Raw genomic sequence first — 72,089 nt, forward strand, 5'->3', positions numbered from 1 at the left:
AAATCTGAAACTCATAAAACGAGCTCCTTGCGAGCTTTTAGTGAAGTTCCTAGCGAGCTCTCACGATCGACTAACAAGCTCCTAGTAAAACCCTCAGTTCGTTGGACCATACAGATTGCTGGCCTAAAACCTCCAGCTTGCATAACTGGCAAGATTGCTAAAAAGTCAGAGATAGGGTCCATTTACTTTATCTGCAACGGCCCATGCTTCTCGTAATGACGATCCCACTCTCAGTTTTGTACAAATGATAAGGACTGTTTGTATCCCATTATATCATCTTTACATTTCTATATGTTATCCAAATTGTAAAGGCCCCTCAATATAAATAAGAGTCAGAGATACCATAAGAGGGCAAGGAGAATAATCAGACACCGACATTCTGAAGGAAGAATCAGAGTGCGGTCGTGGAATAGGCATCGTTATGGCTGAACCACGTGAAAATTGCTTGTGTTTATTCATATATGGGATCTTTGTTTTCTTCTTCTTGGCATTTCAGACTGACTCACAGCAGCCCAAAACGAATAATGGTCTGCTGAAATTGAACGTCGCCATTTTAGTGCTAGAAAAAAGGGCCCGCTATGATCAATAGCCATGGCAAGAGGAAGGAATACTCAAAGTTTCGAGGCGGCGGTCGACCCATCAAAAAATCACTGGGATCGACCGCGAGATTGTCCACCAAATTGAGGGCCCGTTGCTCTGATAGTGGATATCCCTTTACCACCGCCAACCGGTGATGCCACAGGTATACCACCGCGATTTCCTATTCAACCCACCGTCCAAATCGCCGGAATAGGGGCGATCCGAGACTGGCAGCAATGTCAGGAAGCGTTAGAGAATACAGTGATACAGCTCACTGACGTGGTAAGAATTCCGGCCCAAACTTAAGCGCGGGCTGCCCACGACCCACCTGCTTCGCCTTGAAGGATCCATCAACCACGAGAAGAGAGACCTCCGCATGTAGAAGAAGATATCGGGGATAATTATCTATTCCCAAATCACTACTCTCTGGGCCGAGAAAGAAGTAAGCGATTGCAAGCCCAGCAATCAGCAGGCCCAGACTCAACTGTGGAGGAATTATATCAAAGAGTTCAGCAGCTGAAACAACAACAAGGAGTCCGCAGTCAGAATAATGGCCGTGGGGACATGACGCCGTTCACCAGAGAGGTTGAACTTGAACCCATCCCCCAGAGATTTAAAGTCCCAAGCATGCCACAATACAATTGGGACGACGACCCCTACGATTACCTGGATGCGTAGAACGTACAAATGGATTTACAGACAACCCAGTTCGTTGGCTAAATGTTGCACCTTCTCGGCGACCTGGGTGATATTCCTCGAGCTTGGTTCAGGAGCTTTCCGTCTCGCAGTATCAGCAGTTGGTAGAAATGCCAATAGAGATTTCTCAATCAATACAGGGCTCTAAAGAGGCAGCTCGCACCACCATGCCACCTCGCCACAGTGTTCCAGAAAGCAAACGAGCCCCTTGAGGGATTGTATTGCCAGATTCAGACGCGAGGTGAGCAACATCGAGGATCCCTCCGATGAAAGTATCTTGATGGCGATCTCTGTCGACCTTTGAAAAGATGTGAAGCTCTATGAGAGCATCTACAGGACCCCAGTTAAAGACCTGGGGGAATTCTATGAACGAGCTTCCAAGGAGATCTGATGGGAAGACGCCTTCGGGTCAAAGAAACCCATTGGGCCGAAAGAAGAAGTTGGGGGCTCCAACCAGAATAAGAAAAAGAATAATGAAAACGCTGGAAGGGAAGCTCGGGGGGAGCGCTCAAACAATAAAGTCTTCAAGCGAGCTTACAAAGCAGAGAAAGATTAGCGACCTCCGCGGTCACGGCGCTTTGACAGCTATTGTGTCTTGTCTGACCCCCAAGAAAGGATCTTCGCCATGGAAAGAAACAAAGAGGAGTTCAGGAAGCCCAACCCGCTAAGAACCCCCAACAAATTCAGAAATAAGAAAAAATTCTGTGCGTATCACAACGAGGCGAGCCACAACACTTTCGAATGCTGGGCCCTAAGGGAAGCCATTGAGGACTTGATTAAAAGGGGTTAGTTGAAGGATTACGTGATATGACCAACCAATCAATCAAGCCAACCATTGGTGATATTTTACTCTTAGAAATAAAATGGTTTTGATAATGACTATATGAAAATCAATCTCTACAATATGGATTACATAAATGAGAAAATAACTTTTATAATATGAAGCAAGGCATGGATTATGTAAATGAGAAAATAGCTTTTAATATGTGAATTGTGAAGTAAGGTATGGATTATATGAATGAGAAAACAAATTTGTAATACATGAATTTTGAAGCAAGATATGAAATCCTATAGAAGAAATATTGAGTTTGGTTGAGTGATATTTATTTTAAAAATATACTTTTGATAATCTCAACTTGCCTTCAAAAAGATCAAATTGAGGATTTGTTAAAGTTTTCTATATTTTCAAAAGGATAGTCAACTATGTGTTTCATTCTGTTGACTATGCCTTAGAATAGTCGACTATGCTGTTAAGGATAGTCGACTATGCTTGTTGGATCTGTCGACTATGTGAAGCATCTGTCGACTACTTCTTAATCTGTCGACTATCAAGTAAGGATAGTCGACTATGGCTTTTCATCTGTCGACTATTTTTGTTCTGTAAATTCAAATTTTTCTTCACATTTTCACATTTGTAGACTATTCACTTGCATCTGTCGACTATGGGATTTTTGTATTAAAACATAGTCGACTATCTCTTTCTGTCTGTCGACTATGCTTAGCTTTATTTGATAAAATAGTCGACTAACCCATTTTCTCTGTCGACTATGTGTTTCACAGAAACTTATAACGGCTAGTTTTTAGCGCATTAAATGCTGGCTCAACCACCCACAACGGTCCAAGAATAATAATCACACTTACAAATGCAATCAAGTGATCTATTTATAGGCCACAAGATGCAATACAAACCACACAATTTCAATTATTTAACTAGACATAATTATATCTAATGGGCACTCACACACTTAAAGTTAAATGGATTTTAGCTATAATACACACCTAATATTAAATGGATTTTAGCTAAAATACATACCTAATAAAGCACTCATAAAGTTAAATGGATTTTAGCTATAATATCCACCTAATAGTTACATTGATTTTAGCAAAAAAAACACACCTAATAAAGCTCTCACATAAAAAATAAAAATAGATTTCTATAAATTGGTTTTTAATCTTTATTAGGATTAAAAATAATCCTTGGGCCTTCTCCAAATAATATTTTCCATGGGTTGCTCAAATTGTGCCTTAATTCTTCATGGGCTTGATTTCTCCATAGGTTTGATTTCTTCATGGATTTGAATTCTTCATGGACTTGATTTCTTCATGGGCTTGAATTCTTCATGCCTAAAAAAAATAATAATAATAATTTAATGTTATTAATAAATTATATATTATATATATGTATTACACATGGCACATATATATATTAAATTATATTATATATATATATTACATGCATGCATATAATGATGTATATGTATTATATATAATTTTATATATTATTATTATTATTATTAAATTTTACTTTAAAATTTCATTTCATTCATTTTTCAATTTAAACTTGCATATAACCATAAAATATATATTAATATCTAATTTAAACCATTTTTAAGATTAAAAGAAGGGTATAATTATAACAAAATTTTTACAAAATTAACCACTAATCATACCCCCCAACTTAAACATTGCTAGTCCCTTAGCAATCAGATTATACACCTGCCAAACTTTATTCACAATAACTGTATGAATGTAAAAATTTTAAATTCGAAACCAAAATGCATAAAATCGAATAAGTAATTTAGCATTCTAAATCAGATTTTTGGTTAAAGGTCATACAATCTCAGGAATGGAAATTAGGATAACCAACACACAGATTTACTCCCTCAAAGTTTTGACTTCAAATCTTACTATGGATTTTCTCTCCAATAAAAAGGATTCCTCAGGTGTACACACAAGGGGGTGCACCGTTATAAGAGTAAATGCAGAACAAGTTCAAAACTCGGTGTCATCCCAAATACAAGGAACGTATTTTCATGAAAGAACAGGGAAATTGACATAACTTCATGATTGGAATAATGCTCTAGATGAGTAACTTCTGAATTTAAACATGATTCCCTACTCCAAACTCGAATTCTAAGATCACATGATTTATAGCATCAACAGGGACCAGACTGGGTTGTAATGGGGCTATAAGGTTAATACGGGTTGTCAAAGAAAATGTAGAGTGTGCAAAGGGTGTGTCGGGATTTTTTTTTTTTTTTTTTTAACATTTATTTTGAAACAGTTATGCTGAATAGCTAAGAGAATTTGCCCCTTTTTTTTTTTCTTCTTTTTTTTTTCTCTTTTTTTTTCTCTTTTTTTTTTTCTTTTTCTCTTTAAATATGAAAATAGAAAGACAGATTAATTCCCAAAATCACACCAGGTTGGATAAAATTCATATGGTTATGGGTTAACCGAGAGTAACGAAAAAAATTGTACTACAAATGGCTCAAATGGGATAGCAAGGGAGGTTAATTTAAAGAAAGAAAAAGGTTTAATAGGCTCAAACTGAAAGAAATTGATCCCCCTATCATGCTTCTTAGTCATCTAAGTCGAAGTTTGAAACCAGTCAAATTCATCCGCTATCATACTATACATTCAAAGCGAATTGATATTTTGAAGCCATTGAAAAGATAAGATAAACAAGAGAGCATATTTAGAGTAAGTGTTATTTCACTCAGAATTAATGGTTATTAGGCTCAAACACTTACTTGGGTAATAGTCTTCACTTCTGTTGAGGGATCATACAATGTACTAATCAGCTAATTACTGTTACTTTTGACTTTATGACCGATAACCAATTTTTAAATTTTGAATCCCCGATGAATGCAAATTACTTATTCTAATGCACATACGTTTTCAAATAAGAAATCAATGCATCCATGTTTCGTATTGCAAACTTAACCGACTATCAGTGCATAACTTCAAAACTTTAGGAATAGCATTATTTAAAACACAATTTTTTTTTTTTAATAAGAGCAGATAAAGATAATCAATTCACACAAGACAACAAACTAGCAATAGCAAACTCACAGTTAAATATGAACCAAATAATTCATAACTAAACCTTACACCCTCCAACTTGAATTGCAGTAATAAATTAGGGTTGTTAAGAATACCTGTAACTCCACAAGTCCATAGATTTGCTGTGAACTGCTAAAACTTAAACAACAAATGAGCACACCATATATATATATATATTTATATTTTCACACCAAAATAAAAATTTCATGCAAGTCATAAGATAAGCAAAATGCGTCTCAAGAGTACAAAAAGTACTCCTTACTCAGCCACCTAATCAAAGACTTTGCTAACAACATTCCACAGTTTTGTTTTTTTGTTTTTTTAAAGAACACAACCAAAAAAAATCCTACAAGGTGTACAATAACTAGATGCGTCTCAAGAGTACAAAAAGTACTCCTTACTCAGCCATCTTAATAAAGAGCATTTCTCACAGTGATAAATCTAAATTAATCGGACCCCTTTGGCGCTTGTTACTAATGCCTTAGACCAGTCTATCCGAGGCTCATGAGGATCGTACTGTGGAACATAAGCATGTAATTTCTCTAGCAGCTTATCAATGGTGGATGCAGAAATGAGAATCTTTCTTGCTGAACAAGAAATGAACTGTTGGTCCACAGCCTGATCAAGAAAAGAGAGTAACCCATCGAAAAAATGGTTAACATTTAAAAGTCCAATGGGTTTGGTATGGAGATTACTCTTGGCCCAGGAGATTATACAAAAGATTTCTTCAAGTGTTCCAAAACCTCCTGGTAAAGCAATGAAGGCATCTGACTGATAAATCTTACAAGCCATGCGCTCAGACATAGAAGTCGTTTCTATAAGTTGACCGCGTGTAATCCCGGAAATATGTGGTTCAGCTAAAGGGATTGGCATTACCCCTACCACAGATGAATTTCCAAGATGTACAGCTTGTGAAACATAACCATTCAATCCACGACTTCCCCTTCCATATACCAAATTAATTTTTTTCTCTCCTAATTTTTTACCAAGTTCGCTCGCTGCAAGTGCGTAACAAATATCGCTCCCAAGTTGAGAGCCACAAAGTACACATATGGTATTGATTCGACGAACTAACTGGCCTTCCATGTTTGTTCCTTTTGTATGTCTTGAAAAGAAGTTTGGCAATCAAAAGTAGCTATACAACAATTCAACAAGAAATAAATACAAACAAAAATCATGCGTATGTGTAAGTAGTTGTGATTGTGGCTCACATCTTCCTCTTGTTTTACATCCAGAAACGGCTTAAACACTTTCTATGAAGCGGGGATAAGCTTCCCATCCAATTTTCTTATAGATTGGCAAACAGGGTCGTTTTTAGTCAGATTCCCAAGACTATAGCGTTGGTGGTCACTTCTGAACTGGGTCCATAAAGCAAGAAGTTCTCTTTGCACTATTCCACATGGATGCATCTCAAGAGTCAATCGGATATCATCCAAAGACTCCTTACTCAGTCCATCCTTTATGAAACTAATTTTATCTTCTCGATTTATGGACGTAAACCCCACAGATTTGCATCGTGTGTTACAGGTCCATCGAGCACATTTGTAACAACCATTCACTCTTTTCGCTCTTCTTTTCTTCGCAAAACTACTCTTCCCTAAGCCTGAAAAATGCTTAAAACTAGGTGAAGTTTCACCAGCTAATCAAACTTTTGCTTCGATTAGCCAACGAATATCTTCAGGGATATTATTACGCATCAACAGCCAAAGTCTTTCACACTAACATAAATTTTTTTCAAATCATTCTGCGGGAGAGATGGATAGTACTTGTGAATTTTTGAGAGATAAAGATCCATTTTTTTTTTAAAAAAAAAAATTATACTAAGAAGAAAGTAAAGAACTATAAACTTTACAAAAGGGATGAGAGTACCTGATCGGAGAATAACACAAAGGAGAGAAGATTGAGCTCAAGAGGGGTGACTTGCCTCATACAGATATGGAGTCTCTTATAGAGCAATGGGCATCACTATTCTACACTCGACTTGAGGCATGTCATAATTGCACCGTCAGACTTGATGTCGTTTAGCGTATCATTTTTCAACATTTGGCAGTGTGCCTTTTTTTTTCAACGCTCGGCGCCTCTGTTTTCAACATTTGGCAGTGTGCCTTCTTCTTTATAGGGCAGTGTGATTGCACTGCCTAAGAAAAGATGGCTACCACCAGCGTCAATTCTGTCTCTCTCAATTCAAGTTTTTTTTTTTTTAATTAATTTTGTTTTAATTTTTGTTTTTTTTTTAGGTAAAATTTTGTAGACACCTTACCCCCCAACTTAAATTGCGCATTGTCCTCAATTGGCAATAAAAGGATAGAAGATAGGCATACCTGGCGGTCTTCAATACATAAACTCGTATGGAGAAGACTGTACATAGAGAAACACTAGTTAAGTAATGCAGAAACGGAACAACTTATATGTATATATAAAATTATTTTATTATATTTTTATTTATTTATTTTTTTTAGAATTTTTTTTTCTTTTCTTCCAATTAAGGATCAAATGAGTGATTGCCCACCTAATCGTATAATATCTCCCATTCACTACACCACTTTTAAAGTTATTTTCAAAATTATATAAATTGATTTTTCTCATGAATGCACATATATATTTTGAAAATATATCGTCCGGAGGTGTTGGTTTTATTATATCCGCGTATGGCACATTAATTTGCACAAACATCTCACACGTGTTTGGTTTAATTTGATCCTCAATAATATCGACTAACCTAAAAGATAGAAATTGAGGGGTAAATGTGGATAAACTTATGATTTTTTCACATTTTGGCTCTCGAATTTTATCCTCTTCTTCCTCCCAGGTTTCTTCTTTTCTTACATTATTTTGGTCTTTTTTTTCGTCCAAGACTTCATTGACATCTACCTCACTGTGATCAACCACTCTCTCTTCTTGCACCAAAGGGTGTACTGTCCTAGGGGCATCAAGTTTCTCAATTATTTCTCCATTCCTTAAGACAGTCATTCCTATGTCCTGCTCCTGACTTTCACTTTTGATGATGGGTTTTATTAATGGGATTTGGAGTGAGTTGGGATGGACAGGCTCTGACATGCTCAAAGTCTGTGTTAGCTGTGTCAATCGGTTCCTAATGTCCTCTGTAACTCTAATGGTATGTTCTTAACATTTGGACATTTGTGTAAAAATTTCCATTTGGCCTTGCATAAATAGATTGAAGGTATCTTCTAATAAACTCCCATGAGGGGGTTGATATGCATCGAATGTAGACCCTTCATTCGTTTGAAATGATTGAGGCTGGGAAAGGAAGTGCTCATGTGGTTGGGCTACAAAATCATTTTCCCATGAGAAATTTGGATGAAAGTGTGAATTAAGGTGATATGCATCAAAGTCCGAATGGTAGTTTTCCTCATGGTTCTGGTAATACATTCCCTCATAGTTGTGTGTGTGTGTAACTGGATTGACCATACAATACCTCCTTAAAAGCAGGTATTATAGGGCAGTCATCCGTTAAATGAGCTGATGTCTCACACACAGCACACCAAACCTCAATTTCATGGTAAGTGGGTAACAAATGGGTAGTGTCTGGCTGCAAATCAAAAGTGGTTTGCCTAAGAGGGTATAGATAATCCTTAAGAGGTCTAGACAAATCAGATTCAAAATGATAATTTTCATCATGATAAGTATCTTGAGCAGACAGATTGTAGTAATTTTGAGACATGAGTGTAAAGTTGACAATCCAATTACAGGTAAAGACTCAGAATGATATGAAAATACTGTTTCAAAATTCTACCTGATCTCAGTCTCATATACAATGCACAAACAAAAATAAAGTAAAAGAGAAATAGAGTTACCGATTTTATCAAGAGATGCTTATTCTTTTATTTTTTTTTATTTTTTTCTTTTTGTTTTTGCCTTAATCCCCCAGGCAACAGCGCCAAAATTTGACTGCACTCTCACCCTGCAATTAAAACATAATAAGAACAAATCATAATAAAACTTTTATATTTTTTTTATTTTAGTGAGAGGTTTATACTCGCTAGTGTACGAGTGCAGTTGTAGTCCAAATTTAAATTTATATTTTCTGGATGAATCCATGTCGTCCACTGAGAGATTTATTTATGGCAAAAGAAAAAGAATGTCACACACACGCACACGCATTTGGACAAATTGGCAACAAGGTTTTTTTATGAGTTTTTTTTTAGACAACAGATACTAGAAAATAAAGTAAGGCAGAAATTGAAATAAACATTAAATGTAAAAATATGAATTTGGATAGTGCTTGAGTTAAGACAATTTCAGTACCAACCCGTTGATTCCCAAATTTTAGCATAAAAAATTAGCAACATTAATTTAATTTCAGATATGAGGGTTTGTTATTAAATGCAATTAGAGATGATGACAGTTCTAGGTTAAGCAATCCCCATACATGATATGCGAGATTCTAATTTAAGCAACCACCATAAATCCAATTGCAATTAATACACAAAACAACTAAATTAATCATCTGGGTTTCGGTATGATAGCGTTTCCAGTTCTAGTAACTCTCATACATGGCATAAAAGCTCTAAGTTAGGCTTACGCTCCAATCCAAACCTAGTGATTTTTAATAATTAATACACACTCATACTGAAATTTAAATTAATGTTACTTATTTAAAGCGCAGCTTTCTTTGGGAATCATTGGCGTTGGACACTGTCCTTGCCTTAACCCAAGATTAGATTTAACTACTCATTTTTATTTGAAAGTTAATTGACAGAAATTTAAATGACGTAATTTAAATAACAGAATTTAAATGACAAGAAATTTAAAGGCATAAACTAACCGGCCATTTAGGCGGTGGATAATTAAATGACAAGAATTAAAATTGCAGAAATTTAAATGCATAAACTAACCGGCCATTTAGGCGGTGAATAATTAAATGACAAGAATTAAAATTGCAGAAATTTAAAGGCACAAATTAACCGACCATCTAGGCGGTGAATAATAAAGTAATAATAAATGACATAAGAATTTAAAAGAAGAAAGAAAAAAAAAAAGTAAGATTATAAGATAAAGTACTAAAGAAAATGAGAAAGAACAAGAACAATTCTCAAAGAGAGAATTATAAGGAAACAACTAAACTTTTATTCAAGAATAATAATCACACTTACAAATGCAATCAAGTGATCTATTTATAGGCCACAAGATGCAATACAAACCACACAATTTCAATTATTCAACTAGACATAATTATATCTAATGGGCACTCACACACTTAAAGTTAAATGGATTTTAGCTATAATACACATCTAATATTAAATGGATTTTAGCCAAATACATACCTAATAAAGCACTCATAAAGTTAAATGGATTTTAGCTATAATATTCACCTAATAGTTAAATGGATTTTATCTAAAAAACACACCTAATAAAGCTCTCACATAAAAAATAAAAATAGATTTCTATAAATTGGTTTTTAATCTTTATTAGGATTAAAAATAATCCTTGGGCCTTCTCCAAATAATATCTTCCATGGGTTGCTCAAATTGGGCCTTAATTCTTCATGGGCTTGAATTCTTCATGGACTTTAATTTTTCATGGGCTTGATTTCTTCATAGGTTTGATTTCTTCATGGATTTGATTTCTTCATGGATTTGAATTCTTCATGGACTTGATTTCTTCATGGACTTGAATTCTTCATGCCTAAAAAAAAAATAATAATAATTTAATGTTATTAATAAATTATATATTATATATATGTATTACACATGGCACATATATATATTAGATTATATTATATATATATATTACATGCATGCATATAATGATGTATATGTATTATATATAATTTTATATATTATTATTATTATTATTAAATTTTATTTTAAAATTTCATTTCATTCATTTTTCAATTTAAACTTGCATATAACCATAAAATATATATTACTATCTAATTTAAACTATTTTTAAGATCAAAAGAAGGGTATAATTATAACAAAATTTTTACAAAATTAACCACTAATCACTCACCTCGTGGGATCTTCCCACAAATCTCGCTAGAAGTACGTGCGTGAAGTTAACCATGTCTTGTTGGCAAGATCGAACGAGTAGTTGGCTCCCGCAAAGCGAGCTAGGGGTGATCCGATTCCAGAAAAGATGGTCTTCTTGGAAGAGGAGGCCAGAAACGTCCATTGGCCGCATAACGATGCGCTTGTTATACGGGTCAGATCGGCAATTTCGAAGTACGGATGATAATGGTGGATATGAGCAGCTTGGTAAATGTAATGTACAGAGCATGCTTCGATCAGATGGGTTTGGGACCAGAGCAGTTGAGCTCATCCCCAAAACCTTTCTATGGATTCACGGGTGATGCAATGATCCATGTCGGTTGAATTAATCTTCTGGAGACTGGCAATAAATGATTAGTGGTTAATTTTATAAAAATTTTGTTATAATTATACCCTTCTTTTGATCTTAAAAATAGTTTAATTTTAGAGCTTTCATGCCATGTATGAGAGTTACTAGAACTGGAAACGCTATCATACCCAAACCCGGATGATTAATTTAGTTGTTTTGTGTATTAATTGCAATTGAATTTATGGTGGTTGCTTAAATTAGAATCCTGCATATCATGTATGGGGATTGCTTAACCTAGAACTATCATCATCTCTAATTGCATTTAATAACAAACCCTCATATCTGAAATTAAATTAATGTTGCTAATCTTTTATGCTAAAATTTGGGAATCAACGGGTTGGCACTGAAATTGTCTTAACTCAAGTACTATCCAATTTTATATTCTCACTTAAAGTATTTATTTCAATTACTGCCTTAATTTATTTCCTAGTATCTGTTGTTTAAAAAACCATAAAAAACCTTGTTACCAATTTATCCAAATGCGTGTGTGCTTGTGTGACATTCTTCTTATTTTGCCATAAATAAATCTCTCAGTGGACGACCTGGACTCATTCAGAAAATATAAATTTAAATTTGGACTACAACTGCACTCGTACACTGACGAGTATAAACCTCTCACCTAAACAAAGAAAAAAATATAAAATTTTTATTGTGTTTTATTTTGTGTTTTAATTGCAGGGTGGGAGTGCAGTCAATAAACGACCTGGATCTAGTCACTACAACCAGATATCTCACAGTCAAATTTCCGACCCCCAATGGAGTAGGGTGTGTACGAGGTGAGCGACACCTCGCAAGTCGTTGCTATGAAGATGCGCTAAAAATGAGGGCCAAAAGAAAGAAAGTAAACATCATTGCGAGAAATACCCCGCGATCGATCATCCAAAAGGGGGTTAGCCACGATCTTGACCCTTGCGAGGTAGACTATGACAGACCCACTGGTCCAGTTGAGGAGCTTGAAGATATTTCGCTCGGCGGGACGTGCGAGGAAAGATGCCTTAAGCTAGGAAAAAGTCTTGCCCCCGAGGTAAAATCCTGACTTACCGATTTCCCTAAAGCTAACCTCGACGTATTCGCATGGAACCATGAGAACATAACGGGAATAGCCTCAGAGGTCATGTCGCATAGGCTTAACGTAGATCCCAGCTACAAGCCAATATGACAGAAGATGAGGCCAATGACTCATGAGGGTTACGCCGCTCTTAAGGAAGAAATGGATAAGCTCTTGGAAAACAAGTTCATTAAAGAGGCCCACTACCCGATCTGGGTGGCTAACCCGCTCCTGGTGAAAAAGAAAAATGGGAAATGGGGGACTTGCATTGACTTCATCGACCTGAACAAGGCTTGTCTTAAGGACAACTTTCGTCTCCCAAGAACTGATCAGCTCGTGAATGCAACAGCTGGTCACCAGCTCTTCAATTTCATGGATGCCTATTCGGGCTACAATCAGGTCCCCATGAACCCCACTGACCAAGAGCACACCTCGTTTATTATCGACCGAGGGCTTTATTGTTATAAGGTCATGCCTTTTGGGTTGAAGAATGCTGGTGCGACCTACCAAACGCTGGTCAATATGATGTTTGAAGCGCTGATCGGCAGAACCATGGAAGTATACGATGACGACATGCTAGTAAAATCTGAGCAAGTAACGAACCATGTTTCCAATCTGAAAGAAATGTTTAGAGTCCTCATGAGCTATCAGATGAAGCTCAATCCACTCAAGTGCCCATTTGGGGTAGCGTCTGGAAAATTTCTCTGGTTTATGGTAAATAACAGAGGCATCGAAGCCAATCCGGACAAAATAAAGGCTTTGCTCGACATGAGGTTTCTCGTAAGGAAAAATGAGGCACAGAGCCTCAATGGACAGGTGGCGGCTCTAAGCCGTTTCATTTCTAAGGCAACTGATAAGTGCGCCCCGTTCTTAGAGCTCCTAAAAAAGGCACAAGACTTCAGATGGACAGATGAATGCGAGTCCACGTTCCAGCAGCTGAAGGAATATATGGGACGAGGCCCACTTCTCGCTAAACCTAGGGAGGGAGAAAAGTTGACCTTATATTTGAAAGTATCCCAACAGGCTTTCAGTGCAACCCTCGTTTGGGGGGATGAAAGGGTGCACCACCCCATATATTACGTCTCCAAAAGCTTGACCGATGCAGAAACAAGATACGCACCAATTGAAAAACTAGCTTACTATTTAATAATGGCATCAAATAAGCTACGACCTTATTTCCAAGCTCATGAGATCGAAGTCCTGACTAAGTACCCGCTGAAGCAAATCTTGCAAAAGCTAGACACCTCGGGTCGCTTACTAAAGTGGTCTATCAAGCTCGCTCAGTTCGATATAAAGTATAAACCAAGGACGACAATAAAGGGTCAGACGTTGGTAGATTTCATTACCGAGTTTACTGGACCAATTGACAAAGAAGTGGAGAACTTGAAGGGCCATCTTGGGAATTATACGTCGACGGGTCATCAAGTGAACAAAGAGCCAGAGCCGGGGTTATGTTAATAAGCCTCAAGGGTCACAGAATCCTCTGCGCCCTGAGATTTGGATTCCCAGCTACTAATAACGAAGCCGAATACGAGGCCCTATTAGCAAGGCTCTGCTTAGCGAAGGAGGTATGAGCTGAATCCCTGACAATCTTCAATGACTCTCAGCTGGTTATCAATCAGTTACGGGGAGACTACCAGTCCAGAGACACAAAGATGGTGGCATACTTACAAAAGGTACGCGAACTCTTAGCCATTTTTGAAAAATATGAAATGCGCCAGATCTCCCACTCCTAGAACTCTCATACTGACGTATTAGCTCGCCTGACAACTGCCCGGGATGCGGAGTTCTTAGGGACCATACCTGTGGATTTCTTAGCCACCCCTTGCAAATAACAACGAGCTAAAATGATGGCGATCACGGTGTCCGAAAACTCATGGATGATTCCCATTCTGGGTTATCTGCAATACGGGAAATTATCGAAAGATAAACTGTAAGCACGTTGGCTGCGAGCTCGAGCAGCTCGATATTGCATCTATGATTATAAACTGTACAAGAGGGGGTTCTTAGCCCCACTCCCGAGGTGCATCGTTGACACCGACTGCCAGACGGTGCTAAGAGAAATTCACACAGGCCATTGCAGTAATCATGCTGGAGCACTTTCACTAGCACAGAATGCACTCCAGCAAGGGTTCTATTGGCCCACCATAAAGTAAGATTCCATAGAGATAGTCAAAATATTAGAGAAATGTCAAAGCTTCGCTAAGATCCCGCGAGCTCCACCGGCCTACCTATAGTAGATGAGCAGCCCATGACCCTTTGCAATTTGGGGCATGGATCTAATCGGGCCACTCCCAACAGCCCGCAGAGGGTGCAAGTATGCCATAGTAGCCGTTGACTACTTCACCAAATGGGCAGAAGCCAAAGAGCTCACACAGATGACCAGCTCGAAGGTACAAATATTTGCATGGGATAATATCATCTGCAGGTTTGGAGTTCCGCAACGAATAATAACGGACAACGGGACCCAAGCAATTCATCCAATTTTGCGAGTTAATGGGGATCCGAAAAAGTTTCACCGCCGTGGACCACCCCCAAGCCAATGGGCAGGACGAAGCTATCAACAAAATAATCAAGCAAATCCTGAAAACAAAGCTTGAAGCCAGAAATGGGGCTTGGGTAGATGAATTACAAACAGTACTCTAGGCTTATCAAACGACAGCTCGGAGTAGCACGGGAGAAACCCCATTCTTAATAGTGTACGGATATGAGGATATGATACCAGCAGAGAACGATCTGGCCAGCCACCGGAGGGCCACCTTCGATTCCGAGGACAATGATGAGCTGTTGGCAACGAACCTCGACTTGCTCGAGGAAGCGAGGGATGTAGCTCTCATGAGGGTCGTCATCTATCAACGAAGGGTGGCACGGTATTACAACAGAAAGGTTCGAATCTAACAGTACAACGTTGGAGGTCTGGTATTGCGCCTGGTACTCCCAGGAGCTCTCACAACGAGCGATGGCACCCTAGGCCCTAACTGGGAAGGTCCATTTATCATCAGGGAGAATCCGGGTAATGGAGCATATCATCTGGAAAACATGGACGAGATTCTTCTCCCACGAGCTTGGAACGCGAAATACCTTCGTCCTTACTTCCAATAGATGTAATTGTTCTGACCTATGCTCCAAAATTTATTCATCGCAATTTACGTGCATGATTCTGATTAGTGTTTATAAATCTTTATGCATCATGCTTTATTGAACAGAATGTCTCTAAAATGAGAGGTCGTGAAACTGTGGTTTGCAAGCTAAAACCCATTCGACTTGGCCATCATGCTATGGTTTGTCGTTTGACTAAGCGTCCGCCTTGGTACGCCCCTCAGGCTGTGGTTTGCGAGCTGAGAACCATTCATCTTGACTTAATGTCATAGTTTGGAACCTACTGAGCAACCACTTCCATAAGTGATTTCCAGTTAGGGTTCACTAGTTGGGGTCATTTCATCTTGACTCAGGTCATGGTCTGCGACCCACCTAGGTGTTCCCTCTCGGTTCAATTAAAACTTGTAAAAGCCATGGTGTATTAGCTGAGGTCGTAATGTGCAGAAGTTTATTGAAGCTCTTTTCAAATTATATCATGAAGATTGGTTCAAGAATTATTTTGTCAAGTATTCGTTAGAATTCAAGTCTGATTGGCTTGAGTCCATGAAGAAATTTAAAGCAAGATACACGAGTACAGAAAATGTTCAATTTCATTGAAATAGTCGTGTTACAAAAAAAAATAAAAATCGGTGGGAGTCCTAGTTAGGAGGGGCTGTTACTTCGATAGGCTAGGCCTCGGTGGGCTGGATGACATTAGACGGAGTCGGTTGAGGTTCGACAGCCTCGGCAGGACAGACCTCGGTAACCTCCGCAGGTTGCGCCTTGGCAGTCTCACCAGGTTGAACCTCGACAGCCCCAGATAGCTCGACCTTAACTTGAGCAGCCTGCGTCACCACCTTTGACGAATCAAACGGGGTAGCCTCGTTAGCGTCCTCTGCGGCCTCGGCAGCATACCGTTTCACCTCCTCAACGGCCTACGTACCAAAGAAGGAGAAATCCATCTCAGGATGGTTCACCCAAAGGGTGTACAAGAACGCTGAACAGGTGTTAGACCTGGTTTCCCTGCACACAGAGTCCATCCGAGCTCCCACATCTGCCCTGATTTCGTCAATGGTCCTTTTAGCAAGCTGCTCGCATCGGACAGCTCGATCATCACCCTGATTCCATTCCTCTTTAGCTGTTTTCAGCTCTACCTCAGCCAACTTCAATTGGTCTTGGACCCTCCACAACTCCTCATTTGCTCTGTTCAACTCGCTGGTGAGCTCGAAGTTAGCGAACTCCAACATGTTCTTCGATCGACGAAGCTCCTCGTTAAGATCTTTATTTTTTTGGACCTCTACCCTCAGGTGCATCTCAGAACCCTACACCTCTTTTTTGGTAGCGAGGAGCACTGCCTGAAGAGCTTTGTTCTCGTCCACGAGCTTCGTTAACTCGGCTTGCAGAGCATTCTTCCCGTCCTTAAGCTTCGTTATTTCAACCTGAAGGGACGTGCTCACCGCCTCAAGCTGTGCATCAAAGTCCATGTGATGAGCTCGGAGCTTCATGGCAGCAAGGGAAGCCTGTGAAAGAAGAAAAGTTAAATCGTTAAAAAACAGATTAAGGAACCAAAGTACAAAAATTCTGACTAACCACCAAGTTGTGGCAGGCCATGTACTCATAGAGAGGGATCCCCTTCAGCTTCAGGTCATCTAGAGGCTTCGCATTGGCACCCAAAAGGGTGGGCATGGAATCCAGGAAAAGTGCCAACATAGATCCCTCTCGGCAGGGCCTCCAAGGTTGGTTCCTTCTCAGGGACCTTAGCCTGTTTGACCCTGCTATCGTCCTTCTATTGCGGCTGATCAGGCCTTTTCTTCGAACCCGCGGCAGGAGCATTTTGAACTTCCCCTACGACCTCATTCCCTCGAGCTCCACTCGAACCATGGTCACGGGAGGCAGGAGCCCATTGCCCTGGTTGCTGTTAGGGGTGCTTCTGTTGTTATGGTTGTTTGGGTAGGGCTCTTTTCCGTTGCTTTTGCTGATGATGGTGATTTTTCTACTGCTGAGGTGGTTGTTGTTGTTGCTGGGGACGCGGCCGCGGTTGTGACTGTTCCGACCTCCCTCTCCGCGAGCTTGAGCTCCGGGTTGCGGACGAAGTAGCCCCCGATCTCGCCCTAGATCGCTTCGGCTTGAGGAGGTCGAGGTCAACCATATCTCCGCTTTGATCATCTTCTCCTCTTTTGCTACTCGACTCTGTGACCTGTAAGGCAGACTAAAGGACCTTCGCGCCCAAAACCCCGATGTGATCTCCCTTGATGATCTCAACGTTGAGAGGGGGTGCAAGCTCGATTTCTCTGAGAAGCTCATCTGAAAGCTCGAGAATCTCTGAACCCGAACCCGCTGCAACAAGCTTGTTGAGGATGTCGGTTTCATCGGCTGATAAAATTTTCCTTTTGCCCCCAAAATCTGCATCAAAGAATGAGCGAGTCAAGTTACGTACGTAAAAAGGTGAAAGAGCCCACACGAGCTGATATTCTCTTACCTGGGGTCAATACGAAGCTATAGTTTCTGAGTAAGGAAAGCGAAGGGCAAGACACAAAAAATCACATGGACTTGTAATCGCCCACGTTACTTCTCATTCGCTTTACTTTGTGGAAGGGCGACCTTATATGGAGAAGGACGAGCTGCCAGGTAATACAACCCATCCTTGGTGTTTTTGAAGGAAAATTGAAATTTTAATTGTTTTTGTGAGGGAAGAGGAAGTTTGTTTTTGAGAAACAAGATAGACAGAGAAGTGAGTTGGGCGTATGAATTTGGTGTCAATAGAAAGGGTGCGAGTTTGACCTCGTTCAAAAGGGCAAGAAGGTATGGAGCTACGAGGAACCTAAACCCAGACTCAAGGTACTGAGGGCTAATGGCTATAAAGTCAGATGGTGGATAGGCTGCGTGGGAACTCGAAGCAGGGATATATACTCGGCAGCTCTTAGGGAGACGAAACTCCCGAGTACAAGACGCCACCTCGTGATGTTTGGCTTTGGATGAGAATCTTTTAAAAATCTCGTGCCTCGTACTTCCTTCAGCGACCTGATCTTGGACCTCCAGGTCGGCTTCGGAAAAAGTCACTTCAACGACCTCCTTAGATCGCGAGCTCGTACCCTCAAAGTTTTTACCCTCCATCACAAGGCAATCTTCGGAGTTCGAGGTATCATTTTCTCCTACGATATGGTTGCAACGCTTTTGATGATAGGGCTTAATTATTTACATATTTTTATTTAATTTTTATCTTAACCTTATGCTAATTTTCTTACATAAATGTGTGTTTATATGGATTTTACATTATTTTAATCTTGTTTTGTAGGAATCCAGCAAATGAAATAATTTTAAAGATTTTGGCGTAAAATGAAAAAAAAAATTATAAAGTTAATTTTAAAATTAATATTATAAATTAAAAATAAATAAATAAATATTTTAAATAATTAATATTATAATATAATTAAAGTTATTATATTTAATAGTATATTAAATATTATATATTGAATTATAATATTTATATATATATCATTACAGTAGCGTGAATCTGTGAATGTGTGGTTTGTGTGTTTTTATATAATAATATATTAATAATATAAAGGGGTCCAATGGGATGGCAATTGAAAGAGTGCAATTTTGTTCACCCCTTTAACGGGATGACCATCACCCTCACAATTTTTGTGAGAGTAAAAAATAACGGAACGACAATTTTGTTCATCCCATGCCGTTTCGTTATTTTTTACCCTCACAAAAATTGTGAGGGTGAGGGAGTGAACAAAATCGCACTCCAATTGAAACTGCATGTGCCCTAAGTATATATACATATAATAAAATATGAGAGAAAGAAAAAAGGAGAATGGGATTGAAGCTAGGGCAACCATGCACATCCTATACAGATATAAATATATTATTATATTGGATTAAAGGGGATGGAAGAGGCTTTTGGACGCGGCACAGTGAAGATTTCATAAAGGTGTCAGAGGAGGAGATTGGAGCTCCGCGCGGCGCACAGTGTGGCGGACAAAAGAGAAAGGAATTAAGGAAGAAGGTAGCGGCGCACACTGGAAGGAGATGCGAGCCTTTTGCACAGCAAAAGCAAGCGCACGAACACGACCCAGATCTGGAATAGATTTGGGTAGGGAGCATCCCCTCTTCCTCATTCAATTTTTTATTTTTATTTTACTTTAATAATGTCTAGTTAATTTATTTTAGCTAGAGTTTGGATGGATTTTAATTATGAGATTATTTGTTTAATTTGATTCAAAACTCGATTATTATTTGCGTGAGAAATTTATATTGTTACATTTAATGCTTTAAAAGATTGGTCACCTTTTACTGATTTAATGATTTATACATGACTGACTAAAGGATTATTATAAATTAAATCTATAGGCAATATAAATCACATGCTTGACTATGAGATCGAAAGATAATTAGTTCGTGTGTGGGAATCGAGGAAGCTTAGTGAGTCAAATTCCCTTCCGAAATTAGAGGTTTTCAAAGAACTTAATGCTTATTTATTTCGTTGATATCTGCTCAGAAATCTGACAGTGAAATTGAATTAATAAATGATTAATATGACTTGAAAAAGCTTATTAATTAATTGAGGGAAATCCACCATCACATGCAAATAATTATAAAATACTGTAAGGGTATTTGTGGTTTTGAATCGGCTTGAAAAAATAGTTACATGACCCAGATTAAATAAAATCTAAACCCTAGTACATTTATTAATTAATTTTTCTCACAAAGAATTCAGTTTTTCATTTATTTTTATTTTTATTCATCCGATTAATTAATTAGTTCAACTTAGGTTAAGTTAAAATTGTTTTGGTATTGTGATCTAGTTCTCGTGGGATCGACATCTTTTCATCACTATTTGCATATTTGACTAGGGTACACTTACTCGAATTAATTGTGCATAAAATCACACAACATTTGACCTGAATTTTCGCGGATATGGTCAGACATCTATAAAGAGAAATAAAGAACAGTCAGGTCGCAGATTGCGAACCAGACCTCAAAGAACTAGAAAAAGCCCTAAAAATATCCCCTATTTTTTAGGTTGAGCGCTTTGCAACAGGGTGCCGCCTAAGATGGATGGGCTACAACCGCGAACTTGGTATTCCATAGAAAACTAATCCTAAGGTCATTGTGCCCGAAGGCTCAGTAGATACCGGACCAACTGATTCGAGTCGCTTCCCCGAAAAATGGAAGTGACACCGACAGAATCGAGAAGACCAGAGAAACCATCGACGGCTAACCGACGATGGATGGCCTTACAAAAAGAAAATAAAGAAAGTCACAGCAAACTTACCAAACATTGAGCCTGACGTCTATATAGAAACTTAGAGCAAGCCCCGGACGGAGATGGTAGGCGTCTAAAAACACGGTAGCAATAGAAGTCTCGAGAGAAAAAGGTGAAAGCAAGAAAGGATTTCAAAATAACGTGAAAGAAGGATAAGGAAGACACCCTCCACTACTTATACCTCCAGCCCGATCAATCCCAGCCGTTGGATAAAAAACGGCTTACGGTATGCTCCACATCCACCGGCCTCACAATAGCTTATGGGTCCCATAGACATAATCATGCTCAGTAATAGGGGGAATGTGCGCACTAAATGCATCGCAGACAGGGCGTGCTGCATGAAACGACTTGATTTGAAGCAATTGGCCTGAAGTCATAAATGTGGGTTAACAACTGGCACACGTCAACTCCCAGTCCGAATACTGCACTGCGAGTTGGGGGGCTTGTGTTGTATGTATTTCCGGAACCACTCATTATGGGTTGAACTCAGTATGATGGGCCGGCCCAATCGCCCGGAGTCTAGAAGGTCTAGGTGACCTCATCAAGGAAATCCCACACACCATTGAAATCCGAAGCTCATAAAACGAGTTCTTTGTTAGCTTTCGGTAAAGCTCCTAGCGAGCTCTCACAATCGATTAACGAGCTCCCAGTAAAACCCTCAGTTCGCTGGACCATCCAAATCGCTAGCCTAAAACCTCCAGCTCGCATAAATGGCAAAGCTGTTAAAAAGTTAAATGTAGGGTCCATTTACTTTATCTGCAATGGCCTGTGTTCCTCATAATGAGGATCTCACTCCCAATTTTGTACAGATGATAAGGATTGTTTGTCCCCCGTTATATCATCTTTATATTTCTATATGTTATCCAAATTGTAAAGGCCCCTTAATATAAATAAGAGTCAGAGATACCATAAGGGGGTAAGGAGGATAATCAGACACCGCTATTCTGAAGGAATAATTAGAGTGCGGTCGTGGAGTAGGCATCATTCTGGCTGAATCACATAAAAATTGCTTGTGTTTATTCATATATGGGATCTTTGTTTTATTCTTCTTGACATTTTAGATTGACTCACCGCGGTCCAAAACGAATAACGATCGACTGAAATTGAACGTCGACACCATCTAAATTTATTCTACCTAAGTTTATTATTTTTCATTATCACAAACATGCTCTAAAAAAAAAATAAAATAGTTCAATCTCAAATTGATATTAAACTCAAATTAACTCGACACATCGATGTCACTGTCCAATAGACTTAATTGAAGATAAATTTTAAAAAATATTATAAAATTTCAAACTATTTAATAGAATATTACATTTTTCAAATAAATTACATTAAATCATTCGCGTTAACGTCTACACTAAAAAGGAAACGTATAATTTATATGAATAGAATTTGCTATTAATAGTAGTGAGTTTAGAAATATGACAAATTGACAATGACGAGTTTTGAAAATACTATTGCTTAATAAAAAAAAAAAAACTCTTTATAAAAAGTAATGAGTTCAAAATTATATATTTTTCTAACTATAAAAGTTACTCAAAGACAACGACCCATGCTCGCATGAATTCTACATTGAAATTGTTGTCCACAATTTGATTTTGACTAGAAATATGTACAAACTAACAATAAAATTAAAATAAGAAATTATAAAAAAAATGAGATTTGTAAATAGAAATTAAGTGAAGAATGTGAAATAAATATTCTTAAAATATATTTTGGCCCCCACATGCTAACTGGATTGATCGGCGTTTGTCTCATAAAATACAATATTTTTTCAAATAATTAGTACAACACAATACTAATTTCATCGGGCGAATCAAATATTGATTGTACTCTTCTTTATTAAAAAAAATAAATTAAAATCTCACGCACTTAAAAAATAATTGAAGATTATTTTGGTAAGAAAGTATTTTGAATAATGAAATAAAAAAATCATCTAATTTGAATTGATTTTGGATGGATATAATGGAATTAAGAGAGTCTTATTTATAGTTTTTAAATATTAAATTGTAAAAGGTTATATTGTTTGATCTGAATTAATCTGAATATTCAAATAGTATCTTTTTTAGATTTATGTGTAATAATTTAGTGATTTTAATTATACTCTCTAACGGAAGTTTACATTTTTTACTATGTATCTCTCACATTTCAACTAATTTTGAAGACTTTTATAATTTAAATATTTAAAACTCATTAATTTCAAAAGGAATCTAAAGTAGATGATTTGTAATAATTTATTAATTTTTTTAAAAACTGCGATATTGTGTTAAATAATTTAAAAAATTATGCCAAATGAATTTCTCCTCTCCCAGGCGCTCCGCGCTTCACTTCAAAGAAAGCACAGAAACAACAGTACCCGCCGTCGTCCTTATCTTCAACCGCGAACGATTTCTCTGCATTAGATATGGTTTCGGTGACAATCCCTGGTCGGATTCCATTTCCTCCGAGCCATCCATCCTTCAAATTCCAACCGGACAACAACTGCAAAACTCACCAGAAATTCCTCTCTCCCACCGCGAAATGGAGATGCTCGGCTGGCGACCAACCCCAGCCGCAGCAACAGAAGCCCCGGCGACGGTCGACGAGCAAGAAGAGCCAGCCCCAAGGCGAGAAAGGGATCGACCCGGTTGGGTTTCTAACCAAACTCGACATTTCCCATAAACCCTTCGCCCTGTTCCTCCGCGAAAGGTTGGTCATCGACCCCTCTTAATTTGAGTTCACTTGGGCTGCCTTTTCCTTTTCTTATTTCTGTTTTGGATTTCTTCGTTGTCTATTTATCTTTCTGAACGCAAAGAAAGAAAATAAAAAGGCTTAGGCTCGCCTTGGTTGTGATTCCACTATAGTTTTCCTTAATTTTTACGCGTTGGTTTTGCACGTGATTAGAACCAACAAAACCAGTTGTTGGGCGTCTTCCAGAAAATTTTATTGAAGCATTTTTTAAATGAGTTCACCAAATATGTATTGCTTTTGTATTGTGAGCGTTATTACCCCATTTTTTAGAGAGCCTTTTTTTTTTTGGGGGGGGGGGGGGGGGGGTTGATTTAGGAAACAGAGAGCAAGTTATGGTGTTTAAATTCTTCCTGTCGGATCAGTTTTATAAGTGATCGAATGTGAAGAGGTCATAGTTGAGGTGTGTTTATTGCAGAATTTTGGACTAATTTTTGAAGGTTATTAATGTTGTCTCACTCTCATCCGCAGGCATAAATTATTGAAGAACCTGAAGGATGAAATTTTCAAACGATTCCTGAATCTCAAGGAAATAGCTTCGGGGTTAGTTTCACTGTATTCATTCCATTCCACCTTCCAAAATCTTCTATATTATTTATCCGAATTATTGAATTTTCAATTAGAATAAAAGTGGTTTGTGACTTGTTTTATATGTCGAGGTTAGGCCACCAATATGGAATCACTAGAGGCAGTATTGGTTATAGCTAGAGTTTGCTTGTGGAATTGTCTTTTAGAACCTTTTTATTTTCTTTCATTCACCACCTCTTCTTTTGGTGGGGGGAGGTTGAGAATGATCCTGTTATACTGATTCTGCATCTTTGTTTTAGATTTGAAATATTGGGCATGCACCGCAATGTGCAACATCGGGTGGACTTCATGGAGTGGGCTCCAGGTTTGGTATAGAGCTCTCTAAATGTTTTTTATTTTCAAATTTTTTGGGTGAAAAATTCAGACTGCTGGATGTGTAAATGGAACAGCTAAACGGCACTGTCCTAGTTTTAAGAATAACAAATATGAGAACTCATTGGAGAACTCTGTGAAAATATGAGCCATAACACCTGAAGTCTGGCAATTATATGTTCCAGTTACAATGGAGGTAAAGAAAGATACCAGGTGGTGCATAACTTGTGAAAATATTTAGAAGTAGACTATAAACAGGGTTATAATCTATAAACTTTACATTGACACATTATAATTTATAAAGTTTACATTGACCTTTATTAATTAGCAAGTCAAATATTCTACCATGCGAAACAAAAGTTTTTGTTTAAGTACATGCAGAATCTAGCAACTGTCCTAACTTGGTTAGGATAAGGTGCAGCTGATGATGACATGCGCAGAATCTAGTAAAAGGGAACTGAAGTGATTTAAGGACAAATGCAAGGGAAGAATGACCTGAGCCACTTGACACCATAGTAACATATTGAAGGAACCTAGAACCACAAGGAATGAGCAACAAGCTATCCTAGTCAACTCTCTCTGGTAATCACTCAGAGCGGTCCATACACAAACTTGAATGGTGTAAAAGACACTGAATCACCAAAATTAATCCATGAAGTAAATAAAGGAACTGCCCCCTAAACTTTACATATTTTTCTAAATTTTGAATGTTCTCCAATTGATGGCTGCATGTTAAACTTTGTTTACCCCCTTCCCCTGGTCTCTTTTGATATCTTTTTGAATTGCTGCAATCAGCGCATCAATCATCACCAATGCAATTTCTGATTTCATTTCCTTAATAACTTTTGTTTCTTGCATGTGCTCAACTTGATATATGCAGGTGCTCGCTATTGTTCACTGGTTGGTGACTTTAATGGGTGGTCACCAACCGAGAATTGTGCAAGGGAAGGTCATTTTGGGCATGATGATTATGGGTACTGGTTTATCATTCTGGAAGATAAACTCAGGGATGGGGAAAAACCAGATGACCTGTATTTTCAGCAATATAACTATGTAGACGATTTTGATAAAGGTGACTCTGGTGTGTCTATTGAAGAAATTTTAAAAAAAGCAAATGACGACTACTGGGAACCTGGGGAGGACAGGTATGTTAAATCACGTTATGAAATTGCAGCTAAGCTATATGAGCAAATATTTGGTCCTAATGGACCTCAAACAGAAGAAGAATTGGAAGAAATACCTGATGCTGAGACAAGGTATAGAGCATGGAAAGAGCAGCACAAAGATGATCCACCTAGCAATTTACCTCGATATGATGTGATCGATGATGGGAAGGAATATGATATTTTCAACATTGTGGATGATCCTGTATCACGAGAGAAATTTTATGCTAAAAAGCCCCCTCTTGAATACTGGTTAGAGACCCGTAAGGGAAGGAAAGCATGGTTAAAAAAATATACACCTGGTATCCCTCATGGCAGCAAATATAGGATATATTTTAACACTCCGGATGGGCCTTTGGAGCGAGTTCCTGCATGGGCCACCTATGTACTTCCTGGTAACCGAACTTTGCAACATTGGAAATTAATGGTTGCTGACGTGTCATGTTTGTGTGTTCTTTTCTTTCTGCTCTTACTGTTTGACAGCTGATTCATTATATATATATTTGGTCCCCGATAGGGTATAACTACAATTAATTTCCAATAAGTTTTGAAAGGATATATAAAATATTAAAATATGAATAACATAACAGATAATACCCAGTGCTTAACCTCTGACTTAACTGTTACTTTTTTTGGAAAGCACACTTCTGTGCCATTATGCATATAGTTACAGTCTAGTCTCTTCTCTATTGCATTTGGCTGGTTGTGTTACCTTGCTTTCTTATTTCAAAAGATCCTTTGGAGTGACCGTTTATGGACTGCTCCAACTGGCTTCAATGATGTTGAATAAGTTGTGGCCATATTGGTTCTTGTCCTCAAAATTGTTACTGCTATATCTTTGCTTGCAAATATCAGCTACCTGAATGAGGGTTAGTTAATGGGAAAGTTGCACAAAAAAACAAAGCCAACTTTTACCTTTATATCAATTTTGTTCCGAACTTTTAATTTTTTCAATAGTAGTGTTCAACTTTAATTTTGTTTGGATTTTGGACCTATGTTAATCTTCTGTTAGCAACAACCATTAAATGCTGACATGACCTACTAAATTGTATATGTCTGTATCTTGGATTCAAGTGCTTTAAGCCATAGTCTGTAAGGAGCTCTATTGGCTGACTTGACTAAGGCTGTTCTGCTTTTTCCCCTGCATTACAAAAAACGTCGCTAGTTGCCGTTGTTTTTGATGTTTTGTTGAATCTTGAGGCAGTTTGTTTATGCTTTGTAAATGTTTAAGAATTGTACTGCAATTTTCCTTTAAGTGTCTTGATTGTATTCAGATGCTGATGGAAAACAAGCTGTTGCTGTCCACTGGGAGCCACCTCCTGAATGTGCATACAAGTGGAAGCATAAGCATCCAGAAGTACCAAAATCATTGCGTATCTATGAATGCCATGTTGGGATTAGTGCACTGGAGCCAAAAGTTGCGTCATTCAATGACTTCATGGAGAATGTAACTCAGTTATTGTTGCTTATATTTTTATTTCTTCAATATTACATCAGGATCTCTCCTTTTCTGATACGCATTGTGTGTTTGCATATTATTTCTATTACATCTCTTAATTTTAGGTCCTTCCTCATGTCAAAGAAGCGGGTTATAATGCAATCCAATTGATTGGACTTATTGAGCACAAAGATTATTTCACTGTTGGCTATAGAGTGAGTTGAATGTTATTCTGCCCTTTTTCTTTCATTGTTTTGTTTTGTGAAGACATATCTTGATGTAATTTAACTTTGAAGTTGTATGAGTAGCTGGAACATAAACCTGCTCTTTTGTTATGTTGATGACTTAAAGCTCCCTTAATGGGAATAGTCACAAGGTTTAATCTCACTAGGTGGGGATGTTCAGAGGGGAATCCATAAACTATTATTTTTATTATTATTTATAAAAAATAGCTTTGGTGTAGAAGTGGGAAATATTGAGTGGAAGTGGACTAATTGAGTGTCATTCAATTCTCATTCCTGCCACTTGTAGTTCATTTTTGGCTTTATAAGCTATAGCATTAAATATCAAGGAATTATATGACATGTATAATATTCTTATCATTTAAAATGCTCTGGTTCATCAAGCTATAAAATATGCAAAAACCTGTTTCCATGATCTATTGATCAGACTTCTTTGCTCCTGGTAAACCAAATTTTGTTTTTTATTTAATTTGAATGTTTTATTAGTTGATTACAAATTTCATTTCTAAGAACATGATTTAACACCTTATTGACAATGCAGGTTTCCAATTTATACGCTGTTAGCAGCCGTTATGGTACACCTGACGACTTCAAGCGGTTGGTTGATGAAGCTCATGGTTAATAGTGAAACTTTGACTTGGTTCATTCTTTGCTAGTGGTTGATTGATTAAATTGTCTGTGTATCTATTTGTATGATCTGACAGCATGTTTTACAACCAGTGATCAGCACATCATAATGCATGTTGCATGATGACCATTGTTTGGTTCCTTAAATAGCAATGAAACATAAAACTATTCTCATACCTAATATGATTTTGCATGTTATGTATTTGTATAGACTCCAAACATTTCATAGGGGTTGCTACAAGTCAGCTATTGTTTCCAATAATTTAGGCATGGTGTTGATCTGAAAGGGGACAAGTGGTTTTAATTTTAACATGCTTGATCATAAGATATTATGTCATGTTCTCATGGATTCATATTTTCCTGTTTTTGGCTATATCATCTAAGCTAAGTATGATTAGTCATACAAGTCAACTGAAGCAAAGAGGACCGTGACTGTAGCAAATCAGTATTTTTAACATTCCGTACAATGTCCATGCAAAGAAGATTTTTGAGCTGTCTGCGGAGCTTTAATCCTTTTGTTAGAAATTTAATCTTTATGGCAATCCAAAGATGCAAGGTAATCTTTAATGCATGTGTTACAGTTGGGCAAATGACTATATTAACATGGATAGATTTGGAGAAAAAGATTTCAATTCTCTAAAATAGTTGGAGACATGACATTTCTGTAGAAGCTATGTTATATTTGAATCCATTTTGCTGATTGAGTAGGTCTTGGTCTGAAAAGTTAGCAAATCACATGAGCTTCCTGAAAAAGTTTTAATGTACTTTTGACAATTTTGGTTGTCCTCATTTATGTAGATGAGTTGAGCTCAAGCATATCTTTTATGTGCATCACTAGCATTAAATTGAGCTTAATTTGCTCTAATCTTTGATTCAGTGAGCCGGGCTTTACTGCTGCTATTCAGGTGATTGTCCAGAAGTGGTATTTGAAAGTTAATGAACTTTTTACAATTATATCTAGATTTTGTGATCAAAATTTGGTGCACGATTTTGACATAATATTGCAGTGACGCAACTTCCATGCAGTATTTGACTTGGTTTCTCATTTTCCTTTGAGATATTCATTATATGACCGTGTCCCTTGTGAGTTGTGGGCAAAGGGCAGATCACTGACCAATAATGACACTCAATCCTTCTAGCATGTTTCTTTATTAAGTCACCTTGTCAGCCTTATTGTCTTTAGATTTGAGGCAACTTGAGTAGCCCATTATAATGTGAATTAATTTCTCTCTTGCTCACAAACTTGGAAAATTGTAATGGGCATCCCCAGTACGTGAAGTTCCTTGCTTTGCGCTGGTTAGGAGAGGGTTATTTTTCATGTAGCCGGACTCTTGCTTTGCCAAGAGGTGGTTTCCACAACTCAAACCTGTGACATGCAAGTCAAAATGGAGCAGCCTTAAATAACATCAAATATCTAGGATGTTACTGATTTCCGCGCCAATTCTCCTTTATGTTCAGGGTGTGATTGATAGCATGGAAAATGCCACATCCGTGGAATTGAATTCCATGATACAACCCTTTAAAGCATGTTTTGGCTTGTTTTTCATGGAAAATTGATTCTAAGGGGGTGGTGGTTTTTGTTTTCCATGGAACTTGGAAAATGTTTTCTTTTCTAACTAAATGCAATCAAACAGACCCTTATTTCAATTTTTGTCTTATCCTTGCTGATTGTGTTCTTACAATTGTTTTTACACAAGGTGATGTTATTTTACATTTTCATTTTGCAGGATTAGGACTACTTGTGTTCTTAGACATTGTCCATTCCTACTCAGCAGCAGATGAGATGGTTGGATTATCACTTTTTGATGGATCAAATGACTGCTATTTTCATACTGGTAAAATTTGTTGATGCATTGGTTGTATTCATGAGTATTGGGAAAAACTAATCACTTTTTCATATATTCTTGTCTCACATTGCATGTTTTGGCGATGCTTGCATGAGCAATGCATGTTTTACTCCCACAAAACATTGCAGGGAACCTTTGTTTCTACTCATCCATGTTTTCTTTTTGGTGTCATTTGTATATAAGACAAATTTAAACTCGTTGATATTTTCTTGTTGGTATCATTTGTATATAAGACAAATTCATCATGCATTCAACCTAGGCAGTTGGATTCATTGGAATGAGGTCTTTTCACCTTTACTTTATGCATGAACTAGTAAGCATTCTGATAAGAAATGCAAATTACTTCTAGATGCATGACATAGAAAAAACCCTAAGTTGGCAATTGGTAGATTCTGCTTTTTATCTTTTCTCCTAGTTTAGAAATATGTTTTTGCTACCTTCCTGCTTTGTGTCTGCATCTTTGCTCCTATTACTGTGCTGACATTCCAATTATTCACTTTCTTCAGCTCTATATTTGAAGGGGAAACAATAATCAATTTTTCTTATGCTGATGAAAATTATTAGAGGATTCATTGTGGCCTTAAAAGTGATGAAGTTTGTCTTTTACTGTTTGTGGTTTTGACTGTTAGTGGAAATGACTATCATTCCATGCAGTTGCAAACTTGGTGTGCCCTATTTAATATTTATCTTTTCATATTGATGATCCCTTGTTTCCAAATTTCTGGATCAATAGGTAAGCGAGGGCATCACAAATTTTGGGGAACCAGAATGTTCAAATATGGAGATATTGATGTGCTGCATTTTCTTCTCTCAAATCTGAATTGGTAAATGTGAAACATCAGCATTTTTCATCTTAAAAATGGTGAAGTTGCACACATCAGCTTTTGTTTTTACCATGTGCTGCTGTTTATTACCCTTTTATGCTACTAGTTGGTTCTGGGGTTGTACCTGTTCCTCTAGATCATGTTTTAAGTGTGTAGTTTGATTGAGCAGGTGGGTGGTTGAATATCATGTTGATGGTTTCCAGTTCCATTCACTCCCATCAATGATTTATACACACAATGGATTTGCTTCTTTTACTGGAGATATGGAAGAGTAAGCCATAAATATTAACTGCTTTGTTAAAGAAAATTTACCACCTTGACATAACATGTTCCATGACATTCTGTACTTGGCTTTTCTGTTAATTTGTTCAATAGAATGATATTTCAATTAAATGTAATCTCTTTGGTGGGCACTACATGGTCATGGTTATGGTTGGACAAGAATTTGTATTTGGAATTTTTACATATATTTTTATTGGTTGTCTGAATTGTTTGATTGCAGATATTGTAACCAATATGTTGACAAGGATGCTTTAGCATACCTCATTTTGGCCAATGATATACTTCATGCTCTTCATCCTAATATAGTTACAATTGCTGAAGATGTAAGTTGTTCTGAATATGTGCTTTTCATAGTAACAGATGTGTAACATTTTGATACTGATATAAGTTTTTTACTTAGTAAATATTTATGAGATGTCTGTTCTTCCTCGAGTAATATGCATCTTCTTGTGGTCATACTACCATCCATTATAATTATGTCCAATATGGTTTGGTGCGTTAATGTACAGATGGATTTTTTTCATTAACTGGTTCAGTACAATATACAAAACAAGGATTAATCTTCAGATTGTGTGAGATAAATTGTGGAACTGGCTTGAGGAATTCTGTCTAAAACACCTCAATTTGAGGAAAAAAGAAAACGTTTTTCTTGTTGTGTTGGTTCAGAAGACACTCATGCAAAAATGAAAAATATGGAAACAGGAAATGAAAATGCAGATGCTGTTAGCTAAAAGGCCTTGAGCATTCCCCTTTCAAATTTTAAGCAGACCCAATTTCAACTGAGTGATTCTTCTGTGGCATGTCTAAATTACTTTGAGGTGATTCATAAAGATGGATATAATACTGAAAATGGAGACACTGTGCTTCACAGGAATTCAGTGCTAAATAGTGGATGATGCACTTTTATCTTTTTTGGTGGAATATTGATGCATAGTTTTCGTCTTTCTGAATCATTCCACCAGTGCTCCAATGAATCTTCTAGCAAATTCTTATAAAGTTCTCATTTGGAAAATTGCAGATTTTGTTATAAATATCTACATAAAACACTAATAGAATTAGTGGGTGTGAGTTTACATGAGTCCTTGCCAAAACTTTTGCAAGTATCCAAGAATTTGATGACACCATCCTGAGTGAGATGATTCTGATGACTATTAAGACTTCCGTTCCCATCAGCTTCCATTTTCTCATAAGACTTTCATTGAATATTCCACAGTCCCATTTATAACCTTTATATGTCCTGCAACATTTATGGTCCCCTTTTGGTGTTTTTGTTAGGCAACCCTTTATCCTGGGTTATCTGAGCCAACTTCTCAAGGAGGATTGGGCTTCGATTACTATGTCAATCTTTCTGCGCCTGAGATGTGGTCGTGGTTACTTGAGAATGTCCCTGACCATGATTGGAGCATGAGCAAGGTTCTGCAATTAAATACTATTTCCATCTTTGTGTTGGATGGGATTCCATTATTTCATCATTGAGAAGTTATTTTATTCATTGGGCTTAATACTGTCACTTTCTTGATTCACTTCCTAGATTGTGAGCACATTAGTGGGAAACAAGCATGGTACTGATAAAATGCTTTTGTATGCTGAAAATCACAACCAGGTACTATCATCCTCTGTTCCTTCAAATAGCCTGCTCCTTTATCCAGTATCTGTATTAAATTTGCCAAATTACTAGTTATGTTTGAAAAGTTGCATGTCACCTTTACTTTCTTGCTTGGCAGTCCATATCAGGGGGGCGGTCATTTGCAGAAATTTTACTTGGTGGAGCCGTAGAACATGCTTCTGATAGAAGTGAGCTTTTGCTTAGAGGGTGTTCACTCCTCAAAGTATGTGATATGCTCATTTTTTTGTTCCTATGCAACCCAAAAGTTTTACTCATTTTTTATCCTGATATGAAGTATGTTGCTTTTGAGAAGCCATGTGTTGAGAATTGACCTAAAAACTATGCTTTATTTATTTATTTTTTTGGTAGGCAGTTTTGCCTTTTATTGTCCAAAAGTCAACTGTTCCCCAAGCCCTATTAATACTAGTATACTTATGATTTAGGGTTTGAATCTCGTCCTTTCCACTAAAGAGGGTGATATGGAGCTATTAGATATTTAAATTCACTTGTACATAAATGGGACTGTGGATTGGGTTAGGACTCAACTCTGTTGGGGATTCTCATACTCCTTTAGGTTCTCCAATGAGTTGAGACTGTTATGGTCACATCCAAGTAGGGTCACCAGTACTGGTCAATCCCCTGCTTTTCTTTTTTAGTCAGCAAAACATGTCATGTATGAGGCTTTTCCTCCAAGATAACTTTTGTATTCCTCTACCTCTTTGGCTGTGATGTTTTTTACTTCATCTACTCTCCTCATAAATACATTTGTTAGTCTTCTTCTCATATGTCTAAACTGACTTAAATCACATTTTTGCATCTTATCTTCAATAGGTGCTACTCTAACCTTATTATTGATAATCTTATTTCTAATATAATCCTTTCTTTTATGGCCATATATATCATCATAGCATCCTCATTTTAGTTATGTGTGTGTATATTTTGTATATACTGGTATTTAACTGCCTAATATTTTGTGTAATATAAATATTCTTACAATTATTTGATAAAAAGCTTAAAATGTTGGTCACATTTCTCTATTTAACCATATTGACTTTATTATATGAGTAACATCCTCAATAATCTCCTTTTCTTTCTGGATCTGAACAATTAATTGAGATATCTATTGATCTTCTCTAAATATATGTTGATCTTCAAGCCTCACTAGGACATCATCCACGCTGCTACTTTTACTGAATTCACATTTCATATATTATGTTTTGGATCTGTTCAACTTTTGAAGCCTTTGAATTTTAAGTTGTCCCTCTGTAATTTGAGTTTAGAATCTTGTCTTCTTTTTGTCTCCTGCACCAAGATAATATCATCTGCAAATAATATACACCAAGGACCTCTTCTTGGATGTGCTCTATATGTTTATCCATCATGAGTGAAGAGGTAAGAGCTTACTGTGGACCCTTGATATAATCCAATTGTGATTGAAAAAAATCTTATCATCTCCATTACAAGTCATGCCATACATTTTTGTTTGATAATAGATGTCTTCAATAACTTGTATATTAGTGATTTGGACTCCTCTGAAATCGTCCATAAGATTCTTTGATGTCTGTCATAAGTTTTTCTCCAAATCTATAAACATCATATGGAAATCCTTTTCTTTATCTTTGTATGTTTCCATGAGATCCCATAATGAGTAGATAGCTTCTATTTTTAGCATATTAGGCATGAAAATAAAGTGGTTTTTCAGAAACCTTGTTTATCTTCTTAACCTTTGTTCAACTACCCTCTCTCAAGGGATTATGCTATGGATCATTAGCTCAATCCTTACTCAGCAAAAAAGAAAGGAAAAAGAACCTGCCAACTTAATTGGCTTTTGTTTTTTGTTCTATCTAATTTTAACCATTAATTTTAAGTCAGGTGTTGATAATTTATTAGTAAAGAGACATTGTGTCCCCCTTTATCCATAAGCTGAGAAACAAGGTGCTTCTTTTGTGGTAGTTTGAGGGAGATAATTCAAAAGCTTAGACTATGCAGCATCATATTCTGTAAGAACTAGAGAGAATAAAAAATTGAAAGAAAATGAAGAGAGAGAATCAGAACTGTAGAGACTGAATTTGAATGAATATTACAGCAAAAGCTGTTAGTTTATATACTGCCCTCTGTTATTCAACAACTAACAGATGTGCCAGTTGTCAGTAACAAACAGAATACTGGTTGTGCTTTCTGTTTGTAACAAACTAACTGACTGCCACATAAACTAATAAGAAATTGAAAATAAACTGTAACAAGAAACTAAATAAACTCTCCTTCTATTCTCTACTTCCTCTATCCTTCATAATTAGAAGTAATATTCTCCTTAACAGGTTCTTCTCCTCTGGCTTAGTAGTTAGTATGTTTGGTTTTCTGTACTTGCATATAATTTTGTTTTTTCTGGATTTAGATGATCAGATTGATTACATTTACAATTGGAGGTCATGCTTACCTCAGCTTCATGGGAAATGAATTTGGGCATCCAAAGGTACTCTCTCTCTCTCTCTCTCAAAGCCCTGAAGATCTGAACACAGGCCATTAACTATTTTTGTTGTTCCAGAGGATAGAGTTCCCAATGGCAAGTAACAACTTCTCTTTTTCACTTGCTAACCGTCGATGGGATCTGTTGGCAAATGGAGTGCACTGTGAATTGTTTTCCTTTGATAAGGTGTGAGTTCATAACTCATTATTATCATGCTATTGATATTAGGCATGAGTACCTTTCAAGCTCACTGTTATAGTAATTATCTTGAGGTTAGCATTCTTTTTGCTGTGACCTTCAGTTTTATCAGATATTGCTCTAAGGAGTGTTTTGTTATTTGCTGAAGGATGCTTACATTATGCTTTATGCTTTGTTCCCAATTCATATTTAGCCATATGAGTGCATCCATAATTGACAGCTTATGGTGATTAAATTAAAAAGTAGTTTAACTAATGGAAAATCAAACTACTTTTTCTCTCTCAGGATATGATGAGCATGGATGAGAAGGAAAGAATTCTTTCAAGAAGCCTTCCTAACATTCACCATGTGAATGATGCTGCTATGGTACTTGCACTTTTCTCCATCCTTGGTGCATTTTTTTCATTCTATTTATTAACTTATGTAGGTATGCAATGCTTTTAGAAAGGAAAAGCCAACACTCGACTATTTCTCCTTTATTCGTGCTAATAAAAATCAATGCCACCTGGTATTCCATGTCTCAACATCTGTTTCCTATTTTGAAAGTGGTATTTCGTGTCAATTGTATTGCCTATGTTGAGAAGTACTTCCCATGTAGTATGGTAATATTATGTATGTAATATACCAGTTTTTACAGCTGTCCAGAGTCCAGTAATGCAATTGGTAATCTATAATTTTCCTTAAGCAACTAATATGTATGCAATGCAACAATGAATCTCTCAGTGTAATTATTTAATTAACAAATCCTGCTCTTATAGAAGTTCCATCTTATAATACCTACTTTTTGCTTCTTTCTTTATGCCATTTGGATTTTGAGGGCAGTCATAAGCACATAAATGTCTTATTAGTTTATGTCATAAAGTAACAGCACTATAATTCTCTGGTACAGGTTATATCTTACTTGAGAGGTCCCTTTCTTTTCATATTCAATTTTCATCCCACTACTTCTTATGAAAGATACAGTGTAGGTGTTGAAGAAGCTGGAGAGTATCGAGTAAGTGATTTGTCCGTTACTCCTTTTTGATAATCAAAGGCATCTAAATACTTGATGCTTTCTTATAGTTGTCATTTTGATCTTATGGTAGTGCTTTGTCATATTTAAAGTTTATTGTTGTGAGTAAAGCTCTAATAGAACAATTTTTAATTTTTTATTTGTGTCTTTTTTGCTAAAGCACAGAAACTCCCCCCAAGTGTTGTGCCATTATGTATTTCACATTTACATGACTTGGACGCAAGAACACTGTAAGTTTGGCAAAAAATAACTGGAGATCCCATTATCAAATAAAACAGGCATTATACCTATCTCCTTTAGGAGTTTTAGTTGAAACTTAAAACTCGCAATTCATTTATAAGGACACAACTTTTTAAGCTAGTTATAACATTTTGTTTGCACTTCTTATTAAATATGTAGAGCAGAAGTTTTTTACTAAAACAAATATAGATGTACTTGAAATGAAAAAAAATGAATAGTTATTATTTTCATGTATGAATATGAAAACGTGGAAGCATTTAACAGTTTAAAAAATGTTTTGTATGCTTGCATATTCTTATTCTTTTCCATGCCTTTTAGCTTTTTGGTGTATAAGAAAGGTCATAAGTCCCCATAGTTCATCATTGATAAGCCCAGTAACAAGAATTGCGAATATTGTTCATGACATCTTAAGTATAGTGTACAACTCTGATGCATGGAAACACCTTTGGCGTTTCCGAAATATTTCCTACCTTGAAACACCAAAAAAACGTATCCGGGTGACCATGTTAGAGACAAAAGCAACTTGTGTTTATATTTGCATGAATGGATGATAGAATTTATGTTTATGTTTGATTGATTAATTATTATTTTTATTTTTTATATCAAAAATTATATTTACAAAAAGACCCCTATTTTTTTTATTTGCATGTTTCTCTTGTGTTTCCATCTCCGTGCAACCTAGGGGTACAACATAAAATCTTATATTGCTTGTTGAAAACAATGCAGCAGACCAATACTTCATACTTTAATATTTGTACAGTGATCCTCACTTAAAAGATTATAGTGTGCAAAACTGTAATGCTTGTCCTTTTGCAAAATTCATGTTAGGTATTTAGGTTTCATAAAACTTTTTATTGTAAGACGCTCAAAATGCAAATTGAAAGTGAAGGCAGAATAAGTTATATGGAGTCTGGCTGTTGGTTGGGTGGCTATGAACACAAGCACTGCCTGTAGCTGGCAACATTGTCAGAGTCAATCAAACTAATAAAGATTGGTGTTTAATGGCCTGACCAGAAATTTATTTAGGGAGGATCCCATGTAATTTTCCTAAATTTTGAAGGGTGCATGCAAAACTGTACTAAATTTTGCAAGGGGGCAGTGCATAGTTTCCTTACAAAATACTTGGGGAACCATATAGAACTATGCAGAAGAACTTCTACTTATAAAGTTTGCTAAGGAGGCTGTTGAGAAGAAAATCAAATTTTGAAAAGAAAGAACGTGCAACAGTAATTGTTTCTTTTCTTCTTTTCATTCAAATCCTCAAGGGTCGATCAAATCTGCTTTAATTTTTTTTCTGTTGGCAGCTTGTTGGCTCCCACTCCATTAAGTTTTCATTGCAAGAGTCATTTTTGTCAAAAATTAGTTTTTTTTTTTAAAAGGTGGTAATAGTCTTTTAGTCGACTTTGTGCGGGGACTATGGGTGAAAATAATAGAATTTTAATGGAAGGGGATGGGGCAGAGTTATACCCCCTAGTTAATGCTGGTGCTAGCTGTCAAAAACTCTGATAAAAAGAAATCAACCAATCAGATCTTTATTTACTAGTACTTCTATAATTTTGTTTGATGGAATTTGGTTTAACTTGATGGTAACTTAATAAATTCCCGGTTTTCTTTTTCTCATTTTCCATGACACTTTTGGTCTGAGGAGGGGACAATTCCCACTCATGAAAGAATGAAAAAATATAAGACAATTTGTGCCCGACAATCCTACTACTCTGGGGGTGCCAGATATGGTTATGGTGCAGTGCAAACTGGTTCCCCTCCCTCCTTTCCCATTAAATGGCCTCCTCGAGCTTGATAATGCCTTTAATCTTAATGGTGTGAACTTTACTGTCACTCCTGGTGATGGTTTATGACAAGGAAAAAACATAGTAAAGCAACAGTTTCCTCTGAAGGAATTTGGTTTTTAACTTGAGGGATAATTTTGGTAATTGATTAAAGTCAGGGTTTACCTTTTCTCATTTTCCTGTCTCTTTTGGACTGAGAAGTAGAGAATTCCCATGTATAAGACAATTTCTTCCTTACAGCCCTGCTACTATGGGATGTCAGGATTGGTGGTTAAGGTGCAGAGCATACTGGCTCTCTGCCTCTCCCTTTTTCTTCCTCTTTCTCATAAAAGGGCTTCATCAAACTTGAATAATGTCCTAAGTCTCAATGGTGTGAGGTTTACCATTACCCCACATGATGGTTTGTGGCAAGAAAAAAGCATAGCAAAAACATCTGTTTCATGGCGGGATGTTACTGATGGATGGAGTGCAGCTGCTTGGATAAGCGACTGGCCATGCCACAAGTGGGCTGCAATTATTTCAGAATATTGAAATTATCAGCAGATGTATTATATTGCAATATATATTTTTTTAATATTATGCACTTTGTGATAAGAACCGCAGATTTAGAAAAAAAGTATATTCATAGAAAATTTGAGATCCCACCATTAAAATCATTTATTTTTTTATTTATTTTTCTGAATGAGAAGCATCCCAGCCACTTACACTTGGGAGGTATCTCTCCAAAAAGAGCCCCAGTACTGCACATTTACCATGTACAAGATAAGCCTACCATGCACAATTAGATATATGCTTGTTTGGCTATCCCAAGGGTGGAGTTGTACCTGTGACCTTTGACTTCAGCCAAATCTCTTACCAAAACCACTTTGGAGGTACTGCTTGAGAACAAGACTGAGAATGCCACTTGTTGGTCTTCCACAAGAAGGGCGACGGTACATATTGTCCAGCTATCTCAAGGGCAGGAAGTGCAAAGAAATTTATTTGAGTATAACACATTAGATAGCCTGAAGACACTGAATAGTATAAGATCCACTTAGAAAGGCATAAAAGGTTTTGTAGAAAAGAGGAGAAGAACAGTGAAAAATCTCTATATTCTCATATCAATATGCATGGGATTACATTCCTATTAATAGGGAAGAGGACTACAACTTTAGGAAACTACAAACAAATGGAAACATAATCTATACACTGTACAAGAAAACAAAATATACACAGAACTGTTTTAGAAACTCTCTAAAGGATACAAATTACTTTCCAATCAAACTGGAGACTGATTTAGGAAACTTGGTTCCGTGACTTATTCAACAGGTTTCATACTAGATATGTGTGCCTTACAGGGGTACACAAGTTTCTCTTGAGCTTGGTTTATTGCAGTCAGTTATACATCATTTAATTCTGTAATTCTCACTAATTAAAAGAATATACCTTTTTTCTAGATGTTCATACGCATTAACAAAATTACTAGAATGTGGCATAATGGCCACTCTAGTAAAATTGGCATATGAATTTTTGTTTTTCTTGGCAAAAGCCATTGTGTTACTTTTAACTTAATTTGCTTTCTTTTTTAGCCTTTAATCTGGAGACTATATTTTCGTGGTGCTTGTGTCCCACCTAACCCAAGCTCCCCCCCGACCCCCCTCCCAAAAGAAAAAGAAAAAGAAAAAGAAAAAGAAAAGAAATTTGGGTTCACTTTATTTTTCATTGCAATAACTGAGCATTGACACAGGTTATATTGGATACGGATGAAAAGAAGTATGGTGGTCAAGCACGTGTAAACAAGGACCAATTTATTCAAAGAACTATTAGTAAAAGGTATTCTTGAGCTTGCTTTGCCTTTTCATGGATTGGGCTTTCCAAAATTTTTGCTTTGCTGAATTATTTAATGGTAGTTTCCTTCTTCCTTCTTTGTTGACATTTTTTTTTTCTTTGGCGGACAGAATTGATGGTCTCCGACATTGCTTGGAAGTGTCCCTTCCTAATAGAAGTGCTCAGGTTAGTAAAGAGTGTAGAATTGAACATGTTTTAATGTACCAGATATTATGCTATGATGCTTTATCCTTGTTTGGAGGTTTGATGCAGCATTCTTTTTGACTGTAATATGGATTAAGCTTATTTTCTTTTTTCTTATTCCGTCCCCACCTCCCACGGAATGCCTCATAGTATGCAAAGGAAATACAGAGGCAAAGGCCTAGTTTGTGCTGTTGCAGACATCATACTTTAGTTCACTTATAAAACTCCTCTTGTAAGCCCGCATTGGTTCTGTTATTGTTTTTTCCTGTCATGATCTTGTTCTTAATCTTGAAACTGGGAAATTAAGAGTCGATCTTTCTTCTAGTCCACTTGTAAGTTCCATTTCTAGGTTCACTCTTGAATAATCTTTATGAAGTGTACATTACAAACTCCCCTTGCGTAGTAGATAAATAACGGGATAATGGTAGAGGAGACAAAAATGGGAGAGGGCGGATTTCTGGCTAGAGGGAAAAATTACCCTTTTGCTCTTGCTTGGAAATCTGTGTGAAGATTTTGATAATTACCCTGTCAAAGTCAATCTCCATGTTTTCTAGGCATTAGTCTTAAGTTTTTACTCTTTGATGTCTATCTGAATGTTATAGTTTTGATTTTTAAATATATGGGTTTCATGAATTGAGATTAAATTGGTTCATCTATCTGTTGTTCTTTGACCAACTGTTCTTTTGTTGCAGGTCTACAGATTAACCCGAATTTTGAGAATGTGAACTGCCAAGGTGTGCATTCTCAAGCTTGTGAAACTATTCGCAATTATTTCAAGGAACGGAGCCAGTATCAATGATGTATAGCTGGTCTAGCGTCTGCAGGCCATATTTTCTGTCCTTTAGAAGATTCCAAGGGTGAATTTTGTTGGAACTTTTGCATGATTCTGCACCATCTTGCATGATAGAAGCGAAGATCTTTCAAGTCATCATGCCCAATTCTGAAGCTTCGCCTCAACAGCTCTGAACCGTACCATCTTCATGAACACGAGGGGACTGAAGGATTACTAGTGTGTCATCTGGTCTACCAGTGACTCGAAGAAAAAGCTCGTTTGAAATGACAACAAAAAAAAAAATAGAGATTCTTGAGGACCGTACTAGGAAGAGATCCCAACCCTTTGAAAGAGATCTGGTGCAGAGGTGAAGAAGAAGAATGCAGGATGTATTTGATGGTTCAGGGGTGAACAATGGGTGGGGTGCAGTGAGACTGGAATGGTGTCTCTGATCATCTAATTCCAAGAGGATCTTCAACACTAATAAGCTCTTGTTGTTGCTTCAACTTCAAGTTCTTCCTGCTGTGAAATATGGATTGGCTCTTTTCCAAGTCAGCCTCATTTCTGAAATTTAGTTTTGCTGAAATTTGTAGTTTTGTAGAGCGCCTTATAATTGGTAGGTTAGAAGCTTGAGTTTTGGAAACAGATTCTTTTAACAGTGCACGGATAATGTTATGTACAAGAGAGCATGTTAGAGGCGGCCACCTTGGGCAAATATGATTTGCTTGTTATTGATGGGTCAATAGTGTGTTAGTTTTTGTTATTTCAAGTCCTCTAGTTTTAGTGTTCTGCATCCTATTGCATTAATTTTAGGTAATTATACTTTCATTAACAGTGCAATTTTTTTATAAAAATAAACATTTATAAGCAGTCATAATATGTTGTTTATAACTGAATCATTTATAGATTTTTTCTTTCTTAGGCACAATCATTTATAGGTCATTTATGGTTTAAAGAAGAAAAGATGTGAGTGTAGAAGTTTGATTTTTTTTTTTTTTTCTTTTCGTGTATGCGATAACATTCTTTCTTCCCTTCTGACAAAGGAGACAATGCTTTTTCTTTAGAAAAGGAAAAACAATTTACTTTATTTGATAAATCTATTTAAGAACATGTGTTTATTTTATTTTAAAATAAAAGCTTTGCAAAATCATCATATAACAATCAACTGAGGGCGTTTCAAATTCAATTTTCGATTTATGCTTCTTTTTATTAAAATTATTATCTTTTATTAAAAATAATGAAAACACTGAAATTGTGTTTAAATTGTTTATTTGACTATATAATTACTTCTCTAATAATTCACCAATCAAACATTCTTTATCAACCTAAGCTCTAGTGTAACCATTTATGTCCTTTCTAACTTCTAAATATATAACCAAAATATTTTTATCAGATATTTATCTGTGATCTATTTTAATGTTAGATCTAGATGATATTTAAAAATATAATATATTTTTGCATATAATATTTATAAGATAATAGTTTATTTTCATGCATAACTCTTCTATGTTATGTGAATGAGTCCTTTAATTTCTTGTTAAACATATCATTCTTAAGTTATTAATAATTTGTAGGCGATCTTTAGTACAAGAAGTCTTAACTTGTTCTTACCCCTTAATTTCCTTAAATGAGGACTTTAATTAAACGAGTATGGATTAGCACATATGTTTATTACTTTGATTAGTATTATAAGATATTAATAATAAAAAATGATGAATTATATGTCATAAAGTAATACTTATAGTAAATATATGAGTGGTTGTTAGTTGAATAACACACAAAATATGACATTAATAACTGATCACATAGCGAATATGATTAATGTTTTGCTATTAGTTGCAATTGTGTAATTGATCATTTGACTTGAAATAACACGATTATTTTGTGTACAAGTGTATGAGATTTACTAGTGATGGAACTCACTCAAATGCGAGGTGAGAATGTGCATGGTGTGGTCTCGTTCGACTGGAATATGGAGGTATGTGTTTGCTAGATATGATCCATTACTTTTAACATGAGATAAATGTCCTATGGAATCTTTTGTTGGTTTGTGATAGCTAAAGTTATCGACCAAGACATGATTAATTGAAAATGAGTTTTCAATGTGTCATCTCATCGCACCAACAAAGATCTATGGCCTAACATCGAATTAATAAGTCTAATTAGTCTATAAGTCTCATTTGACTAGGATATTAGTAATGGAATAATTGAATTACACAGTGATCGTCGCTGAAATAGGTTTACTCTGACTTCGTTACAATTTATATTATCTTAATATGTTACTAAACATTATTCAAGATCGTCATAATATTTTGAAAATATGGATAGATTCTTGAAATAGAATAAAAAATTCAATTGACATAAAAGTCACACACCTAAAAGTAGAACGAAGTATGGGGCATATGTTATATTCTTAATACTATAAAAAATTATTGATTGATTGATAAATACTATTGAAAGTTTTTATTAGACAAATTACATGTGAAATGCTCGATAGTCAATGGAAAGTTCATTAGCTCCCATGCCACTTGTCATTCTTTTGTGCTACATGGATTAATCTAAATTTCGTTAATCCCTTCCACCTTCACACATCACACACACATATAATGAGATTGAAGAAGAGGAAATATGGTTAAGGTTTTTTGTTATTATTCTCAAGAGCTCCTTGTGTTTGTTTTTCCTTTTCTCAATTTGCTCATGTGAGAGCTTTTTTTCTAAAATCAAGAACAATTTCATGTCTACACATTGTCTCGTGGTCTTCAACTATTTTTGTGGTCTTCAACTATTAAAGGAGTTTCAAATATTTTTGGATGCTTGTTTGGTGTGGACCAACTTAGGCCATTCACATATGAAGAGGATAAAATCAGCTTGTCAAGCTTTTTCTACATCAAACACTGGTTCTTTAGGAAAGTAACATATAATAAATAATTTAGTTTTATTGAATGTTATTACATATTGCTCAAACACGTAAATTTCATATGATTCTTATGTTTCTTTTCGCTCCGCATAAGTGATGTGAAAATGTTTTAAATTATTGCTCAAACCCGTATATTATTTTTAATTTTTATCTTAAAAATTTTGAAAAAATAACCTTACCTAACACCATATTTAATTTATATTTTATTAATAAAAAATAAAAAGAAATAATAACAATCTCTTGTATTTAAAAGAAAAGTCAAATGTGCCTTGACTAATGGGCCTAAGCTTATTGCTTATGCTATGGTTACATTGAGCGATTAATGAAAGTCATATTTATATATCGAAATTTTTATATTTTTTTCTTATAAAACTCTAAACATTGAGAGATTGGTGAAAATGTTTAAAGTTCCACAAGAAAAAAATATTTAGGGTTTCACAAGAAAAAAAAGTAAAAGTTTAATGGCATAAATATATTTTTGTTCATTGAGATTTGGTCGAATTGTTGCTTGATTCATGGTTGTTAGACAGAATTGAAGCATTTGTTTCTCCTTTTTAAAATTATTAATTTTTAAATATATTATCTCTTTAAAGTAATGATTTCAAAAATCACTTAAGTTATTAAATACTTATTAAAATAATTATTTAATTTATATAAACATTTGTTTATAAAATATATTTTTAAAATAATTAAATAAAAAACATTTTATTATTTTTATCTCTATTTCATAATGTATTTGTAACAGCCTTATATTATATATCATGTTTCAAAATTTCTTACTTAACCATGCGGCTTGTTACCAAGAAAGCCTTGGATACCCGAACAATTCCACCAACCTTAAACTAACACTTAAAACTCGCAAAGCTTAACAACTTGTTCATCTTATTCTAGTGAAAATAAATAATATTCATAACAATCATCAACTAAAATCTTCAAGATTTACATAATTGAAAAATAACTATCTCAATTGAGTCCGCTAATAATCTCCCGATCTCAATTGAGTCCGCTAATAATCTCCCGATCTCATGTGTCTAGCCTCACTAATTTTGTTCACTTGAAAAATATGTTAAAGAATGGTAAGCTTAAAGTCAGATGATGGTCATTCCGGGTAATAGATCAAAATAAAATAAAATCACATATATATATATATAATAATATTCTAAATGCAATATCATGTATTAACAATAAATACCATGTCAAGTGATTTAACTTCCAAATTTCCATAATATGGATAAATCTTCATTTTAACAAATACTTCAATTGCAATGTGGTTTAGATTCATTAATGCAATTGAGGACAAATAATGTACTAAAATCTAGCCAATAGATAATAAGTATCCTTATATTTTTAGAATTCATCAATGTACAAGATAATTCAGTATCTAATGGTGAATCTATAGGAGAGTTGGACTAGGCTTCAATCCGTGTCAGTCTCAATCGCCTAGACATCAATATATATAGAAAGAACGACGCTTGTGCCATCCTTAACCTTTTACTCACCCCACGCAGTTCACTGTCCACCTGTTCATTGGATTCACCCCTGTCAATATCTTTTATATATCTATGCAATACCCCTTTCTTCTTTTTCTTTACTAACAAGATATTTAGTACTCTTATTGAATTTAGTTGATACCGTTTCTTCCTAAAGTTTACTATTATACAAAGTTTCAAACATTAGATTTCCTAATTAATCATAATCTTTACTAAATAATATATAATTTTCCAATTTTTTTTTTCTGTAAATAAAATTTTCCAAATTTTCCAAAATTTACACCTTCAGTCCTATTCTCCTTTCAACAAATATTTGGTTTGTTTCCAAATGTACTAACAAAATTTAAACTCGTGATATCTAAATAGTACATAATTTTTTAAATAACTTTACTACTACACTATGACTTATTTTGTTTTAGCTTTTACCCACAAAATTTAAAAATAAATTATAATTGTCAAGCATCACCTAAGAAACATTCATTTATTTATTTATTTGCATCCGTATATTATGGACCAACTTTCTAACTATAATATATTAACAAAATGAGAAAAACAAAAGATTATATGCACTTAATTAGAATTTCAAAAATGAGAAATTTTAGATAAATTTACCAAAAGAAATTATTTGATTATTATTTTTGTGATGCAAAATTCAATCATTTTAAATAAATATTTGAAACCAATATGACAATTAATTGAAAATATTTGTTATGATGATAAAAATAAATTATAATTTATTGAAAAAACTAAAAGATAAGAAAGGTCCTGAAATTTAAAAACGAAAAAATTGAAAAGAAAAAATTATTTTCTTGCAATTAAACATCCCATAGATATTTTTTCATAATTTTTGAAATAAGGATAGGTTTTGATATTTTATATTTTGTATTTTTTGGTTTTATCCCATATACATTTTTTAATTTTTTTAAAATATGAATATGTGAATTTATACATACATATATATATATATATCTAGTCATATATATGTTCATCCAAGTATGGCATATGCATTTATGCATATATATAGATATATGTATATAAATGTGAACATATGTAACTAGGCGAAATCTATATTTTTGTTCTTGTACTTACATAAATATAATACATGTATCACACAAGCATGTATAAATTACCATATATATACATATAAATTAATATATATACGTAGGCCAAACCCATAGTTTTATGTAAGTGAAAATCTCAAAGAAATAGGAAGTCGGGTTTTTTTATTTTTATTTTATCTCCATATATATATATATGTTATTTTTTTAAAGAAATATAATCTTTGTTAATTTGTCAAGTTGGAAACATTGCCAACAACTGCATTTTTTCGCTCTCGAACTTTCTTACTTTTTTCATTGGGCATATTATGATCTTTTGGACATGATTAGACAAGAAAGCATTAACCCAATTGTTATTGTTGAATTACAACAATTAGAATATGTATATTTTTGGAAAGATTCAACAAATAGTCGGTAGAGTTGGGTGGAAGAACAAGCCCTATTCAGGAGAATTGTGAGGAGCAATGGAGCTCTTTGTGGTATCACTCGAAGAGGGTCATGCGAAAGGATGACTTCAGAAATATACGGTCTTTGGGTGTGTGAAATAGTGAAAGGGCTTCTGAGGGAGCTCCAGAAGGGTTTTTTGAAGGGACTCCGGCTATTCCTAGTCTTTCAACCTATAAGATAATAGATAGTCAAAAAGTACACGGGGATTTCTCTTACGTGGGTCCTCCAATGTCTAAATCAGATATAGTCATACTGTTGAAAGATGCACGTGCAACACATATGAGTGCTAGATGGTGCTTCATGAAAAGCGAAAAGTCTTCGAAAGAGTTTATGTCAAAAAGTCGGAGAGAGGTATTCGGATTCGGAAGAAGGATACTTGAATATGAGGGGTATAGCGATATTTATACCCTTTAAGGGACTGAGACACATGGCATACATGCATGAGGGCACATGACACAACCTTTTTTGGTGAAAATGTCTCTAGGTTAGGGTTTGGGAAAACCTTAGTGAGAATTACCCTCGGAAGGTCTTCAGAGGGAAGATGGCTTGAAGAAGGGTAGGTCGTTTCATGCGAAACAACACAAGTTGAAGGAAAATGAGATGTGTCTCTTGAAGGGCTTCGAAGGCTAGTAGGCTAAGCCTTCAGGGAAACTAGTTCTTAAAGGGTCTTTGGAAGACCACCAGGTCTTTGGGGAACAAGGCCCTAAAGACCCTTCCAAGATAAAACATTCTTTCAGGTTTAAAGTGTAATATCGTAGTATTTTGAGAATAATAATAATTAATTTTGTATTTAAAATATTTTTAACATCAATTAGAGATTATAATTGAAAAAAAATTAATGGGTTTAGAGTTAGTGGGCTAAGTTGGATAAATAAAGACTAAGTAAATAGGCTTAGAGTTAGTGGGCTAAATTGGAAAAATAAAGACTAAGTAAATGGGCTTAGAGTTAGTGGGCTAAGTTGAAAAAAATAAAAGGCTAAGTAAATGGGCTAATTAGTAGGCTAAGAAAATAGGTTTAAAATTAATGAATTAAATAAAAGAATAATCTATTTAGAAGAAGATTTAGTGAAAAATAATTAAGGTGACAAAATAATTAAAAATAGTAGGTGAAATAATTGAGAAATGTTGGAGACAAAGTAGGGTGTGGACAAATAATTAAAGATTATGAGTGAGAATTAGTGGAAAATAATTAAAGATGATGGGTGAAATAATTGAGAAATGTGGAAGACAAATTAAGGTGTGGACAAATAATCAAAGATAATGAGTGAAATAATTAAGAAATGTTGGAGATAAAGTAGGGTGTGGACAAATAATTAAAGATTATGAGTGAGATTTAGTGGAAAATAATTAAGAAAGATAACAAAATAATTAAAGATGATGGGTGAAATAATTGAGAAATGTGGGAGACAAATTAAGGTGTGGACAAATAATCAAAGATAATGAGTGAAATAATTAAGAAATGTTGGAGACAAAATAGGGTGTGGACAAATAATTAAAGATTATGAGTGAGATTTAGTGGAAAATAATTAAGAAAGATGACAAAATAATTAAAGATGATGAATGAAATAATTGAGAAATGTGGGAGACAAAGTAAGGTGTGGACAAATAATCAAAAATAATGGGTGAAATAATTGAGAAATGTGGGAGACAAAGTAAGATGTGGATAAATAATTAAGGATTTTTAGTGAGATTTAGTGAAAAATAATTAAGAAATGTGACAAAATAATTAAAGATAGTGGGTCACTACAATTATGTTAAGCTTAATTCAACCTCCTATAAATAGAGGAAACTTGAAAGGTTTGAGAACTTAAATTAGAAGGAGAAAGGTTGAAAGAAATATTTGAGAGTGAGAAAGAGATTTGAAAAAGAGGAAGAAAAAAAAATAGAGAGAGAGAGAGAAAAATACCAAAAAATTCCTAAAAAAATCCTATAGGATGGGTTTAGTAGTTTTTGTGAAAATTTGTAGTAGAAGGCATTATTGGATGCGCAAATCGAGGATTCGTCGCAATATAAAAGAATACCGAATCGCTCCGCGGGAAGGTGAGTTATCTTCAAAAATTTCTTGAAAAATTTCAAAAATATGAGAATGATATTTTAGAATTTTTGATGATGAAATTGGAAGAGAAATGCATGATTGGTATTTATTATGAATTTTTGAGGCAATAGATGCTTGAAAATCAAAGAGAAAATGAGAAATAAATAGAATATGGATTCTAAAAATTATGAGGAAATTTATGGGGTTTAGGAATATTGTTTTAGGAATTATTGTGAAGATAAATTGAGAAAATTTTATGAGAAGCTATTTATTTCATAATCTGGAGGAAATAATAGAAGAAAATGGGAGAAATTAGGAAAATTAGAGAAAATTATAAATATGATTTTCTTAAGTAATTATGATGCCCAGGATACGCCATGGTTCATAATTGAGTATGATTGGAAGTCCGATGCGAATTTTGAGGCAAAATTATGTTAGGGGTAAAATTATCTTTTTGCAAGATAAGTGGTACTTCCCAACTGGACTAAGTGTTATGATTTTATCATGTTGTCATGACTTGTTATGAGTATGTCATATAGATTGCATTTACATGTTTTGATTTATGAAATATGCATATGAGCATGATGAGATTCACGGTCATACGTTGCATGGGTTTGGGATTAGGTACTGGCTCCATTACTTTGCCAAGGGTGCACCCATACACCTCGGTCTTTCTGCTTGATGGTTATGAGAGTATAGAAGGTTTGTAGGCTTGAAGTCTAGGCATTAAATTGCTAGGGCACATTGGTCATAAGAGAGCTGTTAGAGTTAAGCATGTTAGGCATGAATGGATTTGTTTAGGTTTGTAACCTAGAGGGCGAAATGAATCATGTTTTATTGTATGGGGTAGAGTTTCCCATAGATGCTTGTGTTTTGATTCCCATGGGTTGTAAGTTACTTTCTCTGTCTCTTTATTGGGAGCTGTTTTGAGTTCTTGGTTTCTATCTAGGACCTGTTTCTAGATGTTGATGTGTGCCTGGTCTTGTAGTATTTGATGGCCTTGTAGAATTAGACTTACCTGAATAAATTGATAATGTGCAGTTTGAGGTGGAAATTTGTTAGTCTTAAGGTGGAACCTTAGAAAATTCCTGTGTCTAATGGAAGGTTGAGTGTTAGCCCTGATGTTTTGTTTATAGAAGTCTTGATAGAGGTTTCTGTTATTTTAAATGAGGCATGTGTTAGTCGAGTCGGTCTCGGGGTTTAAGTTTAAGCAAGCTGTGTCGTTGCTCAATGTGCTCCTATTGTAGCTAGGAGAGTTTGTAGAGGTCTCTGGTCAAGTCCACTATTAATCCATTCTTGAATCAAGGTGGAATTTGTTAGGATTTATGATTCAAAATGTATTTTTCATATAATTGATATATGCTGTTTGTATGCATTTTGTTATATATTTGGGTTTCATCTTATGTTCATTTAGCTAACATTTAAATGTATATATATGATTGATCTACTGATTATTTTGTGGACCAAATAGCCATTGGGCCGAGATCAGTTTTTATGAGCCAAGCCCATTTTCATGTGGCCCATGTGATTTGCCTCAGCCCATCCGGTTGCCTATTGCTATATAAGGGCAGCTTCTTGCCCTAATTTGGATAGATCTGCTATTGCTCTCATTGTGAAACCCTATATTCGGCGCACTCGAAGTGAGACTCTCTCTCGCTTGTAAATCCTTCTCTTGTTCGATTGACTTCGGTTTGTTGGTAAGATTACACGGTAAAGTTGTATTGCTTTAATCTTTGTTGTTGAATCGCCTGAGGCGTGAGAGATTTGGTGTAACTGATAGATCAGATTCTTGGCACGATCTTGAGATCGGTAGAACAGATCCTATACTTGTTCTTGTATTTTGTTTCTGATTTCAGTTTATGTATTTGCAATACGTTTTTGTTATTGTTGTGATCTTGTAATCCAGTTGTAATCGAAAGCCATTAGTGGATTGACTAGAGGCGGAGTCTCTACCGTGAGTAGGATCTATTGATCCGAACACGTAAAAGCTTTGTGTTCTTGTGTTCTTTACTTTTCTCGATTTATGCTTGTTCTTGGTTGGTTTGGCCGATTAAAACAGGGTTAATACATTAACACTATCGTTGCAAGGGCTCAATATGCATGCATCAGTTGGGTGTGCAAGCCCTCCATTGTGTCCCCTGACATCCATTCTAAACCAATCATGTGAGCACATCCCATTATATTAAGGGGTCAAGAATCTTCACCATATCTATAACAAGCAACCACCTGGATGGAACTATTAGAACACGAGAAGATTATTGATCTGCATATATTATTTGTTTGATATGTATTATTTCTTGTTTGGTTTGATTGCATTTGTATTTATAATTGTTTCCTTTCTTGTACATATTTCCTAAGCTAGATTAGGAAACTATCTAATTAGGAAACTACCTATATGAGTGATAGGCTATGTATATATTTTTATGATACCTTGGAATGAAGTATGATTGGATTTTTTTTTCGTTCTCTTGACATGGTATTAAAGCCTTAGGTTTATACCCTTGAAGTAAGGCGTTTTTTGGTTTTTGTGGCCGAAGCCTACTCCAATCCAATCTTCTTTCATAACCTTAGAACCATAACTGACTCCATAGAATCTGGTAGCACAATTGAAGTCCCTTTTGCAAGGAATTCTAGTAATAGTGCGATATCCGGTGGGGAGTTGCAGAACATCTAAGCAGCCTATTAGTTGAATGGAAAAAACTATCTGAAGTGGTCCCAACTGATTAGGACGTTCTTGAAGGGCAAAGGGAAGCTAAGCTAGTTGCTTGGAACCGGGCCTAAAAAGGATGATCCCACGTATGCTACATGGGATGAAGAAGACTCGCTAGTGATGTCTTGGCTCTAAAACTCCATGGTTCTAGAAATCAGTGATACTGTTATGTTTCTTACAACAATTAGGGAGATCTAGCAGGCTGTGAAGCTCTTGTATTCAAAGGTGACCAATGCTGCCTAGATTTATGAAATCAGGACTAAGGTAGCAGCCACTAAACAAGGGAGTCGGTTTATAACCGAGTATGCAAATTTATTACAGACCTTGTGGCAAGAATTGGATCACTACCAGTGTATCTAGATGAAGTGTAGTGAAGATGCGACCATCCATAAGAGATTTGTTGAAAAAGAGAGGACTTATGATTTCCTCTTGAGACTTAATGTGGAGTATGATGCAGTCAAGGTTCAAATTCTTGGCAAGACTGATTTGCCTTCTCTGAATGAGGCAATACCAATCATACGAGCTGAGGAAGGTAGAAGAGGGGTGATGCTTGAGAGTACCCCTATGGAGAGTTCAACTTTCTTAACCTTGAGAGGCCTTGGTCAAGAGAAACAAGCCAGAGGAGATAGGAAGGCTTCAGATTAAGTCAAGACAGTGAATAAGGACAACTTGTGGTGCTCATACTGCAAGAAGCCTAGGCACACTATTGAAAAGTGTTGGAAGTTTCATGGGAAACCAACTAAGGATGGACAACAAAAGGGACAAGCATATGTGGTCAACAACCAACAGACCACTGAGGGAAAGGCTCCACACCAAGTAGAATCAATGGAGCTAAACCGAGAAGAAATATAAAAGCTAAGGAACCTGCTGGGAACACTGGAGAAAAGACCAGGGACATGTACTTCTAATCTAGCCTTCACATGTATTTCTTCCTCTTCTCTTACCATTCATGCTTTCAAATATAACCCTACAAAACACTTGGATTCTTGACTCTGGAGCCACAGGCCATATGACCTCTTCCCCAGACCGATTTTTGTCCTACACGCTGTGTCCTAGCACAAGAAAAATAGTCTTGGCTAAAGGATCCTTAACAATTGTAGCTAAACAAGGAGATATCCTTATAAACAACAATCTAACCCTAATAAATGTTCTCCATGTCCCTAAGCTTTTCACTAATCTTGTTTCCATTAAAAAATTAACCATTGATGCTAACTGCCATGTCATCTTCTATCCCTTCTTTTGTGAATTTTAGGCAAAGGACTTGAGGAAGATGATTAGGCGTGTTAGGGTAAAGGATGGACTATATCACCTTAAAGATCTTAGTGGACAACCTGATAAAAGGCAGATTTTCCCTGTATCATTCTTAGTCAAGTCTAATAAGGATATGCTTTGGCTTCATCATTTTTGCTTGGGAGATCCATCTTTTAGAGTCCTTAAGTTTTTGTTTCCTTCATTGTTCAAGGGATTAGATGTTAGGGAGTTCCAATGTGATGTTTGTGAACTTGCTAAACATAGAAAGGTTTCATTCCCTCTTAACAAAAATAGAAGTTCTTTCCCTTTTGCTCTAATTCATAGTGATATATGGGGGCCTTCTCTTGTTCCTAATCTCTCAGGGGCTCAGTGGTTTGTGTTATTTGTGGATGATTGCACACGAGTGGTTTGGTTATACTTATTAAAGGCTAAATTAGATGTGTGCACAGTCTTTCCAAACTTCTATAATATGATTAAAACTCAGTTTGGGGTTGAAATAAGGAGGGTCAGAACAGATAATCCTAAAGATTTTTTTAACCAATCTTTATTTGTTTTCTTCCAAAAGAAGGGTATAATTCATGAATCTTCTTGTGTTTATACCCCTCAGCAAAATGGAGGTGGCTAAAAGGAAAAATGGTTATGTGCTAGCTATTAAAAGAGCTCTGCTATTCCACAATAATGTCCCTAAACGTTATTGGGGAGAAGCTACCTTAACAGCTACCTATCTCATCAATAGGTTACCCTCTAGAAGCCTTGACTCCAATAGCCCAATTCAGCTCCTCACTAAAGCTTTTCCAGGATTCATGATCTCTAATGGTCTCTCTCCTAAAGTGTTTGGCTATCTGAGTTTTGTCATAATCACACACCTAATAAAAGCAAACTTGACCCTTGAGCTCTTAAATGTATCTTTGTTGGGTACTCCTCCACTCAAAAAGGGTATAAATGCTTTCATCCCCTAACCAAAAGGTTCTTTGTTTCAGTTGATGTAAGTTTTGTGGAGGAGAGTTCCTATTTTAGTAATCCTTATCCTCAGGAGGAGACTGCATTCTTGGAAGATGGAAATAGGGAATTGCTTCTCCTTGCTCTTGCTTCTTCTTCCTCTACTCCTCCTTTGCCTACTCCAGTGGCTATCCCACAAGACTCACTAAATATGATACACAGGGAAAATCTCTAGTCTTCTTCTGGTCCACTACACGTGTATTAAAGGAGAAAGGTCTCAGCTCCACCTATGCGGGCTGCATCATCTAAACCTAGTCCAAAACCTTACAATTATAATTCTAAACCTAATCCATCCTCCCTTCAGCCTATGCCCACACCCGATCCAACTACATTAGAGCCTGTTTTTGGTGTTTGTAACCCACTTGACCCTAATCTCAGTGATCTTGACATTCCTATTGCCCTTAGAAAGGGGACAAGGACCTGTACCAAACACCCTTTCCACTTGTTTATAACCTACTCACACTTGTCTCCTGCCCACAAAGCCTTCCTAACCAACCTAAATACTATCCCTATCCCTATCCCAAAAACCTTATTTGAAGCATTAGGTAATGAAAATTGGAAGGATGCCATGATGGTTGAGATGGTAGCCCTCGAGAAGAACCAAACCTGGGAATTGGTTCAATTGCCAAAGGGGAAGCAACCGGTGGGCTGTAAGTGGGTGTTTACAGTGAAATATAGGTCTAATGGGTCCCTAGAAAGATACAAAGTTAGGCTAGTTGCTACAGGGTATACTCAAACCTATGGGGTGGATTACCTTGAGACTTTTGCTATAATAGCAAAGATGAATACAGTCAGGGTGTTACTATCCCCAACAACCAATTTTGATTGGCAATTATAGCAATTCGATGTAAAAAATGCTTTTCTATATGGGGACTTAGAGGATGAGATTTATATGGAAGTACCCTCGGGATTTGGGTTACAAACTGAGGGGAATGTAATATGCAGGTTAAAAAAGGCTCTCTATGGACTGAAACAGTCACCAAGAGCCTGGTTTGGAAGGTTTACAAGAGTTATGCTTGGTATGGGGTACAAACAAAGTCAAGGTGACCATACCTCGTTTGTACACCATTCAGTCACAAGGAGAATTACTGCATTGTTAGTGCATGTGGATGATATCATTGTCACCAGTAATGATAAGGAAGGAATGGAGCTCTTAAAGGGGTGCTTGATTAAGGAATTTGAGATAAAGGAGTTCGGAAAATTAAAATATTTTCTAGGAATAGAAGTGGCTCGGTCTAAGCAAGGTATTTTCATTTCTCAACAAAAATATGTATTGGACCTGTTGATTGACATTGGTATGCTAGGAGGTAAGGTACTTGACACACCTATTGAGCCAAATCATAGAATTAGTGATGCCCTTGAAGATGGTATAGTTGACAAGGAATCCTATCAGAGACTTGTAGGGAGACTTATTTACTTATCCCATACACAACCAGAGATTGCTTATGTAGTGAGTGTGGCTAGCTGATTTATGCATAGCCCTAAGGAAATTCATCTAAAGACTATGCACAAGATCCTTCATTATTTTAAGGGGACTCCCGGTAAGGGTATTCTATTCAAGAAAAGAGTGGAGTTGTCTTTGGAAGCATACACTGATGTTGATTGTGTAGGGTCTCTTGTTGATAGGCGGTCTACTTTAGGTTATTACACATTCCTAGGTGGGAATCTTGTGACTTGGAGAAGTAAAAAACAAAATGTGGTTGCTTTATCTAGTGCTAAAGCAGAATTTAGGTCAATGGCCCTAGGAATATGTGAATTACTATGGCTTAAAATTGTTCTAGATGATTTAAAGATCAGGTGGACAGCTCCTATGAGGCTCTATCGTGACAACAAGTCAGCAATCAACATTGCCCATAACCTCGTTCAACATGTTAGCATTCGAAGAATTCAATGTGATGTGAGTTTCCTAAAATTGGTTTAGGGAATCTTGCCTAAACTAGTCTTAGGAAACTCTCCTAAATATACAGTTGCTATCCTTTCCTATTGTATAGTTTCCTATTGCATAGATTGATTGCTTTCCTTTTATGTAAATATCTCTTAGATTGATTGCTTTCCTTTTTATGTAAAACCTCTACTATTAAAGAAGAGCCCATGTAATTAGATTGATGATTGAATAGAAACAGAATATTTTTTCCATTGTTTACATGGTATCAGAGCCATCCTAGCCCTACAAACCCTAGAGCCTTCATTGCACCTTTCAGTACTGCAGTACCTTTCGAAACCCTACCTGCATCACACGCATTCTTCCGATCTTGTTGTCGGCCTTCGTGCATTTTTTTTATTAAGCTCTTTGCAGCATGTCTGAACTATCTGAAGGAATGATAACCGGAGAAACCTCACCAACAGTAGATCAAGTTCCCGAAGCCATCCCAGAAGCTAGGCATGGAGTAGCAGCAAGGGAGTTGCCCAATTTCTACCTGTCCTATCGACTAGATGGGAGAAACTACCTGTAGTGGGCTCAATTGGTAAGGACATTTCTTAAAGGAAGGGGTAAGATCGGTCATCTCACTGCCTCTCCTCCAAGGGTAACCAATCCTATGTACCCAAAATGGGATATTGAGGATTCCCAAATAATGTCTTGGTTGTGGAATGCTATGCTTCCAAAGGTAAGTAGGAATTACATGTTTTTGGGTACTGCTACGTAGATTTGGGAAGTTGTGAAGTGAACTTCAAAATTCAGGATGCATCAGTCATCTATGAAGTGGAAACTAAAATTAGTGGTTCTAAACAAGGGGGATTGTCTGTCACCGAGTATTAGAATCATATGAATAGTCTTTGGCTTGAGTTAGACCACTATCAGAATATAAAGATGATTTGCAGCATGGATGTTGCAACCCTTAACCAAATAGTCGAACGGGATAGGATTTTTGAGTTTTTGGCTGGCCTTAACCCCGAATTTGATCAAGTGAGGGTGCAACTACTTGGTTGGGAAAAACTTCCCTCTCTTAATGAGGTATTTGCTATGGTAAGAAGTGAAGAAAATAGGAGGCTGGTGATGCTAAGGGAATCTGCCACTGACGGATCAGCAATGGCAGTGAGCAAAGGAGAGGGGACACAGCCTAGATCTGGGCAAATAGAGGCTCAAACTCGAGCCAATGGAAGAGAGGGACTATGGTGCACTCATTGTAAGAAACCCAGGCATACCCATGACACATGCTTCAAGCTTCATAGCAAAGTGGCTGTCCTAAATAGGAGTGGAGGAGGATTCAAGAATCTGGCTGCAAGAAATCAAGTTTATCTATCACACAAGGAGCAAGAGGAGGACTAGCTAGGAGTGAAGGTCGAGGCTGGCAGCAGCTCAAATCTCACTCCATTTAATGCTGAGGAGATCAACAAGCTAAAGTCCTTCCTCAAATCAATGCAAGATGGATCCTGCTCTCTAGCACAATTGTAAATCCCAGGTAAATGCACTCATTCTGCATTCTATTTTACCTCAAAAACTGATCGGAATGATGTTTGGATCTTGGATTCGAGAGCAACAAACCATATGACACCTAACCCCTATGTATTTTCCACCTATCAACCTCTCTGGACCACCAAAATGATCACAATTGCTAATGGCACAACAGTTCCTATTGCTGGCCATGGTAGTGTGGATCTTAGCCCTAATCTCTCCATTAAACCAGTCCTTCATGTCCCACACTTATCAGCTAATCTGCTGTCCATTCATCAACTCACTAAAACCTTAAATTGCCAAACTGTTTTTTCACCTAATATGTGTGAGTTTCAGGCACTAAAGACAGGGACAAGGATTGGTGTTGCTAAAGAAAAAGGTGGGTTGTACTACTTTGTAGGCAAGGTTGTTAAAATCGAGATTTTAAGTGAGATCGACAAAGGGTCCATAAAATCGGATCGTAAAATCGAATCGTAAAATCGTAAGATTTTAGAGATAATTAAAAATACCCTTTAATTTTTGTAAATATATGTTTATAATAATATAATTTTGTAGAAAATGAATTAATATTATTTAATAACTTGATTATTCCTTATTATAATTCAAAAAATGATACTTCCCAAATATAGCTCAAAAACTAGCAGGTTGGTATAGGCAATTTAGAGGCAAAATATAGGTAATTTAGAGGTAAAATATAGCTTAAAATTCTTTAGAGGATGCTTCCAATGTCTTCCATTAGATTTAGATTGTAATTTTTTCTTGATTTAACATTGATTAAATCAAGTAATATCCTAATTTGGGGTTGGGTGGTCCATTAATTAATTACTTGTTTGTCTTGATTTACTTATGCAATCAATGTTAAATCAAGTAAAAATTATAATTTAAATCAAGTAAATTGGAACTTATGCAATTAATGTTAGATGCTATGTGACATTGGAATTTATGTAATCAATGTTAAATCAAGTTCCAATTTAGAGGCAAAATATAACAATTCATTGCATAAGTTCTAATGTCAGATGCTATGTGACATTGAGACGTTGGAAGCATCCTCTAAATTACAACTTAAATCAATAGAGGTCTTTGAATCGTAAAATCGTTTGGGGATCTCTGAAGCGTAAAATCGTAAAATCGTACACGTAAAATCGAGATTTTATAGGATTTTATCCCAAATTGGATTTTACATGGGATTTGAATCGTTTGGGGGTCTTCGAATCGTAAAATCGTAAAATCGTATGCGTAAAATCGGGATTTTAACAACAATGTTTGTAGGGAAGGCTTCTTATCCATCTAGAAACCAGCCACCGGTCGCTTGTTCCTCTCAAACTACAACAGATCATCACAATATATGGCTACATCATTACTGCCTTGGTCACCCTCCATTTACTCTATTAAAAGTTATGTTTCCTACTTTATTTCATTCTATTGATCCCAATATCTTTCATTGTGATGTATGCATTCTTTCCAAACAGCATCGTGTTCCTTATCCCATAAGTAATAAAATCAGTTCTAAACCCTTTGCTCTAATTCATTCTGATGTATGGGGGGCCTTGTAAAATTCCTAATTACTCTGAGGCTCAGTGGTTTATCTCCTTCATTGATGATTGTACTCGAATGACATGGGTGCTTTTGCTAAAAGATAAGGCTGCCATAGGAACAGTGTTGCCAAATTTTTGTAAGATGATTACTACTCAATTTGGAACACCTATACAGAAACTTAGAACTGATAATGCCCGAGAGTATTTTAATCACCATATGCATCAGTTTTTCCAACAAGAAGGAATTGTCCATGAATTTTCCTGTATAGATACTCCACAACAAAATGGAGTAGCTGAGAGGAAGATGAGACATCTCCTTAATGTGGCCTATATACTACTCCGTCATCATAGAGTTCCTAAAAGTTTTTGGGGAGAGGTTGTCCTCACTGCTGCCTTTCTTATTAATCGAGTACCCACAAAGCTCCTTCACCAACAAAGCCCTCTTGCTTGTCTGACTACTCATTTTCCAGATTTTAATGTGCATAATCCTCTTCCTCTTAGAGTATTTGGGTGTGTATCCTTTGTTCACATATCCAAACAACATCGAGATAAGTTGGATCCAAGGGCACTTAAGTGTGTTTTCCTAGGGTACTCTCCTACCCAAAAAGGATATAAGTGTTATCATCATTCTACTCGCAAGTTATATGTCTCCAAAGATGTTACCTTTGTTGGGTCCCTTTCTTTTTTTTGGTTCCTCTCCAGTTGGTCCCCAGGGGGAGAGACTTTCCAATGGGGACTACAGCTTAGATGAAAGCTTTGAGGATCTCTCTTGTCTGCCTCTCAGCATACCTCTCACTCCAGTTCTAATTCTCTTGACCACACCAGCCTTACTACCGCTCAAACAACTCAGCCATCACCAACCCGACCTTCTCATCCTTTCATTAGTTTATCCCCTGGCAGTCACAAAGAAGTGCATGATCAAGCTGCCATCAAAAGGCTGCCCTCTCCAGTTCGGTACAAGGGGTCTCCTTACATCTACAAGTGAAGGCAGCCTATCCAAGACACACAGCATACACCACCCTCGAATTCTGGTCCAGGTATGAATCTCATGCAGTATACTTTCTCTTCTGATGGCCCTATCTTTGATGATTTAGACCTACCTATTGTAGTTAGAAAAAGGGTTAGGAGCTGTACACAACATCCCTTAACCAATTTTCTCTCCTATCATCGTCTCTCCCAAAGGCATAAGAGTTTCCTAGTTTCCTTGGATTCAATTATCATTCCTAAGTCAGTAAATGAAGCATTACAGGATTGGAACTGGAAACAAGCTATGTTGGAGGAAATGAGTGCCCTAAAAAAGAACCATACATGGGATCTTGTGTCCAGACCTAAGGGGATCAATTCGGTGGGGTGTAGATGGATTTTCAATGTAAAATACAAGGCTGATGGCACCCTAGAGAGATATAAGGCCAGGTTGGTAGCTAAGGGATACATGCAATCTTATGGAGTCGATTATCTTGAGACATTTGCTCCAGTCGCAAAAATAACCACGGTACGAATCCTCCTCTCATTGGCAGCCTATTTTGGATGGAACCTACAACAGCTAGATGTAAAAAATGCATTCCTCCATGGGGATTTGGAAGAGGACATATCTATGGAATTGCCACTAGGGTTCCAAGAAGGGCATGAAGGGAAGGTATGTCATCTCAAGAAAGCTCTATATGGGCTTAAGCAGTCTCCTAGGGCTTGGTTTGGACAGTTTTCCAAAGCTATAAAAGTTTTCAAGTATGAACAAAGTAGGGGAGACCACACTTTCTTCATAAAACACTCTAAAGAAGGTAAAGTGACAGTTCTGTTAGTATATGTAGATGATATGATTGTTACAGGCAATGATAAGGAGGAGCAAGGAAAACTCAAGGAAAGGCTATCCAGGGAATTCGAGATCAAAGACTTGGGGGTTCTCAAGTATTTTCTAGGAATTGAGGTTGCCTATTCTAAAGCTGGGATCTTCCTTTCTCAAAGGAAGTACGTGCTGGACTTGTTGGCAGAAATAGGGTTAACAGGTGGAAAAGGGTCTAAAATCCCTATTGAACCTAACAGTAGGTTATGGAACAACCCTAGTAGCCAACCAGTGGACATGAGAAGGTACCAAAGACTTGTTGGAAGGCTGATTTATCTCTCCCACACAAGGCTTGACATCGCTTTTGCAGTCAGCCTTGTGAGCCAGTTCATATACAGCCCAACTGAGGATCATATGCTTGCTGTAAGAAAAATTCTAAGTTACCTCAAGACCACTCCAGGCAAGGGAATTCTATTTAAAGCAGGGAATGAGCTGGATATCAAGGGTTTCTCAGATGCTGAGTATGATGGGTATATCACAGATAGGCGGTCAACAAGTGGTTACTATGTTTATCTAAGTGGGAACTTGGTGTCATGGAGGAGTAAGAAGCAAAGTGTTGTAGCAAGATCAAGTGCAGAAGCGGAATTTAGGGTTATGGCCCTTTGCCTATGTGAAGTTTTGTGGCTAAGAATTATCCTTGAAGACCTGAAGATTCAAGCCCAAGGACCAATTGGCCTTTGGTGTGATAATCAATCAACAATTAGCATAGCCCATAATCCTGTTCAACATGATAGGACTAAACATGTTGAGATAGACCGACATTTCATCAAGGAGAAATTGGAAGCCGGCCTAATTCATTTACCCTATGTGTCATCCGAAGAACAAGTTGTGGATATCCTAACCAAAGGGCTACTGGCGAAGAGGTTTGAAGACTTGGTAAGCAAGCTGGGAATGTGGGATATACATTCTCCAGCTTGAGGAGGAGTGTTAGCATTCGGAGAATTCAATGTGATATGAGTTTCCTAAAATCAGTTTAGGGAATCTTGCCTAAACTAGTCTTAGGAAACTCTACTAAATATACAGCTGCTATCCTTTCCTATTGTGTATAGATCTATAGTTTCCTATTGCATATATTGATTGCTTTCCTTTTATGTAAATATCTCTTAGATTGATTGCTTTCCTTTTTATGTAAAACCTCTTCTATAAAAGAAGAGCCCATGTAATTAGATTGATGATTGAATAGAAACAGAATTTTTATTCCATTGTTTACAAAACATGTTGAAGTGGATCGGCACTTTATCAAAGAAAAACTAGAGAGTGGCTTGATCTACACACCCTTTGTTCCTATGAAAGATCAACTGGTAGACATTTTGACTAAAGGACTACCGAGTAGTGTGTGTTACAAGATATTGAGCAAGATGGGAATGCATGATATACACACACCATCTTGAGGGGGAGTGTTAGAACATGAGAAGATTATTGATCTGCATATATTATTTGTTTGATATGTATCATTTCTCTTTTGGTTTAATTGTATTTATATTTATAATTGTTTCCTTTCTTGTACATATTTCCTAAGCTAGATTAGGAAACTATTTAATTAGGAAACTGCCTATACGAGTGATAGGTTGTGTGTATATTTTTCTGATACCTTGGAATGAAGTATGATTGAATTTTTTCCTGTCTTCTTGACAGAAACAAACATGTTTGACCAAATAGAAAGTAAGAGAGACCAAATTTCATAATATTGTGTGAAATATTACATATATTTCACAAATAAGTTATGAAATATTACACAGATTTCGTAATATTACATAATATTACATAGATTTCATAATGATATATGAGATATTACACAGATTTCATAATATTACACAGATTTCATAATGATATATGAGATATTACACAGATTTCATAATATTACATAATATTACACAGATTTCATAATGATATATAAGATATTACACAGATTTCATAATATTACATAATATTACACAGATTTCATAATGATATATGAGATATTACACAGATTTCATAATATTACATACTGATGACACAACATTTCTAAGACTGACACGTATGAGGAGAAGAAAACACCTCAACTCTCAACTCCTGACTATCTCTTCAACACGTAAAACTCAATTCAGTTCAAAAATCTCTATCCCTTCATTTCTCCCAGTCGGCAAAAGAAATAAATTGTGAGGAAAACGGTGGGAAAGTAGTGTGTGTGTGTGTGATTCCTTCCATTCCATGGCAAAGCTTCCTCAATCTCCCTTCATGAACTCTCCATCTACTGGCTCTTCATCATCGGCTCCAGCTCCAAGCACTAGCAGGACTCAAGGAAACAAGGATAGCAATGTGCAATTGGTCCAGAAGTTGGTGCTCGATCTCAATAACTACAATCTCCGAGGGAATGCTCTTCTCGAGCTATCCAAGGTAGATGTGTTAATTTGGTGGTTTGTTGCTTCATATATGGCATGTGGAATAGGTGGAATTTCTGAATTAGCAACATATCTGTTTGTTTTAGACTTTATTAGAAAAGAGTTAAGTTTATTTCTTGCATTGCTTTTATTTCCTAAAACAATGTTCAATTCTTGTGTTTATGGACATAAGTTAGGCTTATGAGCCATATAGCTAACCTTACACAGAGAGACTAGGGCTTCTTTTTATTGTTGTTTTAAACCCCAAATATTTTCTTCATCTTCTATTCTTGAAATGGGTTGTGGTTTGCATTAGAATTTTCATTTCGGATTCCTTATGGTCAAATTGGTTTATTGGTGTTGGATGTGCAATGCCAATTCTTTTGCAATTTCGATGTTAGAGGTAATGGTCTTATGTTTGGATTTTGGGGGAGATATAGTTAGAATGAAAAAATAGCCAGTCTAAATGGATTATTTGTGACTAGCATGATAGGAAATCTTTTCAAAACTTGAAAGAATTAGCTCTTAGGTTGAATAATGCTCCTCTTTGTTTTAGAATAGTTGGTTCATTTGGGGGTGATGAACCTTTACTAAACAATCATTTTAAAGATTTTATGAAAATTTTGAGAAATTGTTGTAGTTAATTTTTCTCAGGCGTTTCTTTTCTTTTTTCTTTTTTTCCCAATTATGTCTTTGTATATGGTAACCTGGTCCTTAATTAATGTAACTATAAAAAGATTGTTTAGCATGGATTAGTTTCAACTTTGTTTTTTGGTTCTATAGTATTCTTTTGTTGCTGTTAGTTGTTACAACTCTCCCACAAGTCTCTTAAGAAATATAAACACTTTATTTTGGGTACCTTGTCATAGATATGCAACAAACATGCCAAGTGGCATGTTTTGATGGTTTTTTTAATTATTTTTTTCCAGATATATCTAGGGGGTGTGACAAACATTTGGGATTCTAAATAGAATTTTTAACAACTTAGTTGGAGCAAGATATGCAAATATTGTAAGTATTTTTGGTAAGGAATAGAAGAAAAGACAACTGGAGGTTTAGGGTCAATTTGGCACTATTTTCTTTTGCTTTTCCTTTGGTTAAAAAAACACAAAGGTTGCTTGCTTTCTTGGCTTAAAAAAGAGAGCCTTTTGGAGAAGGAAATTGCAGAAAGCTCTACAAACATATTTTTTTTTAATAAAAATTCTACAATTTAAAAACTTATTTAAAATGATATTGCAACTTTAAAATTATTTTCAAAAATACTTCAACTTTTTCCAAGTTTGCGTTCACAGTAAATTAACGCAAACAAGCTGCATGAAACTCACTCCTTATTGGAGCAACTTACTGGATAAAATGGTTGCCTGGAACTCGCTACTCCTTGTAGCGAGTTCCATGCAACAAAAATGACCACCCTTGCATTTATTCATCATGGTTGCCAACTGGGGAGAGATTGTAGATTTTTATGAAGTTTCAAACTGGTACCACTTTTTGATTAAATAAGTCTTAAGATGGTTGTATTTTTAAAAAAATCCAAAGAACAAGCAAAAAATTTCAAACTATTTATAAAAATGATGCAAATATTTTCAATTTAAATCCCAGTGAATTGGTTCCAACTAACCGCATGAAACTCGCTCTGAATATGAGCAAGTAACTCACTGGCTAAAATGGCTACATGGAACTCGCTACTCCCAGTAGCGACTTTCATGCAGCCAAAATGGCCACCCTTGCATTTATCCACCATGGATGCTAATTGGGGATAGATTGTAGAATTTTTATAGAAGTTAGAAATCAGTAGCATTTTTAAAGAAGTTTTAATATTGATGTATTTTAAAAAAATTCCAAAAAGGAAATGCAAAAAAGTACAAAAATTTCTTCTTTATTAGAGACTTCTTTTTTTAAGCCAACTCTTTTTTTCTTAAAAAAAATTGCTTTCGTAAGAAAACTTTTTCACCAAAAAAAAAAAAGAGTCACTGTCAAATGTGCCCTTAATTTCATTCAAACTGTAGACAGTGTGAGATGGAAAGAGCAGGCTCTTTTCTCCTACCCTCTGCCTCCACCCAGCCTCATTCTGTATATTCCTCCTCCTCCCTCTCTTTCCATTTTCAATGAAATCATTCTTCTTTCCTCATAACCTCCAACCAAGCCAGCTGTGGCAGTGATCTCAACTCCAACAGTGTCTCATCCTATGATGACAACTCCAACAAAACATATTGTTAGTTTTATGGATTGGTAGGGATTTTATTATTGTGTTTATATATTCTTTTTTATGGATTTAATGGGCGTCTTCATTGTTGAGTTAATGGCATTCTTTTTAATATTTTTATGTATTATTATCATTGTGGTTTAAATATAATTTTCATAGTGGATTAGTAGTAACTGTTTTATATTGTTGGCCTTTTTGGTTTTTATCTTCATAAACATTTTTATCGGAAAATATAAAAACATTCTCTTGTTGCTGTACCCATTTCATATCCTTATGCACATGTGTATATACACACACACTCAAATTGTTATATCCTGTGTTAAAGTTGTCGTTGTCTCTGTTTCTGGTTTTAGATGAGAGAACAATTTCAAGATTTCGCTCCATTGTTGTGGAACTCCCCTGGTACTATTGCTGCACTCTTACAGGTATGCTCCATACTATGCTCATGACACCTTTTTCTTAATCAGTTTTTTTCGTTTCAGTTAAAATGTGCTGCAGTGTTCTTCCTTAATCACTGGTAATTTGATTGTGCTTGTTTGACAAGTTATTCTAGCTTATCTTTTTGTCTTACGCAAGCATGCTTAAAAGGGATACATGCCCAAAATGAGACACACATAAAACTTTTCTAGAAATATCTGCTTAGACTGATTCACTGATGATCCTGTTTGTCCCTGACTTGGTCAGCTGACTTAACTTGGTGAGACTTACAGAGGGAACACATTCTGAAAACTAAAATGTTAAAATTCAGAAACCATGGGTGTCAAATGACACTCATCAAATAGGTTATTCACAGCAATAACTCAGTCCTCTTATTGCATAGGCACTCAAGTTAATTGTGTGTGGTTTTGTATCCCAGAAACAACTTAAAAAATGATCATGTCAATGATTGTCAGAACTTCATCACATGACAGTCACTCAATAAAATTGAGAGAGTTGTGCAGATATTTTGATAAATTGACAGCAATAATGAAACCATATGATGACATAGTTGACTCTGCAATAGAAATATCATGCTTTTGTAACCAGATGCTAATAAAGGTTGCATTATGGAAGATATGGCCATGGTTAGAGATGGTTCGAGGTTTAGAATTAATGTGCCTGCCTAGTAGGATTATGCCCTGTGATTGTTTTTGTTGTTGTTTAGGGAGGAAGTAAACTTAAAATAATTTTTCCAGATGCAGATTCTAAGATAATAGCAAAGCTATATGATCATGGATCCTGTTATTTGTAAGAAGTGTACAGGAAGTGGAAGGTGAGGACCAAATCTTAAGGGCTGTTTAGTTGTGGAAAATGATTTCCAGTTTTCTATCTCTTATTATCTATAAAATTTCTAATTTTTAGTTTCCATAGAAAATGTGAAAAATGCATTCAAATGTTAGAAGTACAGAATTGTAATTTCCAATTTAGAAAACTGGAACTTACAATAAAAAAGGAGATTTAGGGAAAATTTTGTGGAAAATCCCGTTTTGCAGATCTGCAAATTTGTGAACTTGGAAACCGTGTTTTTAATTTTTATGTTTCAACAAGTTCTCCAATTCTCCATTTTCTATGGAGTAATTTTCTGGAAAACTCGGCCTGTCTTCCACAACTGAACAGTCCATTAGTTTCTTTAAATTTAATTGAAAAACAATGTAGGATTTTTTGTTTTCTTTATACAAGCAGTGTTTCCTGAGATGTTAGTTCTTGAACATTGATGTTTCCTGTATTTCCAGAGAATGTACATCCAAGTGAGGGTAAATCATCCAAATCTATTGGAAGACCTTCAATATGTAAGAAGTAGAAAATGTGATTTTCCATTGGATCGAGTTAGGGGAAGGCAATTGACATTCAACGGACCTTGCTTTTTTATGTTACCCTAGAAAGGGAGTCGAGGACCTTGAGGTGTGTACTTTTGTGCTTAGGGGTTGTGTTGGGCTTCCACATCAATCTGAATAAGAGAGAGATCATTTTGCTGGGTTGTATGAAGAACAAATTTTTGGGTGTTTGGCTACTTCATGATGGTCTAGTGTTGGGTCTCTACCCTTGTCCTATATAACTGTTGCCATAACATCAAACCTAGCCCAGATCTATTTAGATTCGTGTGTGAGTGAAAATTGAGATAAAACTTGCAACTTGGAAGAGTTAACATGTTAAAAGAGAAGAAGCTCTCCCTTAATAAAAGTACCATCTCTTCCCTACCTTTGAGTCTTTTTATGTCATTTGGTGGTCCTATGGATGATATAAATGTTACCTAGTGTGCTGGAGAGTGTGCATGACTCCTAAGTTGATAGGTGGGTTGGGCATTGAGAATCTTAAGTTCATTGATGACGCCCTTCGATAAGTTTCTTTGGATGCTGCTTACGGAATGGGTAGCATTTTATGACTCTGGTGGTGGTTTAGTATCAGTGTCTGTGGGATTGGTGGTATTTGGTGCTTTTTATTGCCCTACTTCTCTTTACAAAAACAACTTCTCAAAGCCATAATCTCATTAGGTAATGTCTTCATATGTCTTATCTTTTAAATCATCTATACCCGTAGATGCATAGACTTTTCTCTTATCACATAATGCTCTTCCCCTCAAGGCATTACCCTTTTTGATACATAACTTATTGTATAAAAAATTATTTACTAAAAAAGGGGTGTGGACCCAGTTAAGGTAACTCTAACCCAGTCTAGACTGAACTTCTGGCCTACAAGTCTGTGGAAGCCTTTAATGGTGGTCCAAATATTTCTGTGTTAATCAGGCAAGCATCACACGACCTTCAAATGTATACTGATTGTGATTTGTTATGCTAAATTTCAATTTTCATTTTGTCAAAAATTAGTCTTCATTCTTTGTCTACCTACAACCCATCATCTCAAGTCCAGCATCTTCATAGCTGGTATTGAGGGACAAGATCTCCAATGTATTTTGGACGTTGCTAGTTTTCCCAAAGGGGTTATGCCTTTTCGCTATCTTGGTATCCCGTTGGTAGCGGTTAAGCTTAGGGTCAGACACTATGAGTCGCTTATATCAAAGATCTCGGACAATATTAAAGCTTGGCAAGCAGCTTCCCTTTCATATGCTGGGCGGCTGGAGCTTATTCATGCTATGATCCAAGGAGTGGTTTGTTTTTGGTGCTCAATTCTCCCGGTCCCAGCTGCCGTCATTGACCAGATTTATAGCCTATGCAGGTGCTTCCTCTGGAACTCCAAGGCCTCCCTTGTTAGCTGGAAAGATGTTTGTTTGCCTAAATGTGAAGGCGGCTTAGGCCTTAAGGATCTTAAAAGTTGGAACTCTGGTCTGCTTATTAAGATCCTATGGGACATTCATCGCAAGGACACGTTGTGGGTTCAATGGATCCATCATGAATTCTTGCACTCGATCTCCATTTGGCAGAGGCAGGCCCGGAATGATGACTCCCTTCTGATGAAGAGGATGATGCTTATAAGGGATTCTATGTGTGAGGTGCGAGGTTCAGCAGAGGTTGCAATGAGCCTGCTCGAGAGCTGGGCCAATGGTCCTCGGTTTGATGTGCAAGTTGCCTATGAGTTCTTTCTGCCGAAGGGACAAGTTAAGGTGTGGGCGAAGACTGTTTGGCATCCTTGCCTTATTCCTAAGCATGCCTTCATATTATGGTTGCCTTCATATTATGGTTATGTGTCAGATTCAGCATCCAAATTCGTGATAAGCTCTTATTTCTGGATATTGACCGCGCCTGCCCCTTGTGTATGGGGCAGAGAAGACTGCTGGCCATCTATTTTTCCGATGCCCATTCAGCTCGGCAATCTGGGAGCATATAAGAACATGGATAGGCATCTCTAGAGGCATGACTTCGGTCCCCAATGCCCTCAAATGGATGTACAAAGAAGCTAGAGGATCCTCTTGATTGTTTAAATTTGGGTATCTAGGAATTGTTTAAAATAGCCTTGGCTTGCTCGGTCTACCAAATTTGGGTATCTAGGAATTGTTTAATTTTTGATTTTGTTCAGCCTTCTCTGGAGGGGTTAATTCATAGGATCAAAACCTTTGTATACAAAGTAATGTTTACTCTGTATCCTTATGTTTTGGACCATTTTGAAGGCCTTGTTGTTGGCCTTTAGGTTTTGGTTGTTAGCCATGTTTCCTGGGTATACCTAGTGATCACTTGTACATTTGATCATTTATACATATTTACCAATTTGATTAAAAAAAAAAAAAAAAGAATAAGTAAAACTTTAGGGTTACCATTTCACTTTTTGTTTCTAATTGACTGGATTGTGTCATATATTCTATCTGTGTAATCAATGCCAAATGTGCTCATTATTTGCAGGAGATAATTTCAATATACCCTGCTTTATCCCCACCAAATCTTTCCCCAGCACAATCTAATCGAGTTTGTAATGCACTTGCCCTTCTCCAGGTACAGTTTTTATTTTGCCTTTTTTTTTTGTAATATATACATTTTTGCCTGGAATTATAAAAAGGTGAACATTGGTTTTTTTTCTTTTTTTTTTTGGTGGGGGGGGGGGGGGGAGGGGGGGAATCAATGAGAAAATAGATTGATTAAGGAGGAACAAAGATAGAGAGAGGAAGCTTTAGCAGTTACAATTAATGTTCAAGTTTAGTTTACTATTGAACCGATACAAGATTCTAGTGATATAATGACATCAATTTTCTAACTCCTTCTAATAAGTTGGACTTCATAAACTTAAATATTGAAGTGTAGGGACTCAAATTAGAAAAATCAAAAGTTGGAAGATGGCACTGAAATTTGAGTAGAGTTCAAGGGTCGAGGATATTATTTTTGCTACCTTCTTTTCAAGATTACTTTTTTGAATACTTATGCTGTATGTCATTAATCTATTTTTTCAGTCTGTGGCCTCACACCGAGAAACGAGAATGTCATTCCTGAATGGTAATTTTCTTTCATTATGTTAGACCACAAAGGCTCCATTACCTGCATAAATTTAATTGCATGAGGTTATAATTGCTTACCATATTTAAAAATTCCTTTCCCATTCCATTTTAGTGTATGTCATGCATATGCATTTTTCTGAGTAACCTCTTTTTGTAGTTCATTTGTGTTTAAATTGCATGAAAACAAGTAGAACTAGATAACGTATTTCCATTTGTTTTATTTTTACTTGACATTAGAACATCCTGAAATGCATAAATCAGTTTCAGATATTTCTTCTCTCCCCCCCCCCCCCCCCCCCCCCTTCCTTGCTCTTTTCTTTTTGGAAGGGAACTAGTCTTGTTTTTCTTTTATTTCCCAATTATTTCTTCCATATTAATTGGAAATTATGGAAATAACAGTCTTAAGTTTCTGATATTTGACAGTATCTTTACAACCTGGAACTAGGTCTTGTGCTGCATACTTGACGGTGTATTTATAACCTGGAAACAGCAGTCACTTTGCTTATTTTTCCCTGCTAATATTTACTAATTGCTACAGCACCGGACATTTGATTTGGTTATTTTCATTTGTATAACATATGGTCTGCATCACCACCTGTCTTTTTATTCCTTTTGAGATTTCCATGCCACATACCTTTTTTGTGGGTGTTCCACCTATTTCCTATTGCAGTACAATAGATTCAGTTATGGTCTTTGAGTACCATTGTGCAACCTGCAATTCATGCCTGTCTTTTTCTGCCTTCTGAGATTTCAATGTCACATACCTTTTTGTCAGAGCTCCACCTCTTTCTTATTGCAGTACAATGTATTCAGAGGTTCTTTGGATTGCTATACAGTGATCATAGTGTTCTCCAACCAGCTAGGCATCTGATTTCTTTTTATTCTCATTTTTCATAGATAACTAACATTTTGCTGCCCCTTTTATGAATAGTTGAAGTTAATATTTTTCATAGGCTAATATCTTAGATTTTAGCAGTTTGTATTTACCTTTTAGCCTTTGAAGTAATATAGTTCTTCCTATTTTGAGGGTGTAATATTACAAGAAGAGTAGTCTTTCTGTGGCTGTGCTTGAACCGTATTTCTTCAAGTCTATCTAGATTTAATGAAAATGTTCTAATTGATTCATTTTCTAATTGATGGTTTTTCCTTTGCAGCGCAAATGCCTTTATATCTGTACCCTCTCATTAATACAACCTGGAAATCAAAGCCATTCGAGTATTTAAGGCTTACTTCCTTGGGCGTCATTGGTGCATTGGTGAAGGTGCTTCTTCCAACTTATATTGTTTTCTGTGTCCCTGATATTCTTGATCTTTTCTGTTGAGCTGCATAAACAATCTTGATACAAGATGCGTTCCTGCCAGTGAAGCCACTGATATGTGGGCACACCCACGTGGCGTGTCTGACATTCCTTTATTTTCTTTAAAGGATATGGGAGGGGACACATGTACGACATGTCCCATCTATGGACACTTTGAAGACCTATGAAAATGGGGTTTTTTTATTACTATTCACTTTTTCGACTTGGCAATTGCGTTATTCTTAAGTTTTTTGACTTTTTTATTGCATGAGTCTTCAGTTTTCAGTTTTTACGACTCTTCAGTTTTCTACATTTTGGTGGTTGAATATGAAATGAGTAATGATTTGTGAGTTGGTTGCTAATTATATTAAACTTATTCATTTATAATATTGGATTATAAATATTTGACTTGTGAGTTGGTTGCTAATTATATTAGACTTATTCATTTATAATATTGGATTATGAATATTAATTTCATATTTATGAGTTTGCATTAGAGTCTTGATACTGATTGTGCCATTAGATATATAAAAATTTATTTCATTAGTTTATGTATCCTGATTATGTTGTGTCCTACTATTTTCGAAAATGTTGTGCTCCCATGTCCTCGATTCATGGGCTTTTACTGATCAATCTTCACACTGGTAATTCTAGGTGTGTGTGTTTAGTGC

The 72,089-nt window shown here is 36.1% G+C and overlaps 2 protein-coding genes across 5 annotated transcripts in view; both read left to right on the forward strand.

Annotated features, from left to right (window-relative positions):
* The first annotated feature begins 23,181 nt into the window (after window positions 1–23,181).
* On the forward strand, window positions 23,182–41,817 carry LOC127811555 (1,4-alpha-glucan-branching enzyme 3, chloroplastic/amyloplastic). 3 transcript variants are annotated; one of them, XM_052351520.1, is made up of 22 exons: window positions 23,182–23,570; window positions 24,081–24,152; window positions 24,437–24,501; window positions 25,390–26,067; window positions 26,947–27,119; window positions 27,236–27,325; window positions 27,894–27,969; window positions 29,707–29,814; window positions 30,560–30,650; window positions 30,820–30,921; window positions 31,153–31,255; window positions 32,208–32,345; window positions 32,464–32,535; window positions 32,657–32,761; window positions 34,934–35,011; window positions 35,084–35,191; window positions 35,489–35,569; window positions 36,093–36,197; window positions 39,969–40,054; window positions 40,180–40,234; window positions 40,945–40,986; window positions 41,077–41,817. In XM_052351520.1, exons 1-21 carry the CDS (start codon window positions 23,287–23,289, stop codon window positions 40,975–40,977), a joined length of 2,703 nt encoding a protein of 900 aa, XP_052207480.1. In that variant the 5' UTR covers window positions 23,182–23,286; the 3' UTR covers window positions 40,978–40,986; window positions 41,077–41,817. The 3 variants fall into 3 exon arrangements, 2 of the variants coding, with proteins under 2 accessions (XP_052207480.1, XP_052207479.1); XM_052351519.1 differs by having other exon boundaries at window positions 40,945–41,817; XR_008025725.1 differs by lacking the exons at window positions 35,489–35,569; window positions 36,093–36,197; window positions 39,969–40,054; ... (1 more) ...; window positions 40,945–40,986; window positions 41,077–41,817 and adding an exon at window positions 33,851–33,930 and having other exon boundaries at window positions 35,084–35,135.
* A 21,073-nt stretch (window positions 41,818–62,890) lies between these two features.
* Window positions 62,891–72,089, forward strand: part of LOC127811390 (cell differentiation protein rcd1-like) — a 17,453-nt gene continuing 8,254 nt past the window's right edge. The window contains exons 1-5 of one of the 2 annotated variants that reach the window (XM_052351202.1): window positions 62,891–63,076; window positions 65,617–65,688; window positions 69,535–69,624; window positions 70,077–70,119; window positions 71,276–71,382. In XM_052351202.1, coding sequence (XP_052207162.1) covers window positions 62,891–63,076; window positions 65,617–65,688; window positions 69,535–69,624; window positions 70,077–70,119; window positions 71,276–71,382 — 498 coding nt within the window. Of the gene's footprint in view, window positions 63,077–65,616; window positions 65,689–67,992; window positions 68,802–69,534; window positions 69,625–70,076; window positions 70,120–71,275; window positions 71,383–72,089 lie in introns of those variants that run through there. The other variant, XM_052351201.1, reaches the window with a different exon arrangement.

This window comes from Diospyros lotus, chromosome 10 (genome assembly GCF_014633365.1).
Source record: "Diospyros lotus cultivar Yz01 chromosome 10, ASM1463336v1, whole genome shotgun sequence".
In the NCBI taxonomy this organism is placed as follows: Eukaryota; Viridiplantae; Streptophyta; class Magnoliopsida; order Ericales; family Ebenaceae; genus Diospyros; species Diospyros lotus.

Excerpts from the sequence above, each read along its gene's own strand:
- LOC127811555 (XM_052351519.1), top strand. The coding sequence starts at position 23,287 with ATGGTTTCGGTGACAATCCCTGGTCGGATTCCATTTCCTCCGAGCCAT. Across the intron at positions 24,153-24,436 it reads CTCAAGGAAATAGCTTCGGG|ATTTGAAATATTGGGCATGC; the intron begins GTTAGTTTCACT and ends TCTTTGTTTTAG. Across the intron at positions 40,235-40,944 it reads TTCCTAATAGAAGTGCTCAG|GTCTACAGATTAACCCGAAT; the intron begins GTTAGTAAAGAG and ends CTTTTGTTGCAG.